This window comes from Triticum aestivum, chromosome 1B (assembly GCF_018294505.1).
Source record: "Triticum aestivum cultivar Chinese Spring chromosome 1B, IWGSC CS RefSeq v2.1, whole genome shotgun sequence".
In the NCBI taxonomy this organism is placed as follows: Eukaryota; Viridiplantae; Streptophyta; class Magnoliopsida; order Poales; family Poaceae; genus Triticum; species Triticum aestivum.
Genome location: NC_057795.1, coordinates 133,470,243 through 133,542,331, shown reverse-complemented (window position 1 = coordinate 133,542,331; position 72,089 = coordinate 133,470,243). Strand labels below are relative to the sequence as shown.

The window sequence follows — 72,089 nt, the reverse complement described above, 5'->3', positions numbered from 1 at the left end:
AAGACGCTGCAACCCCTTCTGATGGGTTCTATGTAGACGTTGACATCAACGAGTAGGCTAAAGGCCCAGGTGGTGATCCTGAGCTTGTGAAGGACCATGTAGTATAGCTAGGCTTTCCAAGCCTCTTTTATTTTACTAGTTGTCTGTACTCAGACAAGTTACTTCCGCTGCTGGTTTGTATGATTGTATGACTTGAATGCTGGGTCGTGAGACCCGTACCTTTGTGTATGTTATGTATGGCTCCCTGAGCCTTAAATAAAGTACTTGTGTCGTAGAGTCATGTTGTGATGCTTCGTTGTATTTGCACATATCGAGCATATTGTGTGAATGTTTGAAATGCTTGGTATGTGTGGGATCTGACTACCTAGTTGTCTATCTTTAGTAGCCTCTCTTACCGGGAAATGTCTCCTAGTGTTACCGCTGAGCCATGGTAGCTTGCTACTGCTTTGGAACACTTAGGCTGGCCGGCATGTGTCCTTCTTCGTTCCTGTGTCTGTCCCTTCGGGGAAATGTCACGCATTGAGTACCGGAGTCCTGTTAGCCCGCTACAGCCCGGTTTACCGGAGTCCTGCTAGCCCAGCGCTACAGCCTGGACCCACTTGCTGATGACCGACACGTTCGAAGCTGGGTCATGGATGCCTGTCCCTGTAAGTCTGTGCCACTTTGGGTTTACGACTAGTCATGTCAGCCCGGGCTCCTTATCATATGGATGCTAGCGACACTATCATATACGTGAGCCAAAAGGCGCAAACGGTCCCGGCAAAGGTAAGGCGACACCCGTGGGGATACCGTGCGTGAGGCCGCAAAGTGATATGAGGTGTTACCGGCTAGATCGATGTGACATCGAGTCGGGGTCCTGACAATATACCACTTCTCGAATCTTGAAACCATCCACATTCCTCCCTTATATCATCAAAACAGCCAAAGGAATATATTTTGAGTGAAACATAACATTTTTACTGATATACGTATTTCAAAGCTAGACTCTTTTCTATCAAATTGGTGAGTATGTGTTAATCTACTTTGATTGTGTGGCAACGCATTGGTACATTGCTAGTTATTACTACTGTATAATTTTTTGGACACCAGACAAACAGTGGAGTACATATACGAAGAGAAGAGACGCACGCACACAGTCCGTCTCTCGCTGTCTGACACACATGAGAGTTATGTAAAGGCACCGTAAACAAAAAAACACTAAAACCCTAGGTGTACGATTGCTGCATGCGCGGGTACCGGGTAGTACGTGGTGGAGCGCACCTTTGTAGGAATAGTCAGCTTGTGTTATAATTTGATCCATAGGAGTTGATGGTCGGGTCCACGGGTGAACGACCTAGAGGCGGCGGCTTGCCAGTCACCACTGATCAAGTAGCCCGTTTAAAATATCATTTTTTAGCGGGGTAAGAGTTCCGATTTTCAATGGCGTGTTATAAGTACTAGTTTTTAGAACGATTGGTATGGAGCGAAAATGGAATTCATGACTACTACCTCTGTCGTGGTTTACTAGTCCCATCGTATTTTGGGTCAAAGTTGGTCCACGAATTTTACTTGTAAAATGTGAATGGAAAACAAGATTTTGTTATACCCAAACAAAATAGGACTGGAGGGAGTGATTGCTCTGACATGGACGCGACCTCCAATAGCGCAGGCATTGAACCAACGTGCCGGCCAAGAGGGACGCACCTACTGCAGGCCAGGCTGAACACGCCTCCTCGCCGCATGCAACCAGCTTCAGACTACCCCGACTGCCTCACATTGAATCCTTGCATGTGCCGGCAACACGTCCTTCTATGTGCCGGTCGGTATTTTAGAACATAACGCCGGTTGGCTCCTCTCGTCCGCCCGCTATTTAAACGAGGCTAGATGCCTAGCAAGAATCACACCACACCGCCGCTCCCCATATTCTCCTTGCACCATTTTCAACACACTCTCCATAGCATCCGGTGAGCAGGAAGACGAGTTCTTTGGCATAAAAGCCGGCTGGGTGGCTACTGCCGACATCGAGGTCAGGAGCCGTCGTCGCTCGGGCCCCGCGAATGCTACGACCACCGCGTCGCCACCAGACACCCGGTTTGTTGCTCGGTTCGGCTCAAAACATCGTGGACCCCAGCCGCAGCCGGCATTAGAAATATTATACCTGCCTCCAGAATTTATTCATGTTTAGTCAAAAAATGTCCAAAATATAATTAATTATGTAGGGTCTTGACTTGTTGTGCTCGCACTGGTAGCAGGAACTAGACATTATCTATGAATGTGTAGATATCTGTGAACATGAGTTTGATGTGGAAGTTGAACTTGGAATGTTGGGCTTGTGTGTGAACTATACCATGTCCAATGCTTCGCCTGTTACTGTTTGGAAAGTAATTGCTGTTATTACATGACCTGAAAAAATTTATTTTGTGCCACATCAGTAGATGCACGGACATCACAATAGGCATGCTGACTGGATAAACATTTGAACCTAGCTATAATGAAGGAAAATTTGTATTGACAACAATTTTAGACAGCAGGAGACGCCTAGCCTGCACTGCCTCTGGTAGCTTCTTTTTGGCTTCTTCCATCTCTTCTTTGGCTTGGGTGAAGAGAACATCCGTTTGCTCTTTTCGCTTCTTCAGGAACTGAGCTACATTCTCAAGGGCTGTTGCATGCTTTGTTTCAGCCTTTACTAGAGCAATGAGGACACGAACAATTGACGACTCCACCTGGCTTGTGTGTAATCTAGCATCATCTTGGAATTTGCACCTTCTATCTAATCCAGCATCATTAGGGAACAAGCACCTTGTGTGTAATCCAGCCTCATTTTGGAAACATCATCTCGAGGTTGACCATACTTCCCTACTCGCACGAACTGCATCCTGACATGAAGTAACTTCTTTTTTAGATCAAATACTTAGAGCTACCCAGATCCATTTAGTAGAAGCCAGATAAACATGACTTAGAGAAGTGAATTCAAAAGGACAAATATAAAAACGGACTACAAGGTGAGAACACCCACTTCCTACATCGAGCTAAAAACGAGAGCATTAGGACGATTAAGACTCTTTTTATTACACATCGAAGAACACAAGGCTAAGAGAAACACAAACTACAACATATACACTTTGAAGAACACGAGGCTAAATGGAAGTTATTGAAAGGGTGTTACTTACCAAAGCTCATTTGACAGGTTTGGTGCAGCTCCTCTTTAACTTGCCACGTTCCTTGAAGATGTCCCCAATATCCCGTGTTTGATCTCCATTGCACATCTGCATGTTTGCACTCGTGGTTTTAAAATCTCAACATGGGAAGAAAAATATAGTAACACTCACGGATCTTGTGGGCAACATTAAAGCACTCATCTCCCATGTTAGAGCATCTCCAACAAAAGCGCAATGCATGGCGTGTTAAAAAGGCGTTTACAACAACGGAATAGCCAGTTTTTGCAGGCTGCGGAGTGCTAGCTCCAGCGGCAGCTTCAAGAAATTGCATGCGCGCGCCTCTCCAGCAGACGCGCTATATTTTTTCTCCTTTCTACTCTGACTCGATACACATTTGACTCTAAGTCGATACTGGCATAGATAGAAAAATAGACAGTTCAACTACTCCTCGTCGTCCGACATGGTGATGTCCTCCTTTGAAGTCTCAATGTAAGTGGAAAGATATCGATCACCGTCGGAGTCCCAGGGCAACGCTGCTCCTAGCTTGATGTTGAATTGACCGGCCGCCTTCTGCGTACGCTTGTCCTCGTGATAGGTTGCTGGCTCCACTCTCCTCTTCTCCCTCCTTTTCACGTAGAGATTGCGCTCGTTGATGATGACCTGCGAGAAGCGTTGGCGCCACAGCGCCATGGCTTCCTCGTCCATCTCGGTGATGCCAAGACGGTGCTCCCACCTCCTGTTGTTGTGACGATCCTCATCGGTGATAAGCCGCTTGGGAGACACGAGCTGCTGCGGCCGCTCCCACGTCAGCATGTTGCGAAAGTTCAATCTTCTACGAGGCCACCCGAGGTGCCATGCCGCCGCGTTGTACGCGCGGGCGGCCTCGTGGGCAGTATCAAAAGTGCCGAGGGAGAGGCGTGTCTCGTGGAACCGGATCTCGGCAGAGAAGACGCTGGAGGGGCGCGCGCGAATGCCGCAGTATCCCCAAGTTTCCCGATGACACGGTGGCATGGCGGCAATGCGAGAAAGAGCGGGGAGAGAGAGGTGGCGAGGCACAGAGCGGTGGCAAGGCACAGAGCGGTGGGAGGGCATTGGGTTTTATAAAGCGCGCCGGACGCCATGCACGAAAACTAGTGCGCTCCCGACCGCTTTTTCCCACGCGCATGTGATCCTTTCCTAACGTCCCTGCTATCTCTACTCTCTTCTCTACTCTTATATTTATTTATGTTTATATTTATCTCTTATCTTATCTTACTCTTATAAAAAATAGAGTTGGTGATGATGGTGTGTCTGCCATCCTGCAATATGGGCCGTATGATTTATATCCAACGAATAGGAAGGAAACTATGGCAATTTTGCAAAAAGATACCCACACCCATCTCCACCTTTGCAAATAAGGCCTTCCCTCATTCATCCTTTTCTCCCACAAGATAAACTACTCATACAAATGCATGTTGATGTTCCGTGCAATGCATGGGCATCTTGCTGGTTCTAAATTTCTTTTCCATCATTTGCCACACTACTGGTTGTAGATGAAGAACCTACCCAAGCACAACACAATATAGGAGCTACGCACAATTACAAGGTCTGTTGGAGCCTATAACCAATTACTTTGACGGGAACAATATCAACCATGAAATTTGAAGGGTAGGTATGAACAAAGTTGGAACTGCACATGTACTGCTAAAAGATTCAATACACACATTACCAATCGAAGACGAGTACGATGGTCGCGGCGGCCTTTGTGCATCATGGTCGGCAACGGGAGTTCGTTCATTGTCCACGACAGTGGTGCTTCTGCGCTTCGCGTTAGCTTCCGGGAAGCAGACCCGAGGCCATGTAAGACGGTGCAGGGTAAGAGGCTCCGTGCACGACGACGATGGTGGACCGGATCCAGTGCGGCGTACGACATCGTTGATGAGGCAGATGCGCTGCAATGGATGAGTGCACTGATGTAGAAGGGGAGGAGCACGAAGGCTGCGGTGCCGTGGAGAAGTCTATTTTGCGGTGCGGATTGAAAATAGGGAGTATTCAGGTGTACTATTCTGGGTGCCAGGGTGGGGTTGGCCAGGTAGGGTGAACCTGAAGTAACCAAAATGGCCCCCTACCAAGCGTCATCCGTAGGCCTGTTTCAAAGGGTATGATGGTAATTTCGCACTACTCGAATCAGGGTCGCGGGAGATTTTCCCGCCGACGTCAAAATTTTGTGATACCGAACTCCCCGTGTGGCATGTTGGGTTATTGGGCTAAGCAACTAGAGAGAAGTTCTAGTAGTTAGTAGTACTAGTAACTACTAGTACTCCCTCCGTTTTTATTAACTCTACATAGTAGGTTCGACTAAAGTCAAACTTCCTAAAGTTTGACCAAGTTTATAGAAAAATATAATCATTTACCATAACAAATATGTATGATGTGAATGTACATTCAATAATGAATCTAATGGTATTGATTTTTTATTGTATATGTTAATGTTTTTTGTGATAAAGTTTACGAGAGTTTCCGAAACTTGACTTTGACCATCAATATATTAGGCTAAAGGTATTTATTTTTTATTTTATATGTTAATGTTTTTATTTATTTTTTATTGTGCACATTTGTTTTCTTAGTTTGTAGTGAATTAATCATTTTGCTTTAATCGTGAAATAAATATATTAGGCTACTGACTTCGAATGTAATGGTCTATACAATTCAATATTTAGAATCAGTGTTGAATTCCAAGATGTATATTAGGTCTATAGTACTTCACAATATGCTCAAACTCACATAATCCCAGTCAAATGAAATTCTACATGCATTTCATAGTTATTGCTTTGTAGGATGCAACAAAACCAACCATAACTCTACATCATCCATTATAAAAGCAACATCTTGAAGAAATCCCAATGTGTGAATGAAACATGTAGAGAGAGCTTGCGAAGATGGAGCAGATAGGGCGGGAAAGATTGTATGTATGTGGGCGAGAGAGTAGGAGACAAACCTAACGAGAGAGAGAGAGAGATATGGAGACATGCAATATACGTGAGATGTGTGTGCATCCAGATTTTGTACACGTGGAAGGAGAAGAGACAACAAGTTTGATGAGAGAGCTGAAAAAACATGGACGAGAGGGGAAGGACCTCGTGGGTTGAGGGATTGATAATTTTTTGCAGGAGAGAGAGGGATTGGTAATTTTGTGCGGGAGAGAGAGGGGGGGGGGAGGAGTCGGCCAGCTGTCGTCACATCATCATGCTTCAAAATGGCCCAACATTCTCTAGTGCAATGTGGTCACCGTCTTCGATCTCCTCGATTCCCTCTTTGAAGATTGAGGTGGCGTGCATGCTGGGGTGCAGAGAAGCACAAGTGAGAGTGGTCGCCATATAACCTTGGATGGGGATGAATTGTGTGCTCGGGGGAGGGGGGGTGTGTGAAGTGTGTGTGTGTGTGTGTGTGTGTGTGTGTGTGTGTGTGTCAGATATTGAGAGAAATCAAGCCTATGGAGAGAAATGTGTGTGTATGTGACGGTTTATTGTTTACTTTTAGCAAAAATGCTCGTTTGATTGTTTACTTTTAGCTTCAAATGCAAAAACAAATGCAAAACAAATGCAAAAATGCTCGTTTGATTGTTTACTTTTAGCTTCCTTCTCTGTGGTTATTTCTCTATCGTACTTTGTACGGAGTATCTCACTAGTCGGGAAGTCATGAAAATTCCCAAACTGCTTACCCTGTATCAGATTTTTTCCTAACAAGTTGTGCCGTGCAATTGGAATTCCAACTAGAGTACTACTACTAGGAGTACCAGGGGCTAGTTCTTTTAGGCTTCTACTCCCTCCGTCTGGGTTTATTAGGCCTGAAGACAACATCTCTTGGACCAAGACACATAGTAATTTGCTCACATTAATTCTTCCATTTCACTCCCAATGCACTCTCTCACATGCATGTAGATTAGTAATCCCATAACTACTACCTCCGTCCTGGTATTGGTCCCCATTGTAATCTGTGTCAAATTTTAACCTTATATTTAACTAATGGAATGTTTATGCATGTCACCCAAAATTATATAACTTTTTTTGACATGCACTAACATTTTATCAGTTAAATCTTTGGTCAAAATTTAGCACAAATTACAATGGTGACTAATAAACCAGGACAGAGGTAGTAGTTTAGAAGCCCAAATAAACGAGTTAGGCGCCTTATGTGACTAGTCTTTTGGTAAAAGCTGGGAAGAGATGGCTTATTTTTTAAGCCGCCAAAAGAACTGGCCCTAGGAGTAGTAGCTAGGGATACTAGGAGTAGTAGCTAGGGATCGAGCGTGCGTGATGAACTGGAGAAAGTTAATGCACAGAGGGATGTGATGGTTGCTGGTCCGTTTATTTTACCAGGCCACTTATTACTACGAGTAGTGGGGTTTTGTGATATAACTGCTTTACTGCCGCACCACAAGCAGGGTGAGACTCTCGTGCAGCACTGCCCTCTATACTAGTGCTACCTCGGTCATGGTTTATTAGTCCCCCATTGCATTTGACAGAAGATTTAACTGACTAAATGTTAGTGCATGTCAACAAAAACTATATCATTGGGTTCGTATTTGAACATAGTTTTCAATGATATAATTTTTGGTGACATGCATGAGCAATCATCGGGGAGTTGTTTATTTTGAAAAAGTATGTGGGGGTCATCTCATGTGTAACGAGTATCGATAGGTTTCTTCAGATATTATTTGTTCTCTAGAGCTCACAAACATCCGGGTGAAATAGATAAAAAAGTAGCTTTTGCAAACAAAAGCGTTCAACCTGCATTGAAAACTTCTGAAGAAATAACACCTATTGTGCTTTGCAATAAATGATCTTTAAGAATTAGTTTTTGAGTATCGATTATTATACATGTTGGCTACAGATAACATGGCAATCTCTTATAGTCAACAGTTGACTATGGTATTAAGTATTAACCATGCTCTTATACACCTAGACGGAGGGATTAAATCAGGATGACTTGGAAGGGGGAAGAGGAGATGTAAGTGAAGGAAATATGCCCTAGAGGCAATAATAAAGTTATTATTTATGATAAATGTTTATTATTCATGCTAGAATTGTATTAACCGGAAACATGATACATGTGTGAATACATAGACAAACATAAAGTCACTAGTATGCCTCTACTTGACTAGCTCATTAATCAAAGATGGTTATGTTTCCTAACCATAGACATGTGTTGTCATTTGATTAATGGGATCACATCATTAGGAGAATGATGTGATTGACATGACCCATTCCGTTAGCCTAGCACTTGATCGTTTAGTATGTTGCTATTGCTTTCTTCATGACTTATACATGTTCCTGTAACTATGAGATTATGCAACTCCCGTTTACCGGAGGAACACTTTGGGTGCTACCAAACATCACAAGGTAATTGGGTGATTATAAAGGAGTACTACAGGTGTCTCCAAAGGTACATGTTGGGTTGGCGTATTTCAAGATTAGGTTTTGTCACTCCGATTGTCGGAGAGGTATCTCTGGGCCCTCTCGGTAATGCACATCACTATAATCCTTGCAAGCAATGTGACTAATGAGTTAGTTGCGGGATGATGCATTACGTAACGAGTAAAGAGACTTGTCGGTAACGAGATAGAACTAGGTATTGAGATACCGACGATCGAATCTCGGGCAAGTAACATACCGATGACAAAGGGAACAATGTAGTTATGCAGTTTGACCGATAAAGATCTTCGTAGAATATGTAGGAGCCAATATGAGCATCCAGGTTCCGCTATTGGTTATTGACCGAGAATAGTTCTAGGTCATGTCTACATAGTTCTCGAACCCGTAGGGTCCGCACGCTTAATGTTACGATGACAGTTTTATTATGAGTTTATATGTTTTGATGTACCGAAGTTTGTTCGGAGTCCCGGATGTGATCACGGACATGATGAGGAGTCTTGAAATGGTCGAGACATAAAGATTGATATATTGGACGACTATATTCGGACACCAGAAGTGTTCCGTGGGTTTTCGGAGAAAACCGGAGTGCCGGAGGGTTACCGGAACCCTCCCGGGAGAAGTAATGGGCCTTATGGGCCTTAGTGGAGAGAGAGAGGGGCAGCCAGGATGGGCCGCGCGCCCCCTCCCCCTCTAGTCCGAATTGGACAAGGAGAGGGGGGCGGCGCCCCCCCTCTTTCCCTCTTCCTCTCCCCCTTCCTTTCCCCCTCCTAGTATGAGTAGGAAAGAGGGAGTCCTACTCCTACTAGGAGGAGGACTCCTCCTCCTTAGCGTGCCCCCTAGGGCCGGCCGGCCTCCCCCCTTGCTCCTTTATATACGGGGGAAGGGGGCACCCTAGGACACTCAAGTTGATCTTGAAGATCGTTCCTTAGCCGTGTGCGGTGCCCCCCTCCACCATATTCCACCTCGGTCATATCGTCGCGGAGTTTAGGCGAAGCCCTGCGCCAGTAGAACATCATCATCGTCACCACGCCGTCGTGCTGACGGAACTCATCCCCGACACTTTGCTGGATCGGAGTCCGGGGATCGTTATCGAGCTGAACGTGTGCTGAACTCGGAGGTGCCGTACATTCGGTACTTGGATCGGTCGGATCGTGAAGACGTACGACTACATCAACTGTGTTGTCATAACGCTTCTGCTTACAGTCTACGAGGGTACGTGGACAATACTGTCCCCTCTCGTTGCTATGCATCACCATGATCTTTCGTGTGCGTAGGAAATTTTTTGAAATTACTACGTTGCCCAACAGTGGCATCCGAGCCTGGTTTTATGCGTAGATGTCATATGCACGAGTAGAACACAAGTGAGTTGTGGGCGATACAAGTCATACTGCTTACCAACATGTCATACTTTGGCTCAGCGGTATTGTGAGATGAAGCGGCCCAGACCGACATTACGCGTATTCTTACGCGAGGCTCGTTTCACTGTTACGAGCACTCATGCTTAAAGGTGACTGGCGGGTGTCTGTCTCTCTCACTTTAGCTGAATCGAGTGTGGCTACGCCCGGTCCTTGCGAAGGTTAAAACAACACTAACTTGACGAACTATCGTTGTGGTTTTGATGCGTAGGTAAGAACAGTTCATGCTCAGCCCGTCGCAGCCACGTAAAATTTGCAACAACAAAGTAGAGGACGTCTAACTTGTTTTTGCAGGGCATGTTGTGATGTGATATGGTCAAGATGTGATGCTATATTTTATTGTATGAGATGATCATGTTTTGTAACCGAAGTTATCGGCAACTGGCAGGAGCCATATGGTTGTCGCTTTATTGTATGAAATGCAAACGCCCTGTAATTGCTTTACTTTATCACTAAGCGGTAGCGATAGTCGTAGAAGCAATAGATGGTGTAACGACAACGATGCTATGATAGAGATCAAGGTGTCGCGCCGGTGACGATGGTGATCACGACGGTGCTTTGAAGATGGAGATCACAAGCACAAGATGATGATGGCCATATCATATCACTTATATTGATTGCATGTGATGTTTATCCTTTATGCATCTTACCTTGCTGTGATTGACGGTAGCATTTTAAGATGATCTCTCACTAAAATTATCAAGAAGTGTTCTCCCTGAGTATGCACCGTTGCGAAAGTTCTTCGTGCTGAGACACCGCGTGATGATCGGGTGTGATAGGCTCTACGTTAAAATACAACGGGTGCAAAACAGTTGCACACGCGGAATACTCAGGGTAACTTGACGAGCCTAGCATATAACAGATATGGCCTCGGAACACGGAGACCGAAAGGTCGAGCGTGAATCATATAGTAGATATGATCAACATATTGATGTTCACCATTGAAACTACTCCATCTCACGTGATGATTGGACATGGTGTAGTTGATATGGATCACGTAATCACTTAGAGGATTAGAGGGATGTCTATCTAAGTGGGAGTTCTTAAGTAATATGATTAATTGAACTTAAATTTATCATGAACTTAGTATCTAATAGTATTTTGCTTGTCTATGTTTGTTGTAGATAGATGGCTCTTGTTGTTGTTCCGTTGAATTTTAATGCGTTCCTTGAGAAAGCAAAGTTGAAAGATGATGGCAGCAATTACACGGACTGGGTCCGTAACCTGAGGATTATCCTCATTGCTGCACAGAAGAATTACGTCCTGGAAGCACCGCTGGGTTCCAGGCCTGCTGTAGATTCAACTGATGATGTTAAGAACGTCTGGCAGAGCAAAGCTGATGACTACTCGATAGTTCAGTGTGCCATGCTTTACGGCTTAGAAACGGGACTTCAACAACGTTTTGAACGTCATGGAGCATATGAGATGTTCCCAGAGTTGAAGTTAATATTTCAAGCAAATGCCCGGATTGAGAGATATGAAGTCTCCAATAAGTTCTATAGCTGCAAGATGGAGGAGAATAGTTCTGTCAGTGAACACATACTCAAAATGTCTGGGTATAATAATCACTTGATTCAATTGGGAGTTAATCTTCCTGATGATAGTGTCATTGACAGAATTCTTCAATCACTGCCACCAAGCTACAAGAGCTTCGTGATGAACTATAATATGCAAGGGATGGACAAGACTATTCCCGAGCTCTTCGCAATGCCAAAAGCCGCGGAGGTAGAAATCAAGAAGGAGCATCAAGTGTTGATGGTCAACAAGACCACCAGTTTCAAGAAAAAGGGCAAAGGGAAGAAGAAGGGGAACTTCAAGAATAACAACAAACAAGTTGCTGCTCAAGAGAAGAAACCCAAGTCTGGACCTAAGCCTGAGACTGAGTGCTTCTACTGCAAGCAGTCTGGACACTGGAAGCAGAACTGCCCCAAGTATTTGGCGGATAAGAAGGATGGCAAAGTGAACAAAGGTATATGTGATATACATGTTATTGATGTGTACCTTACTAATGCTCGCAGTAGTACCTGGGTATTTGATACTGGTTCTGTGGCTATTATTTGCAACTCGAAACAGGGACTATGGATTAAGTGAAGATTGGCTAAGGACGAGGTCATGATGCGCGTGGGAAATGGTTCCAAAGTCGATGTGATCGCGGTCGGCACGCTACCTCTACATCTACCATCGGGATTAGTTTTAGACCTAAATAATTGTTATTTGGTGCCAGCGTTGAGCATGAACATTATATCTGGATCTTGTTTGATGCGAGACGGTTATTTATTTAAGTCAGAGAATAATGGTTGTTCTATTTATATGAGTAATATCTTTTATGGTCATGCACCCTTAAAGAGTGGTCTATTTTTATTGAATCTCGATAGTAGTGATACACATATTCATAGTGTTGAAGCCAAAAGATGCAGAGTTGATAACGATAGTGCAACTTATTTGTGGCACTGTCGTTTAGGTCATATTGGTATAAAGCGCATGAAGAAACTCCATACTGATGGGCTTTTGGAATCACTTGATTATGAATCACTTGGTACTTGCGAACCATGCCTCATGGGCAAGATGACTAAAACGCCGTTCTCCGGAACTATGGAGCGAGCAACTGATTTGTTGGAAATCATACATACTGATGTTTGTGGTCCAATGAATGTTGAGGCTTGCGGTGGGTATCGTTATTTTCTCACCTTCACAGATGATTTAAGCAGATATGGGTATATCTACTTAATGAATCACAAGTCTGAAACATTTGAAAAGTTCAAAGAATTTCAGAGTGAAGTGGAAAATCATCGTAACAAGAAAATAAAATTCCTACGATCTGATCATGGAGGAGAATATTTGAGTTATGAGTTTGGTTTACATTTGAAACAATGCGGAATAGTTTCGCAACTCACGCCACCCGGAACACCACAATGAAATGGTGTGTCCGAACGTCGTAATCGTACTTTACTTTGGGGTTATGCCTTAGAGACGGCCGCATTCACGTTAAATAGGGCACCATCAAAATCCATTGAGATGACGCCTCATGAACTGTGGTTTAGCAAGAAACCAAAGTTGTCGTTTCATAAAGTTTGGGGCTGCGATGCTTATGTGAAGAAACTTCAACCAGATAAGCTCGAACCCAAATCGGATACATGTGTCTTCATAGGATACCCAAAAGAGACTGTTGGGTACACCTTCTATCACAGATCTGAGGGCAAGATTTTCGTTGCTAAATTCGGATCCTTTCTAGAGAAGGAGTTTCTCTCGAAAGAAGTGAGTGGGAGGAAAGTAGAACTTGATGAGGTAACTGTACCTGCTCCCTTATTGGAAAGTAGTTCATCACAAGAATCGGTTCCTGTGACAACTACACCAATCAGTGAGGAAGCTAATGATATTGATCATGAAACTTCAGATCAAGTTTCTGCTGAACCTCGTAGGTCTACCAGAGTAAGATCCGCACCAGAGTGGTACGGTAATTCGATTCTGGAAGTCATGTTACTTGACCATGATGAACCTACGAACTATGAGGAAGCGATGATGAGCCCAGATTCCGCAAAATGGCTAGAGGCCATGAAATCTGAGATGGGATCCATGTATGAGAACAAAGTATGGACTTTGGTTGACTTGCCCGATGATCGGGAAGCCATTGAGAATAAATGGATCTTTAAGAAGAAGACTGACGCCGATGGTAATGTAACTGTCTATAAAGCTCGACTTGTTGCGAAAGGTTTTCGACAAGTTCAAGGGGTTGACTATGATGAGACTTTCTCACCCGTTGCGATGCTTAAGTCTGTCCGAATCATGTTAGCAATTGCTGCATTTTATGATTATGAAATTTGGCAAATGGATGTAAAAACAGCATTCTTGAATGGATTTCTGGAAGAAGAGTTGTATATGATGCAACCAGAAGGTTTTGCTGATCCAAAAGGTGCTAACAAAGTGTGCAAGCTTCAGCGATCCATTTATGGACTGGTGAAAGCATCTCGGAGTTGGAATAAATGCTTTGATAGTGTGATCAAAGCATATGGTTTTATACAGACTTTTGGAGAAGCCTGTATTTACAAGAAAGTGAGTGGGAGCTCTATAGCATTTCTGATATTATATGTAGATGACATATTATTAATTGGAAATGATATAGAATTTCTGGATAGCATAAAGGGATACTTGAATAAAAGTTTTTCTATGAAAGACCTCGGTGAAGCTGCTTACATGTTGGGCATCAAGATTTATAGAGATAGATCAAGACACTTAATAGGACTTTCACAAAGCACATACCTTGATAAAGTTTTGAAAAAGTTTAAAATGGATCAGGCAAAGAAAGGGTTCTTGCCCGTACTACAAGGTGTGAAGTTGAGTGAGATTCAATGCCCAACCACTACAGAAGATAGAGAGAAAATGAAAGATGTTCCCTATGCTTCAGCCATAGGCTCTATCATGTATGCAATGTTGTGTACCAGACCTAACGTGTGCTTAGTAATAAGCTTGGCAGGAAGGTACCAAAGTAATCCAGGAGTGGATCACTGGACATCAGTCAAGAACATCCTGAAATACCTGAAAAGGACTAAGTTTATGTTTCTCGTATATGGAGGTGACAAAGAGCTAGTCGTAAATGGTTACGTCGATGCAAGTTTTGACACTGATCCGGACGATTCTAAATCGCAAACCGGATACGTGTTTTTATTAAACGGTGGAGTTGTAAGTTGGTGCAGTTCTAAACAAAGCGCCGTGGCGGGATCTACGTGTGAAGCGGAGTACATAGCTGCTTCGGAAGCAACAAATGAAGGAGTCTGGATGAAGGAGTTCATTTCCGATCTAGGTGTCATACCTAGTGCATCGGGACCAATGAAGATCTTCTGTGACAATACTGGTGCAATTGCCTTGGCAAAGGAATCTAGATTTCACAAGAGGACCAAGCACATCAAGAGACGCTTCAATTCCATCCGGGACCATGTCCAGGTGGGAGACATAGAGATTTGCAAGATACATGCGGATCTGAATGTTGCAGACCCGTTGACTAAGCCTCTTCCACGAGCAAAACATGATCAGCACCAAGACTCCATGGGTGTTAGAATCATTACTGTGTAATCTAGATTATTGACTCTAGTGCAAGTGGGAGACTAAAGGAAATATGCCCTAGAGGCAATAATAAAGTTATTATTTATTTCCTCATATCATGAGAAATGTTTATTATTCATGCTAGAATTGTATTAACCGGAAACATGATACATGTGTGAATACATAGACAAACATAAAGTCACTAGTATGCCTCTACTTGACTAGCTCATTAATCAAAGATGTTTATGTTTCCTAACCATAGACATGTGTTGTCATTTGATCAATGGGATCACATCATTAGGAGAATGATGTGATTGACATGACCCATTCCGTTAGCCTAGCACTTGATCGTTTAGTATGTTGCTATTGCTTTCTTCATGAGTTATACATGTTCCTGTAACTATGAGATTATGCAACTCCCGTTTACCGGAGGAACAATTTGGGTGCTACCGAATGTCACAACGTAACTGGGTGATTATAAAGGAGTACTACAGGTGTCTCCAAAGGTACATGTTGGGTTGGCGTATTTCGAGATTAGGTTTTGTCACTCCGATTGTCGGAGAGGTATCTCTGGGCCCTCTCCGTAATGCACATCACTATAAGCCTTGCAAGCAATGTGACTAATGAGTTAGTTGCGGGATGATGCATTACGTAATGAGTAAGGAGACTTGCCAGTAACGAGATTGAACTAGATATTGAGATACCGACGATCGAATCTCGGGCAAGTAACATAATGATGACATAGGGAACAACGTATGTTGTTATGCGGTTTGACCGATAAAGATCTTCGTAGAATATGTAGGAGCCAATATGAGCATCCAGGTTCTGCTATTGGTTATTGACCGAGAATAGTTCTAGGTCATGTATACATAGTTCTCGAACCCATAGGGTCCGCACGCTTAACGTTACGATGACAGTTTTATTATGAGTTTATAAGTTTTGATGTACCGAAGTTTGTTCGGAGTCCCGGATGTGATCACGGACATGACGAGGAGTCTCGAAATGGTCGAGACATAAATATTGATATATTGGATGACTGTATTCGGACACCGGAAGTGTTCCGGGGGTTTTCAGGGAAAACCGGAGTGCCGGAGGGTTACCGGAACCCTCCCGGGAGAAGTAATGGGCCTTATGGGCCTTAGTGGAGAGAGAGAGGGGAAGCCAGGATGGGCCGCGCGCCCCCTCCCCATCTGGTCTGAATTGGACTAGGAGAGGGGGGGCGGCGCCCCCCTATTTCCCTCTCCCTCTCCTCCTTCCTTTCCCCCTCCTAGTAGGAGTAGGAAAGAGGGAGTCCTACTCCTACTAGGAGGAGGACTCCTCCTCCTTGGCGTGCCCCCTAGGGCCGGCCGGCCTCCCCCTTTCTCCTTTATATACGGGGGCAGGTGGGCACCCTAGGATACACAAGTTGATCTTGAAGATCGTTCCTTAGCCGTGTGCGGTGCCCCCTCCACCATATTCCACCTCGGTCATATCGTCGCGGAGTTTAGGCGAAGCCCTGCGCCGGTAGAACATCATCATCGTCACCACGCCGTCGTCCTGACGGAACTCATCTCCGACACTTTGCTGGATCGGAGTCTGGGGATCATTATCGAGCTGAACGTGTGCTGAACTCGGAGGTGCCGTACGTTTGGTACTTGGATCGGTCAGATCGTGAAGACGTACGACTACATCAACCGCCTTGTCATAACGCTTCCGCTTACGGTCTACGAGGGTACGTGGACAATACTCTCCCCTCTCGTTGCTATGCATCACCATGATCTTGCGTGTGCGTAGGAATTTTTTTGAAATTACTACGTTCCCCAATAGTAAGAAGCGGTTCGTCATAAGTCTTTCACCAGTACTGTAGTAAAAATTCTCATTTAATCTCATAAATGGCAAGAGAGAACTCTAATAGAGCAAAATCATACATGGAAGATTCTAGACTAAACCATAAATGGATACACTTTTATTCAAGTGCGATACTCTACTCGATCAAGATCATGCATGGAAGGTTCTATACTATATAAATCAGAAGTCTCCACATGCTTAGACAGCGGATTACATTGAGCGAAGACTAATGATCGACATTTAACTTGGTAATGCATATGTCTAGGTGAACCTCCTTGGAGTCCCCGTGCACCATGTTGCGGGGGAAATCATACCATGCGTCTTCCATGTCCACATCGGTGGGAAGATCCCAGCTCGCCAGAGTCCTAGTCAGCGTCATGGAGTTGGTGTGGGCGCCCACGTACCTCTGAGGGGAGGTAACAGTGAGCACACACCCGTATATTCAGCCTCGTGTCAATGTCAGCGTCAGCGGCGTCGCCCCTGACGCACACTACAGAGACGGGGCGACGGCCTGTGCGGGCCTCGCCGGTGCCCACGATCAAGAGGAAGATGCTTCCGTCCTCCTCCGAAACTAGCAGGCGGCGGTGATCCTCCAGCGACTCCGGCACGGCGAATGGGTAGCATGTCTCGTACTTGATGTTCTTCGCCGCAGGCCAGTAGTGATAGACAAATGCTTGTGTGAGGTGATGCATGATGCTCGCCGGCGAGCCCCAAAACGGCAACGGGCACTCATACCAGTAGACGAAGGGCTCCTTGGAGGCATGGACCAGGCCGTCCATGAAACGGGGGTGGCCGTAGGGGATGTTGCGCCTGTTGAATATATGAGCAAGTTACTACAAGATTTAGTCCTAATAAGAACAAAATAAATCATGACGGCTATAACAAAGATTAAACTAATCATGTGGAGTAGCATAGTAGATGAATAGATTGAATCTAGAACACAGACTAGAAACATGAATTCTACCACGATTTCGAACAGGAATGACAGAAACACATACAGTGCAACGGGAGCAGCACCGTTGGCATTGAGGTTGTCGCCCATGTCATTGAGGAAGAGGTTGCCGAGGTTGGGGAAAAAGGCATCATCGGTGAACTTGTTGCTGCCAGCAGTCGCGCGAGTGCGCTTCCCAAATTTCAACAGCGCCCGCCGAACGGAGCGCAGGAGGGAGTGGCTGTAGGGACGTTGCGCCAGCCGAATGGAGCGCAGCAGTAGCTCACGAAGCGGTAGATGGTGCTCCTCCCTAGTCTCTATCTCTACTCTTATCTATCTCTCTACTACTCTTATTTCTTTTTTATAATATACTAGTAGTTGTCAAATCGAATAGTACTGCAACGCCCGCTACACGCCCGGCTGAACACACCTCCTCGCCTCCATCAAATGCTTTTGTTAAACCCGCATGCAAACCGAGAAACCTACTCCAGCCCGCGGGAGGAAATTTGCTGGTTGCCATTGGAGAATAATAGTCACGTCCAATCCTTTTGAGTTAATTGTGTGTATGATTCTCCTTCTATAAAAATTTAATTTCATCCTTAAACTGGTATTATAAGTACTTTGTGGGTTCCACATTCAGTACAATGTACATGACTTGAAGTCTGGCTAGAGATTCACACAGATAGTTAAAAAGAAACAAATCCATCCTTAATCTTGTATTCTAAGAACTCTGTGGGTTCCACTGCTAGTACAGTAGCGAAAGAAGTATATATTAAAAAAAATAAAAAAAGCTAAAGTTTAGGACATAATTTGAACTCAGGTCATTGCGCCCGAGCATCCGGCCCGGACCAGTACGCCAGCTGTTCGTTGCGGACGATGCAAGAGATAAACCTTTATAGCAATGAGCCCGTCCGTTGCAACGGATCCAAAGTATAATAATACATATTCACAAATTTGGAAGAAAACAGTTTAGTTTTGATATACATATCACTAAAAACATCTTATGTTTCACTCTAAATATATTATTTGGGTTGTTTCGATGAGGTGAGGGAGGAACGTGGTTGGTTTACATATGCTAAGTGGTTTTGTGCAAACTGGAGCAGAGAAGTGGGAATTGTTGCAAAAGGGCGCAACTTACATCACAGCCGTTAGATGCAGATATAATGGTCAGAAATGGCGGATGGCAGACACACCATCATCACCAACTGAGTCTTTTATAGGAGTAGGAGTAGAGAAAAATCCAAGTTCGTGACGATGGTGTGCCTTCCAACTTATAATATAGACAGTCCAATCTATATCTGACAGATAGAAAGCAAACTATGACAGTTTTACAAAAGATACCCACACCTCTCTCCGTATTTATAGATAAGGCCTTGCCTCGTTCATCCTTATCTCCCACAACCTCATTGTTGAGCAATTAAAAAAGGAAATCTCTGGAACAATCTGGCATGGTGGTTCCTCTCGGCACTGTCCATCCCCATGCCTCCGCCCAGTCCGACCACCAGTCACCACCACCCCCCACTCCTGCTCACCGTATCTGTCATCTTTCTCAAGATATTATTTTTCCGGTGAAATGGTCGAGATATCATTAGTTTTTACACATGGGATTACTCCTGCATGAGTCAATTACAACAGGTGTTTTGTAAAAAATGCATCATGATGTTCCGTGCAATGCACGTGCATCTTGCTAGATTTTTTGCATATAATTCCAAACACCACGTAGACACGGTCTTTGACCATTTTACAACTATGTTAGTATCATTGTTAGTGGTCAGCTGGTGCAAGTTATAGCCCTGGTCTTTTAACCTTTTTTTAGTAATGATATCTGGCGATTGTTCGCCACGACCTCAATCCTGGCAAACCCCACGTAACTGTCTGTTTTCCATCCGCCCGTGGCTTATTTTTAAGCCATAGTATTTGAGAAAACCGCTACCCTTACACATGTACTGTAACTGCGTCGCGGACGTTTATAACTGCCATGTCTCCCAACGAACATTTGCTGGGGATAAGAGTTAGTACCGATGGCGGTTCGTAGTCATTCCATGCTCGGGCATTGAAGTTTGTAACTATTTTTGATTAGAATATACTACTCCTCCGGTGCTAGTAGTAGAGCAGAGTCCTACTCCACTACTACTCTACTCAAACAAGTTAGGGCATAGTAGTAGGTACTGTAGGGAGTACCAGTACTGTGATCACTCAAGCAAGTTGTCTGGCATCGATAGTACCCTAAACTACTAGTATGTGTCTCGTAAGTCAAGCGGCATGCTGTAGTCATCATCACCTGTCCACTTCCCGCAGCATATATTCGCTTCTTCATCTTTGTCCGCACATAATCATCGAATCTTCTTCCATTGCTCTTCTGAAACCCAAGCACTAAAAATGGCAGAACCGAGCAGCGTCCGCTGAAAGAGTGGCTGGAATTCGCTCCCCACAGAGTTAATGAAGCTCATTGTTTCGCATGTGGATAATCTCAGTACCATTCCGCTCGCCGCGTGCTCATCGAGGATGTACCGTTTTCTCAAAGCCCTCAGGTTGGAGCTTTTTAAGCTAGCTCCTTGCTTGTTGATGCCGCCTGATCTTCAGAAATGGTGTGTGACGCACCATAACCATCGTAGGGTGGCGAGTATCAACCCCCTTGACTGCGATCCTATCCCCGTCACCCTCAACTACATTAACGGTATGTACTGGGTCGGGATGAACACGTCTTGGATGGTGCTCGTCGATGGTCACGGTAGCTGGATGCTCGTGGAGGTCTACACCCGGTGATTGACCCCACTTGCTTCGATTAACACTTCACTGGTTTGGCACCGCGGCCCAGAATACTCGAAATCTGAGAGTAGCCAACAGGATACCAAGTTTGATTTGCTCAAGGTTGTAATCTACCAAGTGCCCAAAGGATCTGAGAATTATGAACACTTCTGGCTAATTACTTTCTTCAACTGCGGTCTTGCCTATCTGACAGGTCACTGCGGTAAGTGGATAAATCTGCACGTCCATCGCAGGATCATATATCCTCCATGGTTCTCTGATGCCATTGAACACAAGGGCTTCATTTACGCTATCGACTCCTTCTACGGCTCGAGGTATTGCTGGCCTACTCCGGTCATCACTACAAACGGTTGTTACAGTAGTATGTTACTTTTCAATGATATCATGATGGCTTGCTTATATTACTGTCAACATTTACTGAAAAAATATTCCTGCTCATAACATGCTGTTCTTAAGATTGACTACAGTAAGAGCCCCTTTTTATTTTGACTCCAACTTGATATGATGTTGTAGGCCGCCTGGTGTCACTACCCTTCCTAGTCCCACTACCTTTCAAAGGAAAGCGGCATGGCAGTTGCAGGTGGTACCTGGCTTGATCTGACAATAGTGAATGATTGAAGATCGTTCGCAAGTACCGGACGTGTTGTTTCGCGGAATACAATGACAGTCACTGCAAGGTCTTTGAGCAGGATCCCAGCTTCTCTGGGCCTTCAGGAAGTTTTGACTAGAGGCTGGTAAGTAGCCTTGGTACACGCTCCCTGTTTCTCAGACTGAATTATCTGATTAACCAGGAGATAACCGACGGCAAGGATCATGATGGCAGCACAGTTTCATTCATCAGGCAAAACTATGTGTACAGAGCATACCATGCGTCTCTGCATGCACCATACCTGATATGTGCCGCCACGCTCTGCAGCCCAAAGTAGGAGAGAGGGTCGCAAGTATCAGACTTCGACCTCCTGGCTTGATTTCCCCTAGCAGTCAGCCAATCCACAGCTTAATAAATAGTAATGTCAAACTGATCTAGTTTGTTAGATGCGTACACTTGGTGTAGTAGGATCTTTATTAGTTTGATGCATACACTTGTTCTTTTTTGGTAGCCCTTTTGTAATGATGGCTGATTTTTGGTTTGGAAGAGAGTGTTGCGTCTTTTCTCTTCTGGCCTCCTTACTGCTTCTGTTGCACCCCCAGCCCTCGTTGCTGTTGTTGTTGTTTTCAATGTATAATCAGTAGTATATTTCATCTGTTGGTTGAATAAATGTGTTGTTAGAACGACAATAACAATGTTTTGGAAGTCGTTGCACGGTCCGATCCTTTAGTTCCCCGTACCGTACGTAGCGCATACTATTTTTGGTACAGAACACATTTTCCACTTGTCGATAACATGTAGCCCACTGATGAAGGTCCAATAGAGGAGCCCATAATTAACTGGAAGGGAGGCTCTCACATGAATCCGGTCTAGGTACATGCTCATGGTCCCCTAAACATAAATAAATAAATAAATCTAAATGCTCATGCAAAAGTTCTTTAAATTCACGATCAAAAAAGTCAAATTTTAACAAGAGGATATTATTTCCTATGATAGTGTCGTTACATTCAGTCGATATTATTCTTAGGCACAGATAGCGATCAGTCTTCTTTCTCCCACCATTTTCCTCTTGCAACCAGCGGACCCATGCAAATCAAAGTCAACATCGTAAATAGTTCCGGTTATTTTTCGATAAGAATGTCCAACCCAACCCAACATATTGGAGACATCACTTTATCCTCCACCTTGGTGCGCTCGCTGCGGCGCCGCCGTCCGGCGCTATCAACATAGTGAATGGGGAGAGTACTATAGTTGTGAGTATGACACACTGGTACGCGTTGGTGCTATACAAATGGTTTTTAGCCCATTTCCACGACGTCATTTGGAACCATCGCCAAGTGAGTGTGGGCGATAGGGGGGTCCTTCCCACATGACCCAGAAACCATCGGGGATAGGCCCTCCTGGCACACAAGCTAGCTCGTGTGCGATCGGGGTAGGCATCAAAACCCAATTGTTTCCATTGGTATGTACATCCCACACTGTGAATCCCAGAAAAAATATTTCCGATCGTATGTATATCATACACAGTCAATCCAAGGAGTACGTTTTCGTTCTTAAGTACATCCCACACAATGAATCCAGGGAAAACATTTTCGTTTGTATGTAATTCCCACACAGTCAATCCAGGGAAAACATTTTTGTTCATATGTACATCCCACATAGTCAATCCAGGGAAAACGTTTCTGTTCGTATGTACATCCCAAACGATTAGGCCGCTATAGTCGTGTGAAAAAGGTGGACATCAACATTTAATCTGTCGATATGTTTGTGATAGTTACATTATTGCATTGAAATGTTTGCCGTAGTACCATGAATCACACACGCATATGGGACGAAACTGTGTGTGCGTCCGAAGGGCATCGCAACTGTTTCACGTCAAAGAACCGTTTGTTTTATTTTTTCGTCGCACACGCTGTTTTATTTCTAACTATGTGCACATTATTTTATTTGCTCTTGTACATTTTTTTGGCCGTAATTTATTATTCGAAATGGAAATTTTGAAATATGAAACGTGCAATTCAAATTCTCAGCACAATGGTTCGACAACGAATCCATAAATAAAATTGTCAGTACAATATGTTTAGTAATTACAGGATTAGACAACAATTACTATGATGAACCACAATATTTACAGGCGGTAAAGGTGAAGAGACAAGTGTAAATCATTTTGACTGCCGATGTTGTTGAAGAAGCGGAATGCCCATAATGTGTCTTCCTGCATGCCATATGCACAAACAACTTTTGTCCAACCCCTTGTGACGATCGCCCGCTCATCCTTCACCGCCTTCAGGAAGACTTCTAGAGCACTATCATGGTAACATGAATTATATACTTTAACCTTAGTTGCCTCCACTCCGGTCATGTAGTTTGCAAGGCAATCATAAGTAAATAGCTTCGGAAACCACTGAAAAGTGAAAAATATCAGATCATGAGGTCTAATAGAGTAACTTGTTGTGGGCAGGGGGAAAAGGCAACAGATTACTTACCATCCTAAAGTTCACTGATGTCTTGGACAAAATGTAAATAAAGAGATTAATTACCATCACCCGTTTCTTTTGCCTAACAATCTTTCTTAGTTTCCTCACTTGACGCTTGTTCATGAATACCTCATTGCCCCATATGCAAAAGGGATCGAAGCGTCGATTAGTACCGCTCATATACGTACCTACAAGCAACCAGTAAATGTTAGAAGCTAAATGAGATTGCACAAATGATGTAAAATACAACTACCTACATTCCTAAGTACCACTACAAGAAATATGTCAACTAGTGACCTTCTGTCAGTGACCCTGGAAGAATTGGTCATAGATCTATGACCATTTGAGACCAATTGGTCAAAAGCTGTTTGGGGGGCTCCAAACCCTAAACCATTGCGACCATTTTGGTCAGAAAGGTCATAATTTCCTTACACGAAATGATCACAAAGCAAACAGTGCAGGTCCGCTGCCTTATTTCTAGTTGTTAACGACCAATATAGATGGTCATAGCCTTGTAGATTGTGGTGGGTTGTGATGACTAAGCGCCATCTCATCAGTTTTGCCTATGTGTCATGTCCATGTGTCAATTTTTTTCCTAGGTCGTGAAGCAACCTATATTTCTGTTATTCCAAAAATTCCCAAAAAATTCTCATAAATTGTTTAGATCATATCTTCATCAAATATGTCAAAAATATTCCTTTCCTAGTTCAAAAATAACTCAACAATATTCATTTTCCTATTCTGTTCAGAGCAGCACTTTGTGAAGGAAGTACCACTTTGGCATGTCCAAATGGTATCCATTTTCTATAGTGATTTCCTATGACCAAATAACCATCCTCCACCAAATGCTAGATCAATCCATTCAATATTTTGAGCCCAGCTTCAACATTCGTATTTATGTCTAGTGTGGTACTTTACAAAGCAAGTACCACCTAGGGTCCTCCTTTTGAGCTGAAAATTTGTGAAGACGGTCTTCTTAGTAACTAATCATCCTCAGCCAAAGCACACGCACATTAGCCACGTGCATTACCCGTACCGCTAATCAAACACTTGGCTGCTTATTCATGTTTGAGCATCGATCGGTCTCCTCGTGAGAATCTTATATTGTGATTTTATTCCTAGCACCTACCAGGGGAGTGCCCAACCCACTAGACATGCCTAGGCCACCCAGAACACATGGCAACGCCACGGTCACGCGGTGACCACGCGGCGGGCATGCTAGTTTACGCGCTCTAGAGTTGGAGCCCTCGGCCACCGTCCAAACATCGACGAATTGCCACCAAACCATGTATTTATGATTAAATAGGTACTTATGTAACTAGAAATGATTTTTGGAAAAAATAAATACCAAACTATGAGGCAGCTGCAGTTCAAATTTGACCCGCTTCCTACTGAATCGGTGGGAATTTGTCTTTTTCACCAGAGGTGGATCAAAACTTTTGACACCCAACCATTTTGTCAATTGTGCATTATATATGGCCTAGTATTTTACAAAATTGATTACGGCTAATTTTGCAACAAATATATGGTAGGTCCTTCACAAAAAAAACTCATTTTAGGCACTCAGAAAATGGAAAATGAATTTTCCATGCAAAGAAAATGAAAATTTCCTTAGGCAACATTGTTTGCCATTCCAAGATGCACCCATGTGCACAATATGATATTATTTGAACAAACTATGCCATGAATGTGGCCATAAGATTGATCATTTGGCTTGAAAGCCATGAATCTTCACGCATGATAGCTCATTTTTTAGAACACTTTTTTAAAATAATTTCCATATTACAAGTTTATTATTTTTACTAGAAACTTGGTCACATATAATGACACAATGCGAAGGTTTTCCAATTTTTTGATTTTTTTTGAATTTTTTGTGCCCGTTTCAAAATGCGGTCAAAACGGCGGGCTTGACCGTTCATAGCTAGTGGTTGAATCTTGGAAAACTTTTGATGTTTCTCTTATTAAATAGATACTTATGTACCTAGAAATGATTTTTTGGAAAAAATAAAGAGCAAACTATGAGGCAGCTGGAGTTCAAATTTGACCCGCTTCCAGCTGAATCGGCGGGAATTTGTCTTTTTCACCAGAGGTGGATCAAAAAAATTTACACACAACCATTTGTTCAATTGTTCATTAAATATGGCCTAGTATTTTAGAAAAATGATTTGGTCCAATTTTTCAAGAATTATTTGGTAGGTCCTTCACAAAAAAATCTCACTTGAGGCACTCAAAAAATGGAAAATGGCTCTTTTGTGCAATGAAAGTGAAAACTCCCCAAATCAACATTCTTTGGAATTCCAAGATGCACCCTTGTGCACAATATGAGATCATTTTAACAAACTATGCTGTGAATGTGGCCATAAGATTGATCATTTGGCTTGAAAGCCATGAATCTTCACGCATGACAGCTCATTTTTGAGAACACTTTTTTAAAATAATTTCCGTATTACAAGTTTATTATTTTCCCTGGAAACTTGGTCACATATAATGACACAATGCGAAGGTTTTCCAATTTTTTGATATTTTTTTAATTTTTTATGCCTGTTTCAATATGCGTTCAAAACGACGGGCTTGACCGTTCCTAGCTAGTGGTTGAATCTTGGAAAACTTTTGATGTTTCTATGATTAAATAGATACTTATTCACCTAGAAATGATTTTTTGAAAAAATAAAGAGCAAACTATGAGGCAGCTGCAGTTCAAATTTGACCCGCTTCTAGCTGAATCGGCGGGAATTTGTCTTTTTCACCAGAGGTGGATCAAAACTTTTAAGACCCAACCATTTGGTCAATTGTGCATTAAATATGGCCTAGTATTGTAGAAAAATGATTTGGTCCAATTTTGCAAGAATTATTTGGTAGGTCCTTCACAAAAAAACCTCACTTGGGGCACCTGAAAAATGGAAAATGGCTCTTTTGTGCAATGAAAGTGAAAACTCCCCAAATCAACATTGTTTGGAATTCCAAGATGCACCCTTGTGCATAATATGAGATCATTTTAACAAACTATGCCATGAATGTGGCCATAAGATTGATCATTTGGCTTGAAAGCCATGAATCTTCACGCATGATAGCTCATTTCTAAGAACACTTTTTTAAAAAAATCCGTATTACAAGTTTATTATTTTTCCTGGAAACTTGGTCATATATAATGACACAATGCGAAGGTTTTCCAATTTTTTAATTTTTTTTGAATTTTTTATGCCCATTTCAAAATGCGGTTAAAACGACGGGAATGACCGTTCCTAGCTAGTGGTTGAATCTTATAATTTTTTTGGTGTTTCTCTGATTAAATAGATACTTATGTACCTAGAAATGATTTTTTGAAAAAATAAAGAGCAAACTATGAGGTAGCTGCAGCTCAAATTTGACCCGCTTCTAGCTTAATCGGCGGAAATTTGTCTTTTTCACCAGAGGTGGATCAAAACTTTTTACACCCAACCATTTGGTCAATTGTGCATTTAATATGGCCTAGTATTTTAGAAAAATGATTTGGTCCAATTTTGCAATAATTATTTGCTAGGTTCTTCACAAAAAAAACCTCATTTCGGGCACTTGAAAAATAAAAAATGAATTTTCCGTGCGAAGAAAATGAAAACTATCTTAGACAACATTGTTTGGAATTCCAAGATGCACCTGGTGCAAATATTTGATAGCTTCTTCACAAAAAAAATCATTTTGGACACTCCAAACATAAAAATTAAAATGCTGACATGATTTTACACTTTATTTTTATTTGACCACGACCAATTTTGAATGGTCATAACGTCCAATACTAAATGGTCATAACGTTATACATGCGTACCGCGTTCTGACTGGGCCATAGCCATCTCACACAGATATTGCGTCAAGCACCGTTGGATGCTCGTGGATCCAACGGTAGCCCTCGCCCCCCCCACCTAGCCCTAACACAACCCCGCGCCCCCACTTCCCCACCGCAACCTTCTCCACCTTCTCTCCCTCTCTACCTTCTGGATCCACCGCCGCCGCACACCACTCGCCTTCTGGATCCCCCCATCTCCTCGCCGCCACGGCCCCCCTCTCAATCCACTCCTCTGCCTGCCCACCGCCCCCTTCCTCCTCACCCACCGCCCCGACCTCCGCTCCGCTCCGCTCTGGGATCCATCCACCGACCCAGGCCGTCGTCATCCTAGGGTTCCAGCGCCCGCACCTCGCCCACTGCCTCTCCACCCACACGGCCATGCCCTACCTCTCCTTCATCGCAGACCTAGACCTCAACAACTTCGCCGCATCCCTGCCGCAGCCCCGCGGCTCCTCGTCGTCCTCATCTCCCCCGGATCCCCTGCCCAGCAGCAGCAGCAGCACACGAACCCCGGCAAGACTCTTCATCGTGCCCTTCCTCACCATCCCGGCGGAGGTCCTCTCCATCGTGCCCTTCCTCCTCTCCACCACCCGACCACTCCTTCCTCTCGCGACGCATCCACCGCATCCGCCAGCCCCTCGCTTCCTTCTCCACCAAAACCGATCCAAGCCACCGGCGAGCCCCTCTACTGCATGCGCATGCACAGCCTCGCCTCCTGCTGCTCTCCATCGACCCCCTCCGCGTGCTCGCCATCATTGCCTCCCTCCGCTGCATCGACCCCAAGGTAACCAACCTCCTCGCCTGCTAGTTCACGGTTTGTCCATCGTGTCCGTCTTCTGCGGTGATGCGCTGATCGATGGTTCTGGTCGTTGGCTCTAGGTGCTGGCGCAGGCGACCAGGAAGCTGTCCCATATCGCGCTCAGTGCCTCACGTCCACTTCATTGGAGAACAGCGATGGCCCAGGGCCAGGGGTGCGAGGGAGAGGCGGCGGCGCAGCGTCGTCAGCTGAGGTAGTACTGATGAACCTCTTCTTATATTTTACTTCCACTGCAGTGCACTACACAAAATCGATTTTGGGGATTTCTTCCCCGACTGGGAATATTGTTCCCAAAATTAGGATTAGGGTTTGCGGGGATGTTTCTTTGAATTGCGATGCTGAATCACTTCCTCCTGATTGCTAATGTACCAGAACACTTCTAAAACATCAACACTTCATTAGCTATAAGACATCACCATGAGCAAGTAAACATTATTAGTATTACAATAATCAAATTAATTTCTTAAACATGTTTATCTCTACTGTTCCGTAGCAAATACTACAAGTAAAACTTAACCTGATCATTAACATGCTAATTACGCAGCCTAAGACTTAACATGATCTCACAATCGAAATTAATTACGACTCTAACATGATCAGATCAGCTCTGATTCCGTTGTTGGATATGAATTGACTTCAGATTAACGGTAAGTTTCTGTTAGGATCAATTAACCCCTCTTTTCCTTGTCCTAACAAACTTATCCATCTCCTCTGTTTGTCCAGGTCGAGCTGGAAACTGGGATCAACCCACACGCCCACTGTCTGCAAAAAGGGGGGAATTTTGATCCATTGATGCGTGTGTGTCTTCGATGAAATCTGTGCCACACAGTTTGCGTTTGGATGATGATTTGATTTCTGAAAGTAGCTAAATGTAAGCTATGACTGAAACAGTATAACTGAGAGTTAATGTCCAACTTCTAGATGGACTTAGGGAGTTGTTACTTATTGGAGTAATAATTTCAAGTTATTCAGTAGAGAGTAAGTAGAATCTGAAAGCAACTGTTAAATCTTATTAATTTATCCTAGTTCCACCCACAGCCTCAGTTCTATAATTCTGGAAGCCAGTTGAATCCTGAACACTGCACATTTCAAAAAATGCTTCCAGACCACATAATTTCATTCCTTGATACATAAAGTACGGCAAGTTTTGATATACATCGATCCTGCTTTCCTCGTACCAATAAAGCATGTCCATAACCTTGGATTATAGCAAAAAAAATGCTAAAAGAACAAACGCCCAGTCAAAGCTCTGAATGATTTTATAGTTGATCTGATTTGCTTTTAAACTGTACCTGCGTACTAAACCCAGTTTCAGTTGGCCTTGTATTTATATTTTCATCTTGTTTGTCGTTCTACTAGTCTCATTACAGTTAGCTCTAACAACCCAGTTCAGTATTTCAATTACGGAGTAGCCTGTCCTATGCTGTGTCCTGCCAGTCAAACTTGGTAGAATGACTGTACATGCATTCCTTCATTGGTTATGAACCTTATTGCTCATTGTGTTCTGTTGGGTTGAACTGCATGTTTCTGGGTGATGAAGAAAATTGTTCGGATTCCCACTGATATTTCATGATTAGTGTAACCAGCTACTTCTGATGGATGATGGCATCTCCTGTATTACATCTGCACTCATTGTGTTGGTCGCAACCTTGTTGCTCTTTGTGTTATATTGGGTCTTTTGCATGCTTCTGCATGATGAAGAAAATCGTTCGGATTCCCACTGATACTTCATGATTATCACAACCAGCTACTTCTTACAGACCATGCCATTTTCTTCTCTGTAAGAGATTTTGCTCTGTTTTGGGTTTTAATTCATTCAATAGTTTGCTGGTGTTTATTTTCCTTTGAGCCTGTGATGTTATCAAAATATTTGCTACTCTTAATGGGTTTATCCCACTTGATGATCTTAACCAACAAGATCTCTGAGGCTCTTATTTCTAGTCTAATGTTATCAGTACAGTACATCCGATGTTGCCAGTTTTTGTTCATTATAAGATGATGTTTGTGCATACCGTTTCTCATCACTCTCTGGCCTGGTATTCAGCAGCTGGAGGAAAAGAGGAAGGAGAAGGCCAAGATCTCCTACGACATGAGAAAGCAACTGGCGAAACTCCCAGGTCGATGAAATTATGCCATGAATGGATTTTTTTCAACCACTACTATGTAATAAGCATACTTGCTTTCTTTCCTAGCTCGCGGATTATATATCCTACACATCCTCCTTCATTTGTTGTGATAACTATTTGTCACCCACTCACTTGCTCATCGTTGTAAGTTACTGTAGTAGGTAGGTTGCTCTGATCCTCACAAGTTAATGCTTAGTTTGTCTAGGTGTGTGTCTACATATGCAGGGGATGTGTTTGCTGATGACCAGAATGAGCTAATTGTGGCGTCTGCTGATTATTTGAGGATCTTTTATATATATCCCTAGATGTCCTTATGAAATACCTGATATGATAACATGACCAGAATTAGGACTATTACCTGCTCATCGGCCACACCTGTGCATTTCTGTTTTAAATGTCCTGTATTTGTTGTTGCATGATAGATACATATATGTGACATCAATTTGTCGTTGGATATTGCTGGAAACTAACTAGGTCACATCAATTTCTTGGTTGTCTAGTTTGTTATGTCACATCAATTATATGCTTTTTCTGAGATTGTGTTTTAGCTACTGCCACTTTGAGTTGTTGTAGATTTTAGTTATCAATTACAGCTGGGCTTATATATTGCGTGAGCCATGGATATAGTACTATGGGTGGAACAGAGTATGATGGTGGAGGTTGTGTGGAGAAGACAAAAAAGGGAGAAAGTCTCACATCCACGCGGCTAATCAACGGGCTATGGAGATGCCCATCAATTGATGTCAATGTGAGTAGTAGGGATTGCCATGCAACAGATGCACTAAGAGCTATAAGTGTGTGAAAGCTCAAACTGAAACTAAGTGAGTGTGCATCCAACTTGCTTGCTCATGAAGACCTAGGGCATTTGACGAAGCCCCATCGTTGGAATATACAAGCCAAGTTCTATAATGAATATTCCCACTAGTATATGAAAGTGACAACATAAGAAACTCTCTATGTGAAGAACATGGTGCTACTTTGAAGCACAAGTGTGGTAAAAGGATAGTAACATTGCCCCTTTTCCTTTTTTTTCTTTTTTTTTTCTTTCTTTCTTTTGGGCGGGCTTGTTTGACCCCCTTTTTTATTTAGGCTTCTTTGGCCTCTCTTTTTTTCTTTTTTTTATGGGGCAATGCTCTATAATGATGATCATCAGACTTTATTTACTTACAACTCAGTATTACAACTCGATACTAAAACAAAGTTATGACTATATGAGTGCCTCCGGCGGTGTACCGGGATGTGCAATGATCTAGCATAGCAATGATATCAAAAAATGGACAAGCCATGAAAACATCATGCTAGCTATCTTACGATCATGCAAAGCAATATGATAATGAATGCTCAAGTCATGTATATGATGATGATGGAAGTTGCACGACAATATATCTCGGAATGGCTATGGAAATGCCATGATAGGTAGGTATGCTGGCTGTTTTGAGGAAGATATAAGGAGGCTTATGTGTGATACAGCGTATCGTATCACGTGGTTCGAATGCACTAGTGAAGTTTGCACCAACTCTCGAGGTGAGAAAGGGCAATACACGATACAGAAGAGGCTAGCAATGATGGAAGGGTGAGAGTGCGTATAATCCATGACTCAACATTAGTCATAAAGAAATCACATACTTATTGCAAAAATCTATTAGCCATCGAAACAAAGTACTACACGCATGCTCCTAGGGAGATAGATTGGTAGGAAAAGACCATCGCTCGTCCCCGAACGCCACTCATCAGGAAGACAATTAATAAATACGTCATGCTCCAACTTCGTTACACAACGGTTCACCATACGTGCATGCTACAGGAATCACAAACCTCAACACAAGTATTTCTACAATCCAAAACTACCCACTAGAATGGCTCTAATACCACCATCTTTATATCGCAAAACTATTGCAAGGAATCAAACATATCATATTCAGCGATCTACAAGTTTATGTAGGATTTTATGACTAACCATGTGAATGACCAATTCCTGTCATCTCTCTAAATAGATATGAATGAAGCAAGAGAGTTCAATTCTCTCTACAAAAGATATGCCCATGCTCTAACAAATATAAGTGAAGCAAAAGAGCATTCTACAAATGGCGGTTTTTCTATGTGAAGAGAAACAGGCAATCCAAATTTCAAAAGATATTAGTGAAGCACATGAAGCATTCTATAAAGCCATACTCAAAAGATATAAGTGAAGTCCAATGAACATTATATAAATTTTCACCAAGGACTATCTCATACCATCATGGTGCAAAAAAAAGGAAAATTGAAAACTAAATGCAAAAGACGCTCCAAAACTTGCACATATCGCATGAACGAAACGAATACAAAAACATACCGATACTTGTTGAAGAAAGAGGGGATGCCTTCCGGGGCATCCCCTAGCTTAGACGCTTGAGTGTCCTTGAATATTTATTTAGGATGCCTTGGGCATCCCCAAGCTTGAGCCTTTGCCTCTCCTCCTTTTCCTCATATTGAGACCTCCTCGATCAAACACTTCATCCACACAAAACTTCAACAGAAAACTCGGTAAGATCCGTTAGTATAATAAAGCAAATCACTACTCTAAGTACTGTTGCAAACCAATTCATATTTTGTTTTTGCATTGTGTATACTGTCATATAGCTTTTCCATGGCTTAATACACTGATAGAAATTGAACCAAAACACGTAAACTATGCATCAAAACCAGAATCTGTCAAAAAAACAGAACAGTCTGTAGCAATCTGAACATTCACCATACTTATGTTAACCCAAAAATTCTATGAAAATTAGGAAAAATAAACAATTTTTACAGAAAGACAGCGCAAAAAGAATCAGAACCGTTTGTCGTTCCAGTAAAAAATATAAAATCACACACTACAGCCAAAGTTTCTGTCCTGCACCGTACAAACCAACAAGCATTGTAAAGATCCTAAAGGAAAACCTTGGCACATTATTTTTATAATACAATGGAATTGCACAAGGTGATTGTCGGTGTCAAAACCGGCGGATCTCAGGTAGGGGGTCCCGAACTGTGCGTCTAGGCGGATGGTAACAGGAGACAAGGGACACGATGTTTTTACCCAGGTTCGGGCCCTCTCGATGGAGGTAAAACCCTACTCCTGCTTGATTGATATTGATGATATGGGTAGTACAAGAGTGGATCTACCACGAGATCAAGGAGGCTAAACCCTAGAAGCTAGCCTATGGTATGATTGTTGTAATGGTTGTTCGTCCTATGGACTAAAACCCTCTGGTTTATATAGACACCGGAGAGGGCTAGGGTTACACAGAGTCGGTTACAGTGGTAGGAGATCTACATATCCGTATCGCCAAGATTGCCTTCCACGCCAAGGAAAGTCCCATCCGGACACGGGACGAAGTCTTCAATCTTGTATCTTCATAGCCTTGGAGTCCGGCCGACGATGATAGTCCGGCTGTCCGGACACCCCCTAGTCCAGGACACCCTTAGTAGCCCCTGAACCAGGCTTCAATGACGATAAGTCCAGCACGTATGTAGTCTTCGGCGTTGCAAGGCGGGTTCTCCTTCAAGTTCCATGTACCTGCCGAATAGTGTCCGGCTTCCTTATCAATGTCGCGCTTCTTGGCTTCCACGCCCAATAATGGCCTTCTTCCACGCGTCGCACGAATGCGAAAAGCTAGGGTATCTTTACCCCCTAGCTGCGCAAATAACCTGCCTATAAGAGAGGCAAGAATCCAGATCCAAATCACACCATCTTCCTTCCGCGAGTACTCATCGGAGTGCTTCTGACCAAAAATCCATTCCATCATGGACCGTCGACGTGGCTCCTCTTCTCGCGCTCCCAGCCCTCTGCCAGGAGATTGGAGGAGATGTTCTGTCCCGCACAACGAGCTGGTGACGCTCCAAGCGGAGGGATATCTCCCTCCGGCCTTCATGGTTCCGGTTCGAGCCGGGCTGGCCACCTACAAAGGTGGGAAGCAAGCGGAGGCTACCCCAAATCCCAACAAAGGGGAGCGGGTATGCTTCGTCCCCTATCTGATAAGGGGGCTCAGATTTCCTATACATCCGTTCCTTCGCAGGCTCCTGGAGTTCTACGGACTCCCGCTCCATCACCTCACGCCCGCCTCCATCCTGCATATCGTGGGTTACGTAGCTCTTTGCGAGCTATTTCTTGGCGTCGAGCCCCATTTTGCGATGTGGAAGAGGTTGTTCTGCCTTGTACCACGCTCTCACGAGGGGTCCATACATCAAGTGGGCGGTGCCGAAATATGGCGCATTGCCGGGACCGGATATCTATCCGGACCCCCTAAGAAGGCGTCCGAAGACTGGCCTTCAGAATGGTTTTACGTAGAAGACGCTCCGCTGCCGGACCCTGTTCGGATCGGCCTCCCGGAGTTCAGTAATGCTCCTCTGAAGAAACGCATTAGTTGGCGCCCATGGAGCCCCCAGCTGGAGGAAGACAAGAGCGTCCATTATTTGATGGGCCGGATAAGGTTACTGGCCCATTCCGGGTTGACCATGATTGGAGTCATGGCAACGTGCATTATGCGAGGGGTGCAGCCGCTGCAATACAGGGGCCACCCTATGTGGGATTTAAATAGGGAGGACGATGCCTCCCGTCATGGCCGCAAGGGGCCGGGATCGGCCGAAGACCTGACGAAGATCCTGTCCGGCCTGTTCAAGGGGGAGAAGGAGGATTTCCTCCAGACGAGCCCGTTGAATGGGTTCTCCATGAATAACCCTCGGCGTTGGGTAAGCGAACACTTTGAGTGCCCGACCCATGCTTTCAAAGTTTAAGATTCTTATATTATGCTTTCGACGCAGGAGCTGCGTCTGGTTGTGGAGGGCATGCTTAGTCCAGCTCCGCAACCCGAGGATACAGAGAGATCCTAGGATCAGGCCTCCGAAGAGGACCCGGGCATTAAGGTGGAGCTAGTTGACGGGGTGTTCCACCAACTCAGCATGGGCAACGCTTTAGTCGCCATTACGGCTGACTACCCCGGCCTATATCCGGCTTCCCAGGTGATTGTGACTGAAGTCCTGACACCATTATTTCTTCCTTGCTCATTTCTGACCCCCGTATATGATGGTGTTTTGCAGGAGGCGCCTTCAAGGCGGGAAGCCGAGCCCGCGGCGGCTGACCAACAAGGGTTAGCCCGGCCCAGTAGGCGGAAGAGGAGCGCGGCGCGGATTGAAACGTCGCCGCAAAGGTATAGCTCACGATTCGTTATTTAGAGCAACGTTCCTAGGAAGCATTTGAGTGCTCATGACTTTTGTAGGAGAAAAAGCGCCCGCCGGACTGCGGGCGTAGAGGTTGCCAACCCAGCCTCTACCAGCCAAGCTCCAACACCTGGTCTGGAGGGGGAGGCGAGCGCAAGGCGCGAGCCGGATACTCCTCCAACGGAGGATGCCGACAGACTGACCGCCACCAAGTCTGAGGTGGAGAGCTCCATGAACCACAGGCGCCGCCGGACAGTTTTTCATGACGCGTGCTTCTCCCCTGAGGCGTTGAATGCCTTTAACGCGGGGGACGCGCACCTCCGTGCTGCTCAAGATGGTTTGACCAGAGCCACGGAGCAGTATGTAAAAGACATACAGGTAAGAGATTTTAATAGTTGTATATGCCAGTAGCCCCCGAGACTTAAAGTAGTTATATTAACTGATTTAAGGATCATTTGAACTGCAGGATCTTACAAAGAAGAATACCCAGCTGTCTCAGGAGCTGCAAGAGTGTAAGCCCAACTTGAGGCTGCACTTGCTGCCGCAGGAGGAAACACAGGGACCCATCCTGGTAACACATTATTTAAAAAGATAAGTGGTGTGCGGCATGCACGCAAGTCTAATAATGACGTTGCAGGTGCTGCCGGACAAGATCCGGACAGGCAAGAACTACTGCGCCAGCTGAAGGCCGGCAGGAGGGTGCTGAATAAGGTGCAGCAGGAAAGGAACAGGCTCCAGGATGCCCACGTCCAGCTTGGAGAAGAGCTGAAAGTTGTTCGGGCCGAGCTGTCTGGCTCCGTTAAGGAGAATCAGCGGCTTCGTTGCGACATCTATAGTAAGTGCTTGAGCGAACTCCTTTGAAAAGAAGAGTTCGGCGAGGAAGTCAATTGACAAAATATGTCTGTAGGTATACTCACACGTCGCCCTGCGGAGGAGATGCCCGTATCAACGGGTGATCAACTTCCCGAGCTATTGCAACTGCTCGAACGAGTTCAGCAGGCAATGAGCGGCATCGTCCAGGCTTTATAGCCAGCCCTCTCCCTACCCGAGGGCCTTGGGGAGCTTGTGGAGAAGCTTCAGGGAGTGCGGCAGCGCTTCCGTTTATGGAAGATTTTGGCCTGCCGCCAAGGTGCCAGGGAGGCATGGGCCATGGTGAAGACGCGGTACAAGAAGGCGGATCCCAACCACATGGCCGAGGTCGGACCTATGGGGCCCGATGGGAAGGAGATCCCTGTGAGTTTAGTATACGGCCAAGTAGAGTTGGCCACTAAATTTTCCCAACGGGACTGTAAATTAGACAACCTATTAGACGGGATTGAGGAGGAATACAGTCAGTCGATTTGACAATGTATTTTAAAATGACATGTAAAATGCCTTCTAGCCGGATTGTAGATCGTTTGTCTTTGCCGACCTTTTCGCTTCAACCTCGGGACCCTAGAGTCCGGAGTGTGTCTGAATACCTTCTCGGTTAAGAAACAACCGGGCATGCATGGAGACCAGGCGTAGGGGTCATTAGTGCTTTATCAGACAAGTGCCCAACTAGTTGTGTTATATTACATGGTTAGTAAGAAACATCTTCCAGGGAGAATAGTTCCGTTAAGGGTTCCTTTCCCTGGGAGGCATGCCCTAAAGTGCATGTCCAGACTGCGAAAAGAGCTGGATAACATCTGGGGGCAGACAAATAAATTGGTAAAAAATCATCTTTCAAATCACCGACCGAATATTCCCTTAAGAATGCTAGCTTTCGGATTCACCCAGTCTGAGGTACACATCCGGCTAACCCGGCAGTAACAATCGCAGAGGTGCTCCCTTTACCTCCTAGCCGAACAATCGGGAACGTAGGGGTAAGCACAGGAGCCAGGCAACCCAGCTTGGCCAAAACTTAAGTCATATCGATGCATATATTGGTGAATAAAAGGTACACGTGGAAGTTTGACACGCGTGCTGGGCATGAAGCCCTTATAATTAAGCTTCTGGTGAGGAAGCCCCCAGGTATAACGAGTGTGGATAGCACATCAATTGCGTGCGAACGATGCGCAAGTAAGCCTTTTAAGGCTTTGATGAATAGGGGTGAGAGAAAAAAGATAAACAAAAGACAGCTAGAGTGTAAAAATTTGGACGGGAGAAAGGGACGAACTCTTAGTCCGGCGCTAGGCATAGAATCTTCGGAGGCGGGCTGCATTCCATGGGTTCGGCTCAAGTCGGTTGTCCGACGCATTTCGTAGACGGTACGCTCCGCCGGTCAAGACTTGATCGATGATGAAGGGGCCTTCCCATTTGGGCTTGAGCTTGTACTTTTTCTTGTCCGGCAGGTGTAGAACTAGTTCGCCAACGTTGTAAGTCTTGGCTCGTACTTCTCTGCTTTGATATCTTCGAGCCTGCTGCTGATAGAAATCGGAACGAGCCTTGGCGACGTCGCGTTCTTCCTCCAATGTGTCCAAGCTGTCCTGCCGATCCAGCTCGACTTCTCTTTCTTCGTACATGCGCACTCGAGGTGATTCATGAATGATGTCGCAGGGCAGAACTGCTTCTGCGCCGTATACCATAAAAAATGGTGTGAATCTGGTAGTACGGTTGGGCGTTGTCCACAGCCCCCATAGTACGGAGTCGAGCTCCTCTACCCAGTGCGTGTCAGATTTCGTAAGGGACCGCACTAGTCTGGGTTTGATGCCGCTCATTATTAGACCATTTGCTCGTTCCACTTGACCGTTGGTTTGAGGATGATAGATTGAAGCGTAATCGAGCTTAATGCCCATATTTTTGCACCATGATTTAACCTCGTCGGCCGTGAAGTTCGTGCCATTATCGGTGATGATGCTGTGGGGGACACCATAACGGTGTACTACCCCGGATATGAAGTCTATCACTGGTCCGGACTCTGCCGTTTTAACTGGCTTGGCCTCTATCCATTTGGTGAATTTATCCACCATAACCAATAGGTACCTTTGCTTGTGGGTTCCCCCTTTAAGGGGTCCAACCATGTCAAGCCCCCAGACCGCGAACGGCCAGGTAATGGGTATAGTTTTGAGGGCGGTGGGTGGCATATGGCTCTGATTAGCAAAGAGCTGACAACCGACGCATCTTTGGACTAAGTCCTGAGCATCTGCCCGGGCCGTCGGCCAATAAAATCCTGTATGGAATGCCTTTCCTACAAGGGCCCGGGCTGCGGTGTGGTGTCCGCCTAGTCCGGCATGAATTTCAGCCAGAAGGTTTCGCCCTTCCTCTTCAGAGATATACCTTTGAAGGACTCCGGTTGTGCTTTTCTTATAGAGTTCTCCCTCATGGACCTTGTAGGCTTTGGATCGCCGAAATATGCAGCGGGCCTCATTTTGGTCTTCGGGAAGTTCCTGCCTAAGCAAGTAGGCTAGGAATGGCTCTGTCCACGGGGCGATTACTGCCATTATGTCGTGAGCTGAAGGTGTTATTTCATCGGCTGAATCACCGATTATGTCAGACTACTCTATGTCGGTTGGTGCGGCTGCATCCGGTTTGTTATTTCCGAACTCCTCTTCCCATATACGGATGGCTTAAACAGCCGTTCCAGGAAGATGTTTGGAGGGACAGCGTCACGTTTTGCGCCGATGCGTGCCAATGCGTCGGCCGCTTGGTTATTATCCCTGGTTATGAGGTGGAATTCAAGTCCTTCGAACCGAGCTGACATTTTAAGGACAACGTTACGATAGGCTGCCATTTTCGGATCCTTGGCGCCAAAGTCTCCATTTACTTGGGATATTGCGAGGTTTGAGTCCCAGCGCACCTCTAGGCATTGAATGCCCATGGAGATTGCCATCCGGAGGCCATGTAAGAGGGCCTCATACTCGGCTGCGTTGTTGGAGTCCGTGTACATTATCTGAAGTACGTATTGGACTGTGTCCTCGGTTGGGGACGTCAATACGACGCCAGCCCCCAATCCGGCCAACATTTTGGAGCCGTCGAAGTGCATAATCCAATTGGAGTATGCACCGTACTCTTTAGGGAGTTCGGCTTCAGTCCACTCAGCGACAAAGTCAGCCAAAACTTGCGACTTTATAGCTCGCCGGGGTTTGTAAGTTATATCGAATGGTAAGAGCTCAATGGCCCATTTTGCAATCCTGCCCGTCGCGTTGCGGCTGTTTATAATGTCATTTAGGGGTACTTCGGAGGCCACTGTTATCGAACACTCTTGAAAGTAGTGTTGGAGCTTCCGGGATGCCATGAACACTGCATACGCTATCTTTTGATAGTGCGGGTAACGGGACTTGCAGGGAGTTAAAACAGTGGATACGTAGTACACTGGTTTTTGAAGAAGGAATTTATGCCCTTCTGTCTCTCGTTCTACGACGAGTACCGCGCTTACAACTTGATGTGTTGCCGCGATGTATAACAACATTGGCTCGCCCAGGTTAGGCGCAGCCAGGACCGGATATGTTGCCAATATGGCTTTTATTTCTTCGAGTCCGGCAGTGGCAGCATCCATCCACTCGAAGTGTTATCCGGTAGAGGAATTGAAGCAAACCCGGCCAAGATCCGAGCTCTGTCACAGCAGGATATTCCAAAAGACCTCAAACAGATCCAAAAATTGACTGGATGCGTGGCGGCTCTAAGCCGCTTTATCTCCCGTTTGGGAGAAAAGGCATTGCCCCTCTATCGCCTCCTCAGACGCACCGAAAATGAAGCCCAGGAGCTTTCCGGCTGGTACGCCGAAAACGCATTTTTCCGGATTCAGCTTGATGTCATATGCTCGGAGGTTGTCGAATGTGACCCTCAAATCGTCTACTAGAGTTTCGACGTGTTTGGTTTTGATGACTACGTCGTCTACGTATGCCTCTACTATTTTGCCGATCTGGGTAGCCAGACATGTCTGAATCATGCGCTGATATGTTGCACCGGCGTTTTTAAGTCCGAAGGGCATCGTGTTGAAGCAGAATGGTCCATATGGAGTAATGAATGCAGTTGCAGCTTGGTCCGCTTCCGCCATCTTGATTTGATGGTAGCCGGAGTATGCGTCCAGGAAGCACAATGAATCGTGCCCTGCGGTAGCATCGATTATTTGGTCGATGCGGGGGAGGGGGAAGGGATCCTTTGGGCAGGCCTTGTTGAGGTCTTTAAAATCGACACATAGGCGCCAGGATTTGTCCTTCTTTGATACCATTACCAGGTTTGCTAGCAAATCCGGGTGTTTGATGTCTCTAATGAATCCGGCTTCCAATAGTTTGGCTAGTTCTTCTCCCATTGCCTGTCTTTTGGGTTCGGAAAATTGTCGAAGAGCCTGTTTGACTAGCTTGAACCCTTTTAGGATATTTAGGCTATGCTCTGCCAATCTGCGTGGGATTCCCGGCATATCTGAAGGGTGCCGGGCGAAAATGTCCCAATTTTCCCGAAGGAATTCTCACAGTGCGGCATCTACATCAGGGTTCAACTGTGCCCCGATGGAGGCCGTCTTTGTCGGGTCCGTTGGATGGACCTGGAATTTTACTATTTCGTCCGCTGGTTTAAAGGAGGTGGACTTGGATCTCTTATCGAGTATCACATCGTCCCTATTCACCGTAGAGCGCAGCGCGGTGAGTTCTTCTGCCGCTAGGGCTTCGGATAGTGCCTCCAGGGCTAATGCGACTGTCTTGTTTTCGGCGCGGAGTGCTATGTCCGGATCACTAACGAGAGTGATTATTCCGCCGGGCCTAGGCATTTTGAGCTTCATGTACCCGTAATGGGGTATGGCTTGAAAAATTGTGAATGCCTCTTGTCCTAATATAGCATGATATCCGCTGCTGAATGGGGCCACTTGGAACGTGACTTCTTCGGACCTGTAATTGTCCGGCGAGCCGAACACCACATCAACTGTGATTTTTCCGGTGCAGCGCGCTTCCCGGCTAGGGATTATTCCTCTGAAGGTTGTGCTGCTTCGCTCAATGCGGCTCCAGTCTATTTCCATTTTTTCAAGAGTTTCCTCGTAGATGAGGTTTAATCCGCTGCCGCCATCCATGAGTACCTTGGTAAGTCGAAAGCCGTCAACTATTGGACAAAGGACCAATGCCGCTGGTGCTCGGGCTGTTCGGAATTTAGGTTCGTCGCTGGCGTTGAAGGTGATGGCCGTGTCGCTCCAAGGATTTATTGTTGCTACTTGGTAGACTTCGGCGAGGCTGCGGATTGTTCATTTCCGCATATTGTTTGATGCGAAAGTTTCGAAGACTGTTGATACCGTACCGGTATTGTTGGAGTGGTTTTCCGGGGCTAGAAGCTCCTCGCCACTTTTGGCCACCTGCCGTAATATCCAACATGCTCGAAGGCTATGTGTTGGGGTGGCGCCCTCTGTACTATGAATTTTGCAGGGTCCGCTAAGCCATCCCTCCAGTACGGTTCCGTGCCCTTTATGGGGTTTTGCTTTTTGGTTTTGGTACCTGGTGCCTGAGTGTAATGCACCCTTTTGTTGCGGACTAGGGTTGTATTCGGGGCCGGATTGTCCCAAAAATTATTTTCGGTTTTCCGGAAACTCTCCATCGCACAGTACTTTCGTACTATGGACGCCAGGTCGGCGAAGCGTGTTATTTCACGACGGCTGACGGCATTCAAGATTCCCTCGTCCGTGCAATTATTGCAAAAAATTGAGATTGTGTTTTCCTCTCGACAGTCCTTTATCCTGTCCATAACCAGGAGGAATATGGCCCAGTAATGATGTACTGTTTCAGCAGGCTCTTGCCGGATTAGATATAGATCGCATATGTCTGGCTGGGTGGGTGGAATTGAGTCTGGAACCCTACCCATCTCAAGGCTCAAGGGCCGAGAAGTTTCCGAATTCGGAAGCTTGGAAAGGGGAACGTTGTCCAACGAGTCCGGTCCGATGCCTGACTTTAGGTTTAGCGCTTGATCGAAGTCCGTCCCTCCACGGGAATCCGGCATGGAGGGTTCGGAAGCCCGGACATGACTAGTTTTCAATATAGGAGAAGAGTCGCCGTGATGTTCCTCTACCACCGCGACGTGGTGGGTAACCTGGGGAGAGTTAATCTCTCTCAGATCGGTTTTAAACCCGATCGGATTGTAGTCTGTAGCGACTCCCAGGGTGGCGATGCGATCCAAGAGTTCGTTTACGGACGAGAGCTCTGTTGGATCCAGCTACTCGGCGAATTCCGAGTTGACGTGAAGATTGTTTTTGATGACCCGAGAGGTCATCGTCGAAGCGGTGGCCGAACATGCGGTCATGAGAAAACCACCTAGCCGGATAGTTTGGCTGGCGGCCAAGGCTCCTTTGGTGAAGATACCGTCCTTGAAGACGGGAAGAGGCATCCTTCCTATCGGTGACGGCACAGAGGAACTCTCAATGAAAGCACCAATGTCGGTGTCAAAACCGGCGGATCTCGGGTAGGGGGTCCCGAACTGTGCGTCTAGGCGGATGGTAACAGGAGACAAGGGACCTCTCGATGGAGGTATAACCCTACTCCTGCTTGATTGATATTGATGATATCTGTAGTACAAGAGTGGATCTACCACGAGATCAAGGAGGCTAAACCCTAGAAGCTAGCCTATGGTATGATTGTTGTAATGGTTGTTCGTCCTACGGACTATAACCCTCCGGTTTATATAGACACCGGAGAGTTCTAGGGTTACACAGAGTCGGTTACAATGGTAGGAGATCTACATATCCGTATCGCCAAGATTGCCTTCCACGCCAAGGAAAGTCCCATCCGGACACGGGACGAAGTCTTCAATCTTGTATCTTCATAGTCTTGGAGTCCGGCCGACGATGACAGTCTGGCTGTCCGGACACCCCCTAGTCCAGGACTCCCTCAGTGATAATTATTTTTGATGAAAAATTTCTGTAATCAAGATTCACAAAGTTTCTGTGAGCATAAACAAAGTTCAAGGAGCTCTCCCACTTCAACAATGCTTGTCTCTCTCACTTTCACTTTCCTTTTTGAAAAGTTTTGGGTTCCCCTCTTTATTTTTTTGATTTTAAACTATATAAAGCACTCAACAGAAATAAATGACTCTCTAAAACTTCCGGGTTGTCTCCCTGGTAGCACTTTGTTTAAAGCCATTAAGCTAGGCATATAGTGCTCAAGTAATGATCCACCCGGATCGCAAGGTATATCAAGCCAATTTTAATTAACAATGATTTGTAATTTAGTGGTGAGCACAAAGTAACATATATCATGCAACAACGAAGTCTAACTCTCTTCCTATGCATCGGCATGTCATAAAAGAACAATTCATGCACACGTAGTAAAGGCCAATGCATAGTATAAGCAGTTTCTTGCAATTTTATCGTGTGGGAAACATAGAGAGGTGGAGATATAGTTCCTCTCTCATAACAATTGCAAGTAGGAGCAGCAAGCACATGCATATTACATCCATCAAAATTATCATGTGCAATGGTAAAAGGCATCAATATAATCCTTAATAAGCACAAACTTCTCCGATATAGTGTAGTCAGGAGAATTCAAAAAGATAATAGGACTATCATACGTGGGTGCAATAGCAACAATTTCATGTTTAACATAAGGAACTATAGCAAGTTCATCTCCATAAGCATAATTCATATTGGCATCTTGGACACAAGCATAGCAATCATCATCAAAAAGGGATATTTCAAGAGAATCAACGGGATCATAACAATCATCATAGCAATCATCCTTCGGTAGGCACGAAGGGGAATTAAACAATGTATGAGTTGAAGTGTTACTCTCATTAGAAGGTGGGTACGGGTAGCTAATCCGCTCTTCCTCCTTTTGTTCTTCGGTCTCCTCATCATCTTTTTCATCCAATGAGCTCACAATTTCATCAATTTCTTCTTCCATAGCTTCCTGCAAAATATTAGTCTCTTCTTGGACAGCGGAGACTTTCTCAATAATTGCATCAATATTGGAATTGAATTCATAATTTTCATAGCAATACCTAAGTATAGCAAAATTTCCAGGTATGTAAACTGAATCATCAAAATTGTCAAACTCTTTAAACATAGATTCAATCTCATAAGCACCCATAAAAGCAACAAATTCTTCTATTTGTTCCACATCATAGAAATCATAGATAACATTAGCATAAGAACCCAAGGTTTTATCATCATTAAATTTGCATGAAAAGGGAAGGTGTGGAGCCTTCATCCTAGAGCAACAACTATAATCATGTCTCAAGCATAGTTTCCTAGCATACCAATACAACATATAAATTTGATCCCATAATAGTTTCCCTTTTTGTGTCAAGCGATAATCCCTAAAGTATTCACGTTGATCGAACGTGTCTCCCATAACATAATTGAATGGGGTTTCCTCAGGATTATCAAAGTAGTATATAATTTCTTTCACATAACGAGCACCGAGGGTTTTAGGAGGTTCCCCATCTCCATGAGTAGCATGTACACCTAAGTTTTTTGTATTTCATGTTCCATATCCATAACTAAAGATAGAGAACAACTTAGGACAACAAATAAAAATTACTTAGTGATAAAGCAAACAAGCACACACGAGAATATTCACCCCACGCTATGACTCCTCGGCAATGGCGCCGGAAAAAGGTCTTGATAACCCACAAGTGTAGGGGATAATTGTAGCCTCTTTTGATAAGTAAGAGTGTCGAACCCAACGAGGAGCTAAAGGTAGAACAAACATGCACAGCGGCCATCGCGCCATGGACCACCATCAGCTCCTCGACCTCCACATGATATGTGGTTGGGCTTGCACGGTGATGCTCTGGAGGTAGGGACGATGGGGATTTGGAGGCATGAGGATGTTTCGCCGACGCCATTTAAGCAATCAGGCTGGGGCCATGATAGAGATCGGTGGGTTACCTGACTGGATCCAAGCAGAACATTGATGTGGTTGATGTTGTGGTTGCGGGGGGGGGGGGGGGGGGGGGGGAGGAAGTGGGGAGGAGATGCTGAGGAAATTTGATGGGTGGGGATGTGGTTGGAGGAATAAATTCTGAAATCGCGCGCCTAATGAAAATTTCGCTGCGAAACTTGAAACTTAGGCGGGGGAAACACACAACGGAGACGAAGCGCGTAAAATACTCATGTGCGAGAAAACAGAAAATTGGTAGTTGCTGTCTCCAAAAAAATGTACATGTGTAGTCGACTTTTTTGGGTCAATGCTACACTTGGTTTATTAGGAACCATCACATAGGTAACAGACCTATGGATCATTAACGCAAAAAAAACGCACACGGGTACGACATAGAAACCGTGTGTTTTCTATCATCTAATGATTAATGAAAAAAAGCGCACATGGCCACACATGCTAATAAACGCTCAAAGCCCTCAAAGGATGCTCTTACCGACATTGTATGTTAATACTACAAACTTAAAGTACTACTGGTAATTTGCTCTAATACTACAAACTTAAACTACTTCTCGGCATTCTCCTTCCCGGCCTTTGATAACCCACAAGTGTAGGGGATAATTGTAGCCTCTTTCGATAAGTAAGAGTGTCAAACCCAATGAGGAGCTAAAGGTAGAACAAATATCCTCTCAAGTCCTATCTGCCACTGATACGACTCTACGCATGCTTAATGTTCGCTTTACCTAGAACAAGTATGAAACTAGAAGTACTTTGTAGGTGTTGTTGGATAGGTTTGCAAGATAATAAAGAACACGTACATAAAAGCTAGGGGCTGTTTAGATAAAGAAGTAATAAAGTAAATATAGCGAGTGTGGAAAAGTGGTGGTAGGAGTTGCGGAATTGTCCCTAAGCAATTGACTACGTTACTTGACCGATAGCAAGTTTTATGTGGGAGAGGCATAAGCTAACATATTTTCTCTACTTGGATCATATGCACTTATGATTGGAACTCTAGCAAGCATCCACAACTACCAAAGATCATTAAGGTGAAACCCAACCATAGCATTAAAGCATCAAGTCCTCTTTATCCCATACGCCACAACCCCCTTACTCGGGTTTATGCTTCTGTCACTCAAGCAACCCACTATAAGCGAATCATGAACGTATTGCAACACCCTATAGCGGGAATCCCTCACGCTTGCGCGATACGGAGGGCACAATAGGACAGCAACATAACCACAAGAAAATTAAACCAATCATAGCAATTCATTAATCACCGGTAGGACAACGAAAATCTACTCAGACATCATAGGATGGCAACACATCATTGGATAATAATATGTAGCATAAAGCACCATGTTCAAGTAGAGGGTACAACGGGTTGCGGGAGAGTGGACCGCTGAATATAGATGGGGGAAGGTGATGGAGATGTTGGTGAATATGGCAGAGGTGTTGGTGTAGATCACGGTGATGATGATGGCCCCCGACGGTGTTCCGGCGCCACCGAAAGCAAGGGGGAGAGAGCCCCCCTTCTTCTTCTTCTTCCTTGACCGCCTCCCTAGATGGGAGAAGGGTTCCCCTCTGGTCCTTGGCTCCCATGGCGCGGGAGGGGCGAGAGCCCCTCAGAGATTGGATCTGTCTCTCTGTCTCTCTCTGTTTCTGCATTCTGGGATTCTACCCTGGCACCGTTTATTTTATATCCGGAGATCCGTAACTCCGATTGGATTGAAACCTTCGCCCAGATATTTTTCCAAAAATTAGCTTTCTTGCGGCCAAATAAGAGCATCAACCGCCTTACGAGGTGCCCACGAGGGTCAGGGGCGCGCCCAGTATGGGCAGGCGCGCCCCCTGCCTCGTGGCCACCTCGGGTACCGTCTCGTGTTGATTTTACTTCCCAAAAATCATAAATATTCCAAAAATAAGCTCTGTTCGTTTTTATCCTGTTTGGACTTCGTTTGATATTGGGTTTCTGCGAAACATAAAACATGCAACAAACATGAACTGGCACTGGGCACTGGATCAATATGTTAGTCCCAAAAATAATATAAAAAGTTGCCAAAAGTATATGAAAGTGGAATAATATTGGCATGGTACAATAAAAAATTATAGATACGACGGAGACGTATCAGCCTTGTAGGCGGCAGCCAACCGTGCTTCGATCTCCGCCAAGCTCTCCTCATCACGACGTGCGGCCTCTTCTTTCTTGCGGCGGCAGGACTCTCTTTTCTTGACTGCTTTCTGCCTTTTTCGATCCTCTCTGTGCGGCTTTGGCCGCTTCTAGATCCACCGCCCATTCGGCCATGGCAGCCTGAAAGTCCGCCCACATAACTGTGTGGCCGCCGGCGGCGATGAACTCGGCGCGGCGAGATGCCATCGCTTCCTTACCATGTGTGCGGTCGTGGGCGGCGAGGAACGCGGTGCAGTGGGATGCCATTGCTTCCTTACCAGTTACTGTTCGCCGCGGTGCCATGAACGACGCTTGGAGAGAGCTCTGGGATGGAGGGCGGGCAGTCGTACAATGTGGTGGTTTTTAAGAGCTGAACAACAAACGACAAAGGAAATTTGGCTTCCCTTACAATTTTGCTCGTTCATTATCGCACACGGTTCATCTCAGTCGCTTCCAAAAACAGTGTGCGCTGAGGCTATTTTGTGTTCTGTTATGATTGGCCGGAACCCCAGCCACGCGGATCGCGCGTATGCACCGCAGGATGCACCGCGATTGAACGGCAATCCACGTCCCTCATATCATATCCGTGCAGCCGTAGCTGGATTGGATTTATATGCGCCAAATGCCTAGAAAATGCACATAATCCCTTAAATATGGTAAATGAGCCCCGAAAAATGCCAAATTTGAACATGGTGATTTGCAGGGTGTATGTTTTTCATAGAAAAAAACTCCAGGGCAAAGAACAAAGAAAATTTGTATTCCCCTTCAATTTTGGTGGTTTCCCTCTCGAAAGCATGGAACTTCCCCGACAATGGTTCGATTTATGAAGGGCATGCATGACGACATAAGCCAAACATTCTCAAATTTTCATCAGGGCATGGTGTGGTCATAGTCATATCATGGCACCATGCCAGGCGTCATGTTTTTCAATCATTTATTTCATTTTTTCTATAGTTGAAAACCCAATAAACAAAAGATTGTGGTTGACTATTGCCACACATTTCACCGAAATATCTGTCCATTCCTTGTAAAAGGCATGAAAATTTACTAAATGGCACAAGCATTGTTTTCCAAACCATTTTTATGCACCCTTTCATGCATCGATTGTTTGAACTTGAATTATGTGCATTAATGCCTAGAAAATGCACATAATCCCCTAAATATGGTAAATGAACCCGAAAAAGTGTCAAATTTGAATGTGATGATTTGCAGGGTGTATGTTCATCTTAGAAAAAAACTCATGGACAAATGACAACGGAAATTTGGATCCCCCTTCAATCTTGGTGATTTCCCTCTTGAAACCATGAAACTTCCTCGGTGATTGCTCAATTCATGAAAGGCGTGCATGACGACATAAGGATAACATTCTCAAATTTTTACCATGGCATGGTGAGGCCATACCATGGCACCACGCCAGGCGTCATGTTTTTCAAGCATTTTTTTTCATTTTTTGTATAGTTTTTACCCAGTAAATGAGGCATTTATGGTTGACAATTGCCACACATTTCCTTGAAATATATGTCCATTCCTTGTAAAAGGCATGAGAACTTACTAAATGGCACAAGGATGGTTTTCCAGACCATTCTTGTGCAACTTTTCATGCACCGATTGTTTGAATTTGAATTATGTGCATTAATACTTTGGGAATGCAAATAATCCCATAAATATGGTAAATGAACATGGAAAAGTGTCAAATTTGAACGTGGTGATTTCCAGGGTGTATGTTCATCATAGAAAAAAACTCATGGACAAAGGACAAAGAAAATTTCGATCCCCCTTCAATCTTGGTGATTTTCCCCTCGAAACCATGGAACTTCCTCGGTGATGGTTCGATTTATGAAAGGCGTGCATGACGACATAAGGAAAACATTCTCAAATTTTTACGAGGGCACAGTGAGGTCATACCATGGCACCACGCCAGACATCATGTTTTCCAAGAATGTATTTAATTTTTTATAGTTGTTAACCAAGTAAACAACGTGTTTATGGTTGACTATTGCCACACATTTCCTTGAAATATCTGCCCATTCCTTGTAAGAGACATGAGAATGTACTAAATAGCACGAGGATGGTTTTATAGACTGTTCTTGTGCACCTTTTCATGCACCGATTGTTCGAATTTGAATTATGTGCATTAATGCCTAAATATGGTAAATGAGCCCGGAAAAATGTAAAATTTGAACATGTTGCATCTGAGGCAGTATGTTGATCATTGGAAAAAACTGAATGAAAAACTAGGACGGCAATTTGGATTCCCCTTCAATCATGTGATTTCACTCTTGAAAGCATGGAACTTCCTCGGTGATGGTTTGATTTGTGAAGGGCGTGCATGACGACATTAATCAAACCTTCTCAGCTTGTAACCAGTGCACGGTGAGGCAATACCATGATGGCACCCTGCCAGGTGTCATGTGCTTCAAGCACATATTTCATTTATCCATAGTTGCTAACCAAGTAAATGACGCGTTTTGGTAGACAATTGCCACACATTCCCTTGAACTCTCTGCCCGTTCCCTGTAAAAGGTTGAGAATTTGCTAAATACCACGAGTATGGTTTTTTCAGACCGTTCGTGCGCACCTTTTCATCTACCGATTATTTGAATTTGAATTATGTGGATTAATGCCTGGAAAATGAACAAAATCCCCTAATATGGTAAATGAGCCCAGATAAATGCCAAATTTGAGCACGTTGCATTCGAGGGGGTATGTTGATTGTAGAAAAAACTAAATGACAAGCTAGGAAGGAAATTTAGATTCCCGGCCCCCTCAATCTTGCTGATTCCCCTCAAAACCATGAAATTTCCTAGGTGGCGGTTCAATTTATGAATGGCGTGCATGACGACATAAGACAGACATTCTCAATTTTTTAGCAGGGCATGGTGAGGCCACACATTTGATTGAAATATCTACCCATTCCTTCTAAAAGGCATGGGAAATTACTAAATAGCACGACCATGGTTTTCCATACCGTTCTCGTGCACCTTTTCTGATTGTTTGAATTTGAATTATGTGCATTAATGCCTAGAAAATTCACATAATCCCCTAAATATTGTAAATGAACCCGGAAAAGTGCCAAATTAGAACACGGTGATTAGCAGGGTTTATGTTCATCATAGAAAAAAACTCATGGAAAAGGACAAAGGAAATTGGGATTCCCATTCAATCTCTATCGCACACGATTCATCTTCGTTGCCTCTGCGAACCGTGTGTGTTCACTCACACACTAGTGCAGAACCGGGCAATAGCACCGGTTCGTAAGGCCCTTTAGTGCCAGTTCCATAACCGGCACTAAAGTGTGGTCACTAAAGGCCCCCCCCCCTTTAGTATCGGTTCAGCACGAACCGGTGCTAAAGGGCAACCACGTGGCACGAGCCAGCTCCGGGGGCCTGGAGCCCTTTAGTGCCGGTTGGTAAGACCAACCGGTACTATAAGGTTTGGGGTTTTTTTAGTTTTATGATTTCTTTTTCATTAATTTTGTGTTTCCATTTTAATTCTTTTTCGTTTGCTGGTATTTTACGATACTGCACATTGTACACGTTATGCATATATATATATGTATATATATATATATATATATATATATATAGAATTTCTAGTGGAACCAATCATGCATATATATGTCATCAATGTCTCACAAACCACCATATTAATTAATTCACACATACACACATGTATAGCTATATACAATTTCTCCTACATATGCATGTTGCCTTCGGAGCCAGTGGCATTAGCCTAATTGGTGCCTTCGGAGCACGATGACAATTGGAAGTGGTTTTCATGGGGGTGGTAGCGGGTAATAGTATTCTCCCTTCGGATTTATGACCTGGTCGATCAAAAATCCCGCTATTTCCTCTTGAAGTGCTTCTACGTGCTCCGTTTCTAGGAGCTTCTCCCGAACCTCTTTGAACTGTTAAGAAGGAGATCAATATGCATGTGTATTAGTTGTGTGACTAGCTATCGATAATGGTGTAAAAATTGTGAATAGTGTTCTGACAAGCGTACCCATTCCTGTCTTTGAGATCTGCTCCTTTCGGACGCCATCATGTGAATGTTCTCGCAAACGCAGAATGCACACAGATCAGTCCCCTGCGCCTACTTCAGGGCCTTTATGAGAATGGAATTTGATCAGATAATAATTAATCAAGCATCATAATTAAAGAGATGGCAGCTAGCTAGCTAGCTAGTACTACTTCATTACTTACCTTGGGTCGAAACCATTTAAGCTTTTGTTTCCATTCGCCTTCTGTGATGCTGATGAACCTTGCCCAAGCCCTACCCGCCGACAAAGAAAATGAATAAAGGGGTTATTAAATAGTTCATATCATGAAATGACGAACTAAATAGGCCGAGATATATAGTTAATAATGATTGAAATTACCTGTTGACTATCCCAAACAAGATGTTATAGTCAGCTTTTGCTGTGAGTAGTGAGTCCAATATTTCAACTGTTCCGGCGTCAAGTTTAATGATACACAAGATCCAGTGAAATCCGAAGTGGTAAGGAAGTAGTATATCTTCATTGTATTTGAGGCGCTTCAAGAACTCTAGCATGTTGTCCTCTACGTTATTTTGATGATGTGGATTTATTAGCCATGTGTATTCATTAACGGTGTTTGGGTCAATGAACCCAATGCCAAAGTGTCCACCTTTTCTCATTTCATACATCTTCATCCTGCATAATACCACAGAAAAGAATATAGTGAGGATAATTACAGGTAATGATTGATCAAAAGGATCACTACAGCTAGCTTGAGACATAAATTACAGAAAGAAATCACTTACAGACAATAGCAACTAACGATAGATTTGTCGAGTGCGTCTTGATTGTATAACTGAAACAGTTCAGAATACTCAACGGACAGAGCTTTCTCATGGAAGTAATGCTCCTCCTTGACATTCACCATGAGGGACAATCGATCTGAAATCTTGGTAATGTTCATGTACCATTGATGCAATTCATACATTCTCGTTGGGAGGTTCTTGACCTTGTCTGGCTCGACCAAAGGTTGGCCCCAGACATATTTCCATTTTATTTCATCCTCTCTAAGCATAGGCATGTGCTCGATCTCGAGGAGTTGTCCAACAGTGATGTTGGGAACTTCAGCCTACATTATATGCTCCTCCGTTATTACCACATTGCCCACCTCGGGAACGTAAACTGTTTGCCCACAATAATATTGGGCGCGCGTACTGTCACGTGTTGTTGGCACAACAAGCGAGGGGATTGATTGCGCCGCCTGTTCTCCCAGCTGGGGAATGGTTTTCCCGCATTTTTTGACAGCTGCTTCTTGTTTGCTCGATCCCGATGTAGACGTGCTCGCCTCCTTACGTAGACGTGCTCGATGTAACTTCCTGATGTGGCGCTCATAGTCTGTGTCAACAGGCTTGGGAGCTGGTGGTTGAGCCATACGAATGAAGTGGTCAATCGTTTCCTCAGGCACTTTCTCCCTTGGCGGCGGTGGCGGTTTCGGTGCAAAATGGGCTTCCACCTCAGCCTTCGATATGGCTGCGATTTCCTCCTCGGACCTGTCATAAGCCCTCTGCGGAACAGGCGCGAGGCTTGGACCATATTTATATCGCTTGCCTCCGCCTATACTTCCTGTACTACCTCGACTCGTACCGCTATGCACCACAGCTGCGGGGTGTCTCTTCTGCGATTGAGGCGGCGGAGACAGCTGACGGGGCTGAGTTGGACAAGGAGGAGTGGCCTGAGGTTGTGCCGGACCTGGAGGAGGAGTGTACGTCTGACGCTGTGGGTGACTTGGAGGAGGAGGAGTGGCCTGACAATTTGCCGGACTTGGAGGATGAGTGGCCTGACACTTTGCCGGACCTGGTGGACTTGCAGGAGCGGGAGTCCACTGACTCGGTGGCGGACTTCGACGAGGAGTCGGCTGACGCGGTGTCGGTGGCCTTTGAAAGATAATGCAATCCTTTTTCCATAGGATGATACGATGTTTGGCCTCTCCGAGAAAGTGCTCGCCGTCACCTCCAGGAATGTCAAGCTGTAGCTCCGAATATGGTGGGTCCACCACCTCATCAACCAAGACACGAGCATAGCCCGCTGGAATCGGGTTGCAATGGAAGGTTGCCTCAGAGGGATTTGTAAAAGCAACACCGTCCGCCACCTTCATGGATATGTTCTTCATTTTGACGTGTAGCTCGCAGTTAGTGTTCTCCGTGATGTCATCCACGGGGTATCTACCCAGCATTGCGTCGTCCAGGACGGAACCCACGCTGCTTCTCGACATGTATGGGCCGGTGCTATCCAATGCTGGATCATCCGCTAGCTGCTGAGACCCCCTTTGCTGGGTAAGTGAGTCGATCTGCTCCTGCTGCCGCTGGAATTTGACTGCCAATTCCGCTTGACTTGCTTCTAGGCCTTTAAGGCGTTCATAGTCCCGCTTCCTCTGCTCCTCCTCCATCTTCCTCTTCTTCTCCTCCGCTATCTTCTTTCTCGCACGGGTTCTGTAGTCGGTGTTCCAGTCTGAAAACCCCTCATACCACGGAATAGCGCCCTTGCCTCATGTTCTTCCCGGGTGTTCAGGATTTCCCAGGGCACGCGTAAGCTCGTCGTTCTCTCTGTTGGGCTGGAACACCCCCGATCGTGCCTCTTCTATTGCAACAAGTATCGCATCATCGGCTCCCTTCAGACTTGCCCTCGTCGAAACATTGCCTGTCTCCGGGTCCAACTCCCCCCCATGCGCATAGAACCAAGTCCTGACCATGGGGGGCCAGCTCTTAGTAACCGGAGTGACACCTGCATCCTCCATCTCTTTCTCAGACTTATCCCACTTAGGCATTGCCACCGCATAGCCACCTGGCCCCAGCTTATGGAACTTATCCTTTTTTTCGGCATTCTTCTTTTTTATTCTCGACCGTTCCTTAGCTAATTCCGAATCCTTGAATTTCACGAAATCGTCCCAATGAGCACGTTGGTTCTCTAGTGTTCCCTCGAATACTGGAGTCTTCCTTCCTCCCTTGACGTCCTTGTTCCATTCACGATTCTTGTGGTTCTTGAATGCAACCGCCATCTTCCTAAGAGCAGCGTCCTTGACTTTCTGCACATCTGCTTCTGTGAAATGATCTGGTAGGGTCAAATGTTCCATGAGAGTATCCCAAAGAAGATCTTTTTGATTCTTGTCGACAAAAGTAACATCTGGACGTGGCTTTGCTGGCTCTCTCCATTCTTGAAGTTTGATCGGGAGTTGGTCCTTCACAAGAACTCCGCACTGACGAACGAACTTGTCCACAATCTTCTTAGGCGCTAATGGTTCGCCATTAGGTCTGCATGCCTCAATATTGTACTTCACGCCCTGCTTCAACTTTTTGTTCGGGCCTCGTTTCATCCTTTTGCCTGGAGATTTGCTCAATCCGGATGGCTGAAAGAACAAAGATCGATTCGTTAATATATCTTCAAGTCATTTAAAACATGTGATGATCACCAGATGCCTGCTTATATAAATATATATACCTCGCCGGTCTTTGTTGTTTCAGGATCAACATGTTCTTCGCCATCGTCATAATCGTAGTTCATGACTTCATCAATTAGGTCGTCGCGATCGAATATCATATCACCCTCTCCGGTGTTGTTTAGAAATTCGGAGCCGTCATAATCTTCTTCATTCTGATCATCATCTGGCCCGCGTATCATATCGAACATGGTCTGTTCTCCCTCTCTGTCCGTATTGTCTGCCATAGCTTTTATTTAAGGAATCCAAAAGAAATATAAAAAAATTTAGTATTCAAATTACATCATCTTGAATAATAGATATAATCTCGAATACATCGTCTAGAATAATAGATATAATCTCGAATACATCGTCTCGAATAATATATAATATTGAATAGTACATCACTGGCTAGGTAGCTAATAAAGATCGAATACTACAGAAGAATCTAGGACACTCGCGGTTCCTGCGGCGCGGGCGGTGGACACCCAAAGAGAAGGAACCCTCACAGGATCATAGCTGAAGTGAGATCCCCAAAGAAACTGCCAGGTATTGGAGAACCTGCCGCCTTCTAACACAACCATGTAGCGATGGACGTGCTCGTCCTCCTCCCTGACACGGCGACGTACCACCTCCGGCCGGGCCGGGTCCCTCCGCACCGAAACTGGCCCACGCGAACGCCACCAAACGAGATCAGGGTCGACAACGGGACCCGGGGCTGGGTTCCTCATCAAGCGGCGCGCCCCTCCAGGCAGCACCTCCCAGTGCCAGCCCAGCGGAGCCCAGTCCCGGACATGGGTCGACTGGACGTCGTCGCGGACGGGTCGACGGCGAGGATGCGGGCCGGGCATCGTCGAGAACAAATACTAGCTATATGCCCGCAAAAAGTAACATTTTTTTAATGATTGGATTTTGATAACTAAAATTTCTAACATTTCTATATAACACTAATTATGCTATCATTGCATATGTCAAAAATCTATATACTATTTCATACTAATTAAGAATCTAACACTAAAAACAGAAAACACAACTTCTATACATCCATTAAAAAACTGAAAAACAACATTATATAAAAAATTTGCATACTAATTAAACACTAATTATATCCATCTAACATGCATTCATACATATATAATTGTGAAAAAATAATAATCTAAATAATCTAAACTAATTAAACATACAAAATATGTATATACTAATATATACATGCATTAATTCATACATATGTACGTGTGTGTGTGTGTTCATCATGCATGCTTGTATGTGTGTGTGTATGGGCTCGGGGAGGGGCGGCGCCCATGGTTGCCGCCCGGGGCGAGGGAGAGGGGTTAGAGGGGGAGAGCTCACAGCGGGGCGACGGCGACGGCGAGGCGACGACCGGGGGCGGTGACGGGCAGGGGCGTGACGCGGGGGCGGCGACGCGGGGACGGCGCGACGGGGACGGGCCCGGGCGGCGACGGGGACAGGGGCGGCGACGGGGACGGGGGCGGCAACGGAGACGAGGGCGGCGATGGGGACGGGGGCGCCGACGGCGACGGAGACGGCGGAAACAGAGGAACAAACAGAGGGAAAATGAAATTTTCGTACCTGTTGTATATATAAAAGGCACCTTTAGTACCGGTTGGAGCCACCAACCGGTACTAAAGGCCTGTTTTGGCCAGGCCAAGCAGTGGGAACCGCACCCCCTTTAGTACCGGGTCGTGGAACCAACCGGTACTAAAGGCCCCCCTTTAGCACCGGTTGGAGCCACCAAACGGTACTAATGGCCGTGCGCTGCCACCCACGGTGCGCTATGTTTAGTCCCACCTCGCCGAGCGAAGGGCAGCCGCACTGGTTTATAAACCCAATCGCGACTGCCCTTTCGAACTCCTCTATATAGCAGGCTTCTGGGCCTAACTAGGGCGCACTGCCTTGTGAGCCTGCTGGCCCTTCTGGGCCTGCATTTGCACCCCCTAGGTCTCGCAGGCCCACCGGGCAGCGCCCCAACATTTTTTTATAATTTTTTTTCTTTTCTGCATTATTTTTTTATTTTTTTGCTTTATTTATTTTTGTGTTGTTTTTTTGTATATTTAGAGCTTCTTTGTGAATATTTTTGCTTTAGGTACAAAAAATTACAAACTTTCTGTTAGTGCCCGTAGTTTTCAAATTTGAATAGTTTAAATTTTGAATTATTTGAAATTTGTGTGAATCACTAGTTTGTGAATAACTTAACTTTGAAAAAAGTTTTTTCAGTGATTCTTTTTTCTTATGTTTAATATTAGTGTGTTTTATCATTACATTCAATTTAGTAATGCTTAGGTTATTTAAAAAATGAAATTCCTTTGTAACAGTTCAGTTTTTGTCGGAAACCCTGATTGTCCATTTGTAAGAGATTGTCCATTTTGTACACGAAGTGCATCCAGTTTTTGCCGTAACCCTCTCTACTTTCTTGCACATGCTATTTGTATGAAATTATGATACCATGCCAACTTTCAACCGTTTCTGAGTTCATTTGAAATGCTTTTCAATTTCAGGGTCATTTAGCTGGAAAAGAATCAGTAAATGCATGAAAAGAATTTGTTTGCACATAAAGTTTCTTCGCGTTTAAAAAGCCAAAACACATAACTACCCTAACTATTACAGAGATTCCCTCCTGGGTGTGAAACACAGAAGAAAGTGATGATAGTGAAGCCGATCACATCCCAGATCTTTGGGTGTGAAACTTTTTCTTCGCATGTGTCCCTTTGCGCCGTAACCATGGAAAATCTTCATCATTTAACGGGATTCTCGGGTCAATATTCACTGTGAATGGAGCAATTTCATCAAACTTTTCATAATCTTCTGACTTGTCTGTCTTGTCCTCCACTCCCATGATGTTTCTCTTCCCAAAAAGAACTATGTGCCACTTTGGCTCATCGTACGATGCATTCGCTTCCTTATCTTTTCTTTTTCTTGGCTTGGTAGACATGTCCTTCACATAGAAAACCTGTGCCACATCATTGGCTAGGACGAATGGTTCGTCTGCATACGCAAGATTGTTGAGATCCACTGTTGTCATTCCGTACTGCGGGTCTTCCCCTACCCCGCCTCGTGTCATATTGACCCATTTGCACCGAAACAAAGGGACCTTTAAACCACGTCGATAGTCAAGTTCCCATATGTCCTATATATAACCATAATATGTTTCCTTTCCCGTCTTGGTTTCTGCATCAAAGCGGACACCACTGTTTTGGTTGGTGCTCTTCTTATCTTGGGCGATCGTGTAAAATGTATTACCATTTATCTCGTACCCTTTGAAAGTCATTATATTCGAAGATGGTAACTGGGACAGCAAGTATAGGTCATCTTCAATAGAGGTGTCATGCACGGTACGTGTCTGCAACCAGCTGGCGAAACTCCTGGTTTGTTCACGTGTAATCCAGTCATCAGACCGCTCCGGGTGTTTGGAGCGTAGCAAATTCTTGTGTTCATCCATATACGGAGCCACCAAGGTGGAATTCTGTAGAACTATGTAGTGTGCTTCAGTGAGAGAATGTCCGTCCATACATATTATTTGTTCCCCTCCTAGCGTGCCTTTTCCATCCAGTCTGCCCTTATGCCGCGATTCAGGAACACCAATCGGCTTAAGGTCAGGAATAAAGTCAATACAAAACTCAATGACCTCCTCATTTTGATGGCCCTTGGAGATGCTTCCTTCTGGCCTAGCACGATTATGAACATATTTCTTTAAGACTCCCATGAACCTCTCAAAGGGGAACATATTGTGTAGAAATACAGGACCCAAAACGTTAATCTCTTCGCATAAGTGAACTAGGACGTGCGTCATGATGTTGAAGAAGGATGGTGGGAACACCAACTCGAAACTGACAAGACATTGCACCAAATCATTCTGTAACCTTGGTATGATTTCTGGATCGATTACCTTCTGAGAGATTGCATTGAGAAATGCACATAGCTTCACAATGGCTAATCGAACGTTTTCCGGTAGAAGCCCCCTCAATGCAACCGGAAGCAGTTGCGTCATAATCACGTGGCAATCATGAGACTTTAGGTTGTGGAACTTTTTCTCTTCCATGTTTATTATTCCCTTTATATTTGACGAGAAGCCAGACGGTACCTTAATACTGAGCAGGCATTCAAAGAAGATTTCCTTCTCTTCTTTGGTAGGAGCGTAGCTTGCATGACCCTGATGTATGTCGTCTTCTCCGTGCATATGTTGCTGGTCCTCCCGTGCCTCAGGTGTATCTTTTGTCTTCCCATACACGCCCAAGAAGCCAAGCAGGGTCACGCAAAGAATGGATGGGGGCCTTCAAATCTTGACAAATTTTGGGCAAAATGTGTGATGAGCTCGAGAGGAAGAGGGGAAGAACAGAGAGGAGAGGGGAAAGGGGAAGAATAGAGCAAGCTCGGGTGGACGAAGGGTTTATGTAGGACGACCTTTAGTACCGGTTCGTGCCAAGAATCGGTACTAAAGGTGCTGGAGGGGGCCCAGACTGACAACATCCTGCCACCACTCTCATTAGTACCGGTTCGTGGCACGAACCGGTGCTAAAGGTTAGCCACGAACCGGTACTAATGAGAGCGGCCCGGCTAGCCGTTGGAACCGGCACTAATGTATACATTTGTGCCGGCTCTAATACAAACTGACACTAATGTGCTTCACATTTGACCCTTTTTCTACTAGTGACACATGCAAAAGGAAAAAAGAAAACCCTCACCCCCTTCGTCCCCACCCACTTGCCGCGGACTCCTCCGCAGCTCTGCACCTCCTCAACTTCTATCGCGGTGGCCACCCTAAGCTTGATGGCGCTATTATCGGCGGGCGGAGGTTGCGCTCCATGCGGCATGAGATTTCGCCCCTACCGCCTTCCACCGCCTATCTGCATCAACATTTTAGACTCTGGTCGACTAGGTTTTTCTGCGGGATTGGCCAGGGGATATCTCTCATGGAGCAGGTAATCAACTTAGCGAAACATTCACTCATCTCTTATCGTAGTCCGTCCGTCGCCATTAATCAACCGGCGGAAATCGCCGTGGAATCATTTTTGTTCTAGCTGATTTGTGGGTGTTCATTCATGTCTCCATAGTGCTATCACAAATCGGGAAAGTGTGGTCGCAGCCAGTCGGAGATGAAGTTCTATCTCACCATTCCGGATGACATTAGGGAGCGCTCGGTATGTTCAATCTCAACCTACCACGGTCGGCATGGCCTACATATGTGAACATATACCATCTGTTGCTACATTATCTATATATTTGCATCAAATCTTTGTTACATTATCTATTTTTCATTATATATTTTTGTACTTTGCTTTCATCTATATATTGATCTGTTCTATCAGTTAGTCCCACATTTGCTATATTATTTCAATATATCTAATTTACGATCTTAATTTTCATTGCAAGCAGTACATCCCTTGCTTTGTAAGAACAGGAGTAGAAGGAAATCTTGGGCTTTACTTTGTTGATGACTCCCAGGATGTCATATATTGACAACGCAACATGGACATACAATGACCTTTAGCGTAAAACTTGATAAATATGGTCACTCCTATTTTAACGCGGACCTTTGCAGAAAAATGTCTAAGTGTTATGAACTGAAAGCTGGCAATAAAATTCTCGTTCGTCCACCACAGCCTGGTCTAACTAACATGGATGTTTACTTCCCCAACGTCATCAGCCGATCAAAGTCTGATCGAGGTTAGTGTCCTTTCAAATTTTTCCATGCTTTCATATTACTTAGCAAAATCGGGGTATTTGTTTTGACTAATTGATTACTATTTAAGAAACCAATTGTGATTTCATTTTCTAACTCCGTTCCTAGGCAATAACAGATCTATTTACCAAATTATGCGCATTATATATTCTTCTGCCATGTTTGGAATAAATAATACCTTTCCACCTTTTAAGCAGGATATGTTGGATGCATAGTGAACAATTTGTGTGTTACTAAGTGTACCAAATTTCACTGGAAGGATTTGAAGCATGCCATACACATTGTTGATAATCTGACAGAGATAGCATAATGTATGAACGCATGATTTTGGATGGGATTAATTATACCTATGGTGCACACTTTGAGCAAGACCAATTGCGTGCACAAAACACTGGTAAAAAGCCTTATTTTAATGTTGATGCTCATAAACTATATATATCTCCAACGATATCTTACAACTGGTTTTTATTCTACATTTCAGCGGAAATTGCCCGCTATAGCAGTTCCTGGTTCGATTTCCCGGCATGGTCGAATTTCACTTGTGCCTACTAATAACACCAAATTGATTGCAAGGTACTGCATTTCCTGCAGAAATGGAACCAGTCAAATTAACAAGTTCTTGCTTGTCATGGCAATGCATCCATATTGGAAAATTAGAGACACTGTTCTACTCATGCTCCATCAAGGCATGGGAGGGCTCTTCGTTTTCATTGACGAGATGCCGAGTCGCCGTGATCAAGCTGCTTCCAGAGGATACTTGTGGTTCTTGGCCCTCAGCCTCTTAAAATGTGCCAGTTGTTACTATGTTAAGTATGTAGATATGGACCATATGGTTGGTGGTCGTTAGCCTCATAAAATGTGATAGTTGTTTCATGTTAAGTATCTAGATATAGACCATATGGTTGGCAAAATCGTGTTATAGAGATCCTCCTTTTGTCAAATAGTGTAACCACTATATATATGTTACTCAAATGTTGTTAGCCAAGTTCTTAAATTTTCATGGAAAGTATTAGTATCATACACAGTTCTTTGAGTTCAAGCATGTGCCCGATGTCCAGAAGGCATTTGCACATTAAATGTCCATATTACAAATTCACACACATGTTAACATATGGAAACGTATGTGTAACTTACTAATCATCGCACATGAGTACTCGCAGATGCATCATGTGCGATATTACTAGCCACCGCAAGCAACTGATTTGCATTTTTCAAATTTTTTTGTACGAACAGAATCACACACAAACTTACTATAGTAACCGTCTGTGTTATAGTTTCTCATCGCAAATAGTTCATCTGAGTGGCTTGTTTGCTGCGTATCACATACATCTGGTTTAGACAAATCGTTATTGTTCTTTTGGCTGATCGCAAATGCCGCATACCACACACATCTTGTTAAGATAAACTGTTTCTGTTCTCTTACCTAATCGAAAACAATTTGTCTGAGTGAACTGTATCACCAGTGCAGAACCGGGCTATAGCCCCGGTTCGTAAGGGGCTTTAGTGCCGGTTCTGCAACCGGCACTAAAGGGTGGGGACTAAAGGTCCCCCCCCTTTAGTACCGGTTCGGCTCGAACCGCAGCTAAAGGGCCACCACATGGCAAGAGGCAGGGTCGGGTGTGGGGAGAGCTTTAGTACCGGTTGGTGTTTCCAACTGGTACTAAAAAGTTTGGGGGGGTTTGTTTTTATTATTTATTTTTCCTTTAATTTTGTGTTTTCCATTTAATTCTTTTTCGTTTGCTGGTATTTTAAGATACTACCTATTGTACACGTTATGCATATATATAATTAAATAGAATTTCTCGTAGAACCGATTATATATATATATATATATATATATGCAGTTTTTCCTACATGTAGCCTTTCAGAGCCAGTGGCATTTGCATTGGTGCCTTCGGAGCACGATGACAATTGGAAGAGTTCATTGGGGCGGTAGCGGGTAGTAGAATTCCCCTTTGGGATCTATGACCTCGTCGAGCAAAAATCCCGCTATTTCCTCTTGAAGTGCTCGTATGCGCTCCACTGGTAGGAGCGTCTCCCGCACTGATTCAAACTGTTAAGAAGGAGATCAATATGCATGTGTATTAGTTATGTGACTAGATATCGATAATGACATAAAAATTATGAATAGTGTTCTGTCAAACGCCCGTACCCATAGCTGTCTCTCAGTTTTGGTCCTTTCGGCCGAATGTTCCCGAAAACGCAGTATGCACAATGATCTCTCCCCTGCGCCTGCTTCAGGGCCTTTACGAGAATAGAATTTAATCAGATAATAATTAATCAAGCATGATAATTAATGGTATTGAAACTAGAATTAAAGAGATGCCTGGTAGGTAGTTAGATAGTACTACTTAATTAATTACACCTTTGGTCAGCCTTTCTCTCCATTCGCCTGGAACCTCTTTCGAATTCCTGAACTTTGCCCAAGCCCTGCCGGCTGGCAAAGAAAATGAATAAATGAGTGATTAAATAGTTGGTATCAGGAAATGACGAACTAAAGAGGCCGACATATAGTAAATAATGATTGAAATTACCTGTCGACTATCCCCTTCATGGCTATGTACTCTCTCTTCTCTTTAAGTAGTGAGTCCAGTACTTCAATTGTTCCTTCGTCAACTTTAATGATTAACAAGATCCAATGGTAACTTCATGCACACACGTTTGCATGTCTTAATTAAGCAGGCATGTGCATAACACTCATCAACTACCCTAAGCCCTATACACTTGATTATTAACATCTAGCTAGCAAGTAAGTAAAAACAGAATTTGTAGTACAAGATAGTGTGACTCACATGTAGTTGTAAGGAAGTAGTATATGTTCATTGGTATTGAGGCGCTTCAAGAACTCTAGCATATTTTTCTCTACCTCTGTTTGATACCATGCATATGACCATGTTTCTTCATTAATGGTATTTGGGTCAATGAACCCAATGCCATAGCGTCCAGCTTTTTTCATTTCATACATCTTCATCCTGCAAATATATATACCACAGAAAAGAATATAGTGAGGATAATTACAGGTAATGATCGATCAATGAGCACTACAGCTAGCTTGAGACTTGAATTACAAAAAGAAATCACTTACAGACAATACAAACTGACGATGCATTTGTCGAGTGCGTCTTGATGGAATAACCGAAATAGTTCGGAATACTCAATGGACAGTGCCAGCTCATGGAAGTAATACACTTCCTTGACTTTCACCATGAGGCCCTCTCGATTGCTACTCTTGGTCATTTTCGTGTTCCGAACATGCAATTGATACATTCTCGTTGGGAGGTTCTTGACCTCCTCAGGCCTTACCAAAGGTTGGCCGCGAGCATATTTCCATTTTGTCTCCTCCTCTTTAAGCTTAGGCATGGGCTCAATCTCGGGGATTTGTCCAACAGTGATACAAAGCATTTCCGTGTATGCTCCTCGGTTAGTACCAGCTGACCGGCGCCAGTACTCTCATGTGTTGGTACAACAAGTGGGGGATTCGATTGCGCCTCCTGTTCTCCTAGCTGGGGAATGGTTTTCCCGCATTTTTGGCCAGCTGCTTGGGTCGAGCTCGAGCTCGACCCCTGTTGTCGTGCTCGATGTGCCTTCCTGATTTGGCTCATAGTCTGAGTCAACAGGCTTGGGAGTTGGTGGTCGCACCATACGAATAAAGTGGTTGCAATGGTAGGTTGCTCTGGGGGATTTGTATAAGCAACGGCGTCCGCCGCCTTCACGGATATGTTCTTTACTTTGAAGTGTAGCTCACAGTTAGTGTTCTCGTTGATGTCATCCACAAGGTATCTATCCAACAGTGTGGGCCCGGGGCGGAACCCACGCTACTTCTCGCCATGGATGGGACAATGCTATCCAATGTTGGATCATGCGCTTGCTGTGGCCGCTGCTGAGACCCCCTTTCCTGGCTATGCCAGTCGATCTGCTCCTGCTGCCTTGAGTGCCAAGTCCGTGTGCGCTGATTCTAGGCCTTGAAGCCGTTCTGCTTCCTGCTTCCTCTGCTCATTCTCCAGCTTCTTCTTCTTCTCCTCCTCCATCTTCCTTCTCGCATGGCTTCTGTAGTCGGCGTTCCACTCAGAAAAGTCCTCATACCACGGAACAACGCCCTTGCCTCGTGTTCTTCCCAGGTGTTCAGGATTTCCCAAGGCGCGCGTAAGCTCGTCGTTCTCTTTGTTGGGCATGAACACCCCCGTTCGTGCTTCTTCTATTGCTTCAACTAACTTTTCATCTGCTCCTTTAAGACATGCCTTCTTCGAAACCAAGCCTGCGTTTGGTTCCAACGCCCCCCATGCGCATAGAACCAACTTCTGCACCTCGGGGGCCAGCTCAATGTAACTGGAGTGACCTGTGCAGCCAGCATCTCTTGTTCAGACTTATCCCACTTAGGCATTGCCACCGTGTAGCCACCTGGCCCCAGCCTATGGAATTGCTCCTTTTTGGCGGCATTGGCCTTGTTTTTTCTGGATCGTTCCTTAGATAATCTTGATTCCTTGAATTTCACGAAATTGTCCCAGTATTCTCTTTGGTTCTCTAGTGTTCCCTTGAATTCTGGAGTCTTCTTTCCTGCTTTGACGTAGTCCTTCCATACAGTTTTCTTGTGGTTGTTGAACGCAATTGCCATTTTCCTAAGAGCAACGTCCTTGACTTTCTCCACATCTGCAGCTGTGAAATGATCTGGTAGGGTGAAATGTTCCATGAGTTCTTCCCAAAGCGCATTTTTTGCTCTGTCATCAACAAAAGTAAGACCTGGATGGGGCTTTGATGGCTTTTTCCATTCTTGAAGGGAGATCGGGAGTTTGTCCTTCACAAGAACTCCGCACTGACGAACAAACTTGTTTGCAATGTTCTTAGGCGCTATTGGTTCACCATTAGTTTTGGTAGCCTCGATGTTGTACTTTATGCCCTGCTTCAACTTTTTTCCCTTGCCTCGCACTCTGCCTGTAGAAGATTTGCTCGATCCGAAGGGCTGAAAAGAAGAAAGATCGATTCGTTAATATATCTTCAAATCATTTAAAACATGTGATGATCACCAGATGCCTGCTTATATAAATATACCTCGCCAGTCTCTGTTTTATCAAGATCAACATTTTCTTCGCCATCATAATCATTAATTTCGTTGTCATCATATTCATTAATTTTGTCGCCATCATAATCATTAATTTCTTCGCCATCATAATCCATGACTTCATCAATTTGGTCGTCGCGATCGAATATCATATCATCACCCTCCCCGGTATTGTTCAGATATTGGGAGTCATCATCTTCTTCATTTCGATTATCTGGCGCTCGAGGGGAGCGTATGATATCGAACATGGCATCTTCTCCCTATCTACCAGTATTGTCCGCCATAGCTTTTGTTTAACAAATCCAGAAGAAATATAAAACAATTTAGGATTCAAATTACAATATGCATGCATGCAATCAATAAGAGAAAATCATGAATCTTAGTACATAATATGCATCGTTTCGAATAATATATAACCTCGAATACATCGTCTCGAATATTATATATCGAATACATCACTACCTAGCTAGCTAATAAAGATCGAATACTACAGAATAATCTAGGCCACTCGCGGTTCCTGAGGCGCGGGCGGTGGACATCCAAAGAGAAGGAACCATCACATGATCATAGCTCCGATCATCTCCCCAAAGACCCTGCCAGGTATTGGAGAACCTGACGTCCATAGCAGCCATGTAGCGACGGACATGCTCGTCTTCCTCCCTGACAAGGCGACACACCACCTCCGGCGGGGCCGTCTCCCTCCACACCGAAAGTGGCCCACGGGATCGCCACCAAAGGATCTCAGTGTCGACGACGAGACCCGGATTCCTCACCAAGCAGGGAGCCCCTGAAGGTAGCACCTCCAAGTGCCATCCCGGCAGAGCCTAGTCCCGGACATGGGTCCTCTGAAACAGGATGTCGTCGCGAACAGGTCGACGGCGAGGATGCGGGCCGGGCATCATCGAGAACAAATACTATACACCGCAAAAGAACATTTTTTTAAATGATTGGATTGTGATTTCTTATATGCAAATTCTAAATTTGTATAACTAAAATTATAAGAACCTAAAAACTAACATTTCTATAACAATTTGGAATCTATACCTATACTAAATACAAACTCCCAAGAAATTCCCACGTTAATTAGTAATTACGAGCCGTTAATCTCGTGGAGCCAAGTTATTACGGTGTAGATCGCCTCATAATTTTTGGTTGTATATACCTGTACTAATTACAGACTCCCAAGAAATTCCCACGTTAATTAGTAATTAAGAGCCGTTAATCTTGTGGGGCCAAGTTATACGGTGTAGATCGCCTCATAATTCTTGATTGAAATATTGCTCTATTGTGAAAAAAAAACGTTCCAAGGCACACAATTACGTGTGTCGGTTGTAAAAAAAGAATCTACACCATGCTACAATTAATCCACCGATTCTTTCTCCCCTAATAAAACAATCTTTGACACACGTTTAAAAAAAGCTATATATATATATCGTCCAAAACAACCTATATCTACTCATATCCTAACCGTCTCCTTCCAAAAAAGAAATGGAAAACTAACGCCCACACATGTGGGCGTTTGCACATCGCCCACAGCCTCCATAACCACTCATTTTGCCACGTATGAATAGATGACATCAACCAAAATCTTTTGGGTTTTTGTCTTAAAAATATTTTATCTCCTAATTAAAAAAACGAATTAAAAATCCATTTTCACCGTTAAATCCGTCTCAACGAGATCTTCAAAACTAGACCCCATGTTGATATTGTCACATCCCTAGCTTCTGGTTTGCTCTGAGCTAGCTAGCCATGTGTTGCATCATGTTTAAAATTTTGAAAGTTGAACTGAGGGAATTTTGAAAGCCTCAAAATCCAATTAAAAGAAGGGCAAAGAACCCTGAAAAATTGCATTCAGTGTTTCCAAAATGTTCCTATTATTTGTTGGATATTTTTGTCAAGGCTTCTGCAGCAAACCAAAAATAATGAACATTTTTTTGGGAATATTTTCGGCATTGAATTTAAATCCTTATTCTATTTGCATTTGGAATTATATTCATAATATATATAGAATATATTTCAAATATCTTTGAAACATTTTATGTGCTTCTGGAAATGTCCATCCTGCAACATAAAATTATTCAAAGGGTTTTGTCACTGTTTTGAAATTGTTTGAATTTTGAACAGTGGCAGAATATTAACAAAAGAAAACATAACAGTAAAAAAAACAGAGCAAACTAACCAGAACTAACCTGGCGCTCTCCTGGCAGCCCATCTGACCGGCCCAGCCCACCAGGGGCAGGGAGGTCTTCTTCCTCCCGCCAGTCGGATGCACAGCGCGTGCCCGACGCGTGCACGGCCACCGCACGCCACCTCCTGCCTCCCTGCTTGCTCCCGTGACCCCTGGAGACGCCACGCCACCCCCCCGGCCCCTCTCACTCCCTCTCGTGCTCATCCCATCCTTTGCCGCCATTTCCCTCCCGCGACCGAACACCACCATCGCCACCGACGCCGTTCGCCGCGGCCACAGTCACCGCCTAGCCTCCCCAACACGTCTAGGAGCTCCGCCTCCGTCGACTATGCCTCCTCGAGGACACATGCGCCGCCGGACGGCCCCGAACGCCCACACCGCCGCCTTCTTCAACCTCGGGTCGCCGAGATCGCCGGCGACCTCCTGCCGTCACCAGCCCCTCCCCGAGCTCCCCGTGGCCACCGTCGCAACCACTGTGAGCTCACGGACCTATTCCCCTCCTCTCCTACTCGCGTTCTTGCTCGAGCTTCGTCCCCCACCTCCGCCGAGGCTCGCCGCCGCCATGGTCAACGAGCTCCGCGCTCCTGAGCTCGGCCGCTCGCCCGAGCATCACCAGCGTGCTCGCCGCGCTCCTGCGAACCCGAAACACCCACGGGTTCGCCCTGCCGTGCCCTATAGCGCCATCTCCGCCGTTGCCCGAACTCCGGCCGCCGCTCCGCTTGACGCCGCCGTCGCCTCAGGCCATCTCCGGCAGCCCCGCAGGCACCACCCAATGCGCCTCGTCGCGCTGTAGCCTTTGAGCCCAACTCCGCCTCCTCTCGTTGCCGGAGTCGCCGGGACGAGCGACGCCGCCGCGTCTGTTTGTCACCGGCGGCTAACTGCCGACGTGGCCGTCATTAGATTAGGGACTAATTAACCGTATTAGTTAACACTAGTCACTGACAGTGGGCCCTAGTTTGTTAGTTTACTGGTTAACCAAAATAATTAGGCTAATTAGCAAAACCAGTGGACCCATGCGTCAGCTTTGACTGGGCTGACGTGGACCTTGACTGGCCCCACCTGTCTGTGAGACAAACTGGCACCGGGTCACTGACCAGCGGGCCCCACTGGCCAGGTTTGACCTGGACCAGCCATGTTGACCTGCTGACGTCACTATGAGGTCATACTGACGCAATAAATCCTTTTTGGAATTTAAATAAATCTTAAATGATTTATTAATTTAAGAAAATAGCCTAAACTTCTAAAATTCATAGAAATTCAACTGTAACTCCAAATGAAATAAATTATATATGAAAAATGATCGGAAAAATCCAATCTATCCATCTGTACCATTTTCATGCATGTTAGAACAACTTATAGCTGTTGTTTAGCACAAATCATATAAAGGGCATTTGAATAATCACATATGAAGTTTGGATTTGAATCTTGGATTCAAACCAACTTCATTTAACTTTGTTGCTAGCTGCATTAGCTCAAAACACCAGCATGTTGCCATGTCATAGCATGCATCATATTGTGTAATGCATTGATCGTGTTTCTTCTGTTGGGGAACGTTGCAGAAAATAAAAAAATTTCCTACGGTTTCACCAAGATCCATCTATGATTTCATCTAAGCAACGAGTCAAGGGGAAGAGTTTGCATCTACATACCACTTGTAGATCGAGTGCGGAAGCGTTCAAGGGGATGGTGATGATGGAGTCGTACTCGTCGTGATTCGGATCACCGATGACCAAGTGCTGAACGGACAGCACCTCCGCGTTCAACACACGTACGGGACGGATGACGTCTCCTCCGTCTTGATCCAGCAAGGAGGAAGGAGAGGTTGAGGAAGGCAGCTCCAACGGAGGCACGACGGCGTGGTGTAGTTGGTGTAGTAGTACTCCGACAGAGCTTCGCCAAGCACGTACGGAGGAGGAGAGGTGTTGGGGAGGGGAGGGGCTGCGCCTTGGCTTGTGGTCCTGCAGCCCTCCCCTCACCCCTCTATATATAGGAGGAGAAGGGCAAAGGGGCCGGCCCTCTAGGGGAAACCCTAGAGGGGGGCGGCAGCCAAAGGGTGGGGGGCTTGCCCCCCAAGCAAGGGGGTGCGCCCCCTTTAGGGTTTCCCCCCCAACCCTAGGCGCATGGGCCCAAGGGGGGGCGCGCCAAGCCCACCAGGGGCTGGCTGCTATCCCTACGCAGCCCAAATGGCCCCCCGGGAGGGGTGGCCCCACCCTGTGGACCCCCGGAACCCTTCCGGTGGTCCCGGTACAATACCGGTATGACCCCGAAACTTTCCGGTGTCCGTTTAACAACTTCCCATATATAAAACTTTACCTCCGGACCATTCCGGAACTCCTCGTGATGTCCGGGATCTCATCCGGGACTCCGAACAACTTTCGGTAATCACATACTTGTCTTCCTGATAACCCTAGCGTCACTGAACCTTAAGTGTGTAGACCCTACGGGTTCGGGAGACATACAGACATGACCGAGACTCTCCGGTCAATAACCAACAGCGGGATCTGGATACCCATGTTGGCTCCCACATGCTCCTCGATGATGTCATCGGATGAACCACGATGTCGAGGATTCGATCAAAACCCTGTATACAATTCCCTTTGTCAATCGGTACGTTACTTGCCCAAGACCCGATCGTCGGTATCCCAATACCTTGTTCAGTCTCATTACCGGCAAGTCACTTTACTCATATCGTAATGCATGATCCCGTGATGAACCACTTGGTCACTTTGAGCTCATTATGATTATGCATTACCGAGTGGGCCCAGAGATACCTCTCCGTCATACGGAGTGACAAATCCCAGTCTCGATCCGTGTCAACCCAACAGACACTTTCGGAGATACCTGTAGTGCACCTTTATAATCACCCAGTTACGTTGTGACGTTTGGTACACCCAAAACATTCCTACGGTATCCGGGAGTTACACGATCTCATGGTCTAAGGAAGAGATACTTGACATTGGAAAAGCTCCAGCAAACGAACTAACCGACCTTTGTGCTATGCTTAGGATTGGGTCTTGTCCATCACATCATTCTCCTAATGATGTGATCCCGTTATCAATGACATCCAATGTCCATAGCCAGGAAACCATGACTATCTGTTGATCACAACGAGCTAGTCAACTAGAGGCTCACTAGGGACATATTGTGGTCTATGTATTCACACGTGTATTACGATTTCCGGATAATACAGTTATAGCATGAATAAAAGACTATTATCATGAACAAAGAAATATAATAATAATACTTTTATTATTGCCTCTAGGGCATATTTCCAACATCTTCTGTGTTTGCCGGTGTTGTTCCCCCTCGATAGACGCTGTATCGATGATGTGACCGTTGACACTAATGAAGACTCAATGTTATCTTCAGAAGTGCCAGGCAAGCAAAACCCCCTTGTTCATTCCGATACAATCCTACTCTCTCGCCCTGCTCTCTTTTACTGCATTAGGACACCAACGAGTCATTTGTTACTTGCTGCGGTAGCTGAACCCCTTTATCCGCTGCATGACATGTCATTGCCACAGTAAATAGATGAAACCCACTAGTATGAGTAGGAGTTGCTTGAGCCCTGTTGTGCCTACTCATTCATGTTTGTTTGTCATGCCTGCTACTGATTAGAGTTTAGTCAGGTCTGATTCATCGGGAATGAATCAAAGGTGTGTGAACATGTCCTACTGTGTGTGAGCTAAGTGTGTGAACACGATTTGGTAAAAGGTATCGGTGAGAGGCCATGTAGGAGTACATGGTGGGTTGTCTCATTGAAGCCGTCCTTAGGAACTGAGTTCTGTGTTTGTGATCCATGATTCAGCTACTACCATGCATTGGGCCCTGAAATATGACCCTGCTCGACTTCTTATTCACCCTAGTCCTCTGTCCAGGAGTTGCAAGTAGTTTCTGGTGTTTGTAGCTTGCTGGAGGCCGTGGGCAGCGCTGACTGGAGGGGTGGGCTGTGATGCGGTAGGCACGTGGCACGGTGTACCGGGCGCCCGTTTGGTGTCTCGGGAACCCTGTTCACATTGTTTGGGGCTGTGAGCGAAACCCCGGCCGGATCTCCTCATGGATGGAACCCGAATAGGCGATAAACCTGGACTAGAGACTTGAGTGTTTAGATAGGTCGTGGTCTACACCCACGTCGGCTTTCGCTTGAAGTCTGCCGAGCACATGTCGTGTGCAGACGCTAAGTGGTGGAAACATGTATGAAGAAGTACACCCCTGCAGGGTTAACATCATCTATTCGAATAGGCGT

At 44.9% G+C, this 72,089-nt stretch overlaps 1 non-coding gene and 2 pseudogenes across 1 annotated transcript; all 3 read left to right on the top strand.

The window, feature by feature from the left end:
• Positions 1-29,758: 29,758 nt before the first annotated feature.
• LOC123151196 (uncharacterized) lies at positions 29,759-29,834 on the top strand (annotated as a pseudogene).
• An 85-nt stretch (positions 29,835-29,919) lies between these two features.
• Positions 29,920-29,995, top strand: LOC123151189 (uncharacterized; annotated as a pseudogene).
• Positions 29,996-30,080: 85 nt separating this feature from the next.
• Positions 30,081-30,163, top strand: LOC123150822 (small nucleolar RNA SNORD24). The gene has a single exon (XR_006475366.1). It is a non-coding gene; the product is annotated as a small nucleolar RNA SNORD24 (small nucleolar RNA).
• Positions 30,164-72,089: the final 41,926 nt, after the last annotated feature.